Source organism: Carya illinoinensis, chromosome 15 (assembly GCF_018687715.1).
Source record: "Carya illinoinensis cultivar Pawnee chromosome 15, C.illinoinensisPawnee_v1, whole genome shotgun sequence".
Lineage (NCBI taxonomy): Eukaryota > Viridiplantae > Streptophyta > Magnoliopsida > Fagales > Juglandaceae > Carya > Carya illinoinensis.
In genome coordinates this window covers 4,684,779-4,747,100 of record NC_056766.1, presented here as the reverse complement: position 1 = coordinate 4,747,100, position 62,322 = coordinate 4,684,779, and the positions used below count along the sequence as shown (strand labels likewise).

At 36.5% G+C, this 62,322-nt stretch overlaps 3 protein-coding genes and 2 long non-coding RNA genes across 9 annotated transcripts; 2 read left to right on the top strand and 3 right to left on the bottom strand.

Annotated features, from left to right (window-relative positions):
* Nucleotides 1-3,467: 3,467 nt before the first annotated feature.
* On the bottom strand, nucleotides 3,468-4,794 carry LOC122297727. The gene is made up of 2 exons (XR_006238868.1): nucleotides 4,200-4,794; nucleotides 3,468-3,639 (listed from the first exon to the last, which is right to left on the bottom strand). It is a non-coding gene; the product is annotated as an uncharacterized LOC122297727 (long non-coding RNA).
* Nucleotides 4,795-26,951: 22,157 nt separating this feature from the next.
* LOC122296159 (ATP-dependent DNA helicase PIF1-like) lies at nucleotides 26,952-28,022 on the bottom strand. Its single transcript, XM_043105607.1, has one exon. The coding sequence runs from the start codon at nucleotides 28,020-28,022 to the stop codon at nucleotides 26,952-26,954; it is 1,071 nt and encodes a 356-aa protein (XP_042961541.1).
* Nucleotides 28,023-28,204: 182 nt separating this feature from the next.
* LOC122296158 lies at nucleotides 28,205-32,050 on the bottom strand. Its single transcript, XM_043105606.1, has 5 exons — nucleotides 32,041-32,050; nucleotides 31,541-31,950; nucleotides 31,392-31,452; nucleotides 30,339-31,247; nucleotides 28,205-30,252 (listed from the first exon to the last, which is right to left on the bottom strand). Exons 1-5 carry the CDS (start codon nucleotides 32,048-32,050, stop codon nucleotides 28,205-28,207), a joined length of 3,438 nt encoding a protein of 1,145 aa, XP_042961540.1.
* A 1,870-nt stretch (nucleotides 32,051-33,920) lies between these two features.
* LOC122297723 lies at nucleotides 33,921-38,336 on the top strand. Of its 3 annotated transcripts, none has more exons than XR_006238863.1 (6): nucleotides 33,922-34,232; nucleotides 34,741-35,095; nucleotides 35,479-35,984; nucleotides 36,729-36,797; nucleotides 37,031-37,114; nucleotides 38,115-38,336. It is a non-coding gene; the product is annotated as an uncharacterized LOC122297723 (long non-coding RNA). The 3 variants fall into 3 exon arrangements; XR_006238862.1 differs by having other exon boundaries at nucleotides 34,741-35,556; nucleotides 35,907-35,984; XR_006238861.1 differs by having other exon boundaries at nucleotides 33,921-34,232; nucleotides 34,741-35,984.
* A 9,541-nt stretch (nucleotides 38,337-47,877) lies between these two features.
* Nucleotides 47,878-52,036, top strand: LOC122297707 (wall-associated receptor kinase 2-like). 3 transcript variants are annotated; one of them, XM_043107851.1, is made up of 4 exons: nucleotides 47,878-48,022; nucleotides 48,607-49,623; nucleotides 50,032-50,217; nucleotides 50,656-52,036. In XM_043107851.1, exons 2-4 carry the CDS (start codon nucleotides 48,681-48,683, stop codon nucleotides 51,927-51,929), a joined length of 2,403 nt encoding a protein of 800 aa, XP_042963785.1. In that variant the 5' UTR covers nucleotides 47,878-48,022; nucleotides 48,607-48,680; the 3' UTR covers nucleotides 51,930-52,036. The 3 variants fall into 3 exon arrangements, with proteins under 3 accessions (XP_042963785.1, XP_042963782.1, XP_042963784.1); XM_043107848.1 differs by having other exon boundaries at nucleotides 48,596-49,623; XM_043107850.1 differs by lacking the exon at nucleotides 47,878-48,022 and having other exon boundaries at nucleotides 48,033-49,623.
* The last annotated feature ends 10,286 nt before the right edge of the window (nucleotides 52,037-62,322 follow it).

Genomic DNA, 62,322 nt, shown 5'->3' with positions numbered 1-62,322 from the left:
ATTTTATAGAATAATATTCATCCATTATTATTTTTGTAAATATAAAATATGTAAAAGAAATTTTATTCGTAGAAACTAGCAAGTGACCTTTCAGAATGTTATCTTTCATTCTAATATTTAAGCTAGTTTATCAAATTTCATTTAAAATCTATCTATTTTGGTGTTACATTAAGCATAAAATAATACAATTGAGACCTTAAATAAACTTTTAATTGCTTAATGAAGCTTATAAGATAAATCATCTCTACTATTTTTCATATAAATCATCAATCTTAAATGGTTTTTATGGTATTTTCACTTTAGATTCTATATTAAGAAACTTAAAATTGTATAATAAAAAACTTCGGGATCAATATTAATAGTTTATTATTTTTTCTAATCTTAGTTTTAATTTAATTTTAGTGTGGTCATATCCTTAAAAATAGATAATATATAGAAATTATATAAAATCTAGGGATTATTGGAAAAAAAAATTAAATAGAGACATTTTTATGTATATTGAAATTTTACGAAAGCATATAGAAATAATGAAATTATAAATTTTTGTGGGGGTAGATTCATGCAATCATGAATAAAACTTAGGGAAAATTTTGAATTTTAAAAAACTTTGTTTTTGCTTTGGGGGGTTGGGGGGATGCCATGGCCGCTCTCAAGCTATACATAGATCCCCACTGATTCCATGATTGAGTTTTTAAATTATTGTTGTACAGAAGAATCTTTTGCTTTTCCGGTCATAAACACAATGCTATTAATTATTTTCCACTTTCATCTTTGGATAAGGTATCTTTTGTCTGACCAATTGCTTGAATTCTCTGGTAGACCTGTGCGTGGGATCGACCAAACTTATTTGCGCTTTATTCCACCCGTGTTTTCTTTTCCCTGTTTTCATTTCTTTCTTTCTTTTTTTACACCAGAAATATTTGTTTCACATATTTTAAATAGTACTAGAAGTTTTATACTTTTCACTCTAAATTGTTAATAGTGATACATTGTATTTGAAACTATATATATATATAAACTTATAATGTAAATATCTAATTGCTATGATTTGACCGTACGTCATATTGTACAACTCACATTTTTTGTATTGATCTCAACGGCTGAAATTTTATATGAGTATCTATGTGTCCGTTTTTTATAATTAAAGGCTATATTTTTTAAGTTTTGATAATTAATGGATACATTAAGGACAAAACATTCCATAATTGTAAATGTAACGGCTAGCTTCACTTTAAAAAAAAAAAAATTTGTTATACATAAACTGGTCTGTTAGCACATGACCATTTATAATGGGATCCATTAATATATATAACTTAAAAAAGAAACATCAATAATTTATTATTATTGCTGGGCGTGTAAAAAATAAAGATTATAAATAGATTTTTTTTTAAAATATTATAATAGCTTTGAAACGAGACAGTGACTGAGAGAGAGAGAAAAAGGATAACTTTATAATTAAGTATCTCATAATAATGGGATTGGGGAATCTTTTGCTTATCCAAAGTTTACAACATTGCTTTCGTTCTTCCTACTTTAATCATATTTTGTTGGATCATTAGCTTTTATAGACCAGTGGGCTTAAAATAATTTGCCTTTTGCGTTTTTTCCTTTTTCCTTTAATTTCCACTTGCATGCATATGTTTCCCTTCAAATTTCTACTTCTCTCTATCTTTCTGGTTGATCGAAATTGAATGGAGTTCTGATTTTGCAACAACGACTTGGCCAACAAGAAGGATCCAAAGACTCTTTACTTTTACGTCCTTTTGAATATATATATATATATATATTTAGACACATGAAATATATTTTTAATAGACACCATTCCTTAATTAATACTGTTAGTCCAACAATCTTAAAAAGCATAGCAAAGAAAGACTTCTTAGAAAACATAGAAGTCTCCCACTTAGAAAAGAAAAGAAAAGAAAAGAAAGACTTTTTTTTATGAGTTATTCCATGATTGAGCTCTTAAATTATTATTGTGGGGATCTTTTGCTTTTCGGCCAATCTGCATAAACATGATGCATTCATCTTTTTCTCTCTTGTTCCACACGAGAAATATTTTTATTTATTTTTGTATATTTTAAATATCACTAGAAGTTTTACACTTTGTACTCTAAATTATGAAATATGAATACTAATACATTATGTATTTGAAACTATGAAAAACGTATAATGTAAATTAATATCTCGCTTAGATCTGACCGCCAGTACTACTATATATTGTATAACTCACAGTTTTAATCATCTTAACTAAATGTAATTGAAATTCGATGTGAGCATTGTTTGCCCCTTTTTTTATAATTAAACACATGGTTTTTATTTTTGTTAATTTGATACATAAAGAATAAAGCATTAATCTATAATTGGAGTATGAATATATCGGCTAGCTTCATCTTTAAAAAAAGTTTTGCTATATATAATTTGATGTAAAAAATGAGGCTTATAAATATGTTTTCTCCAAAATATGTAATGGCTTTGAAATAATTTGTCTGTTAATTAATAATGGCAACTTTATTACAGCTTACTCTAAATTAAAGGAGAACGGATTGTTAATTTGAAGGCCGGCGATCGAGGCAGCTGAGGATCTAATAAGTGGCTAATATTCTAATTAAATAGATGCTCAAGAGAGAGATCATGTAAGGATCATATAGAGTACTCGATGCTCTCGTTAAGTTAATTCCCAATTTAGTGCAAATTAATTGCTTAAATTGGTAATTCCACCTTTATGGTATTTGTTGCATGGACACCTAGTATTTTAATTATATCCCACAATGATGGGATTGGGGGTATCTTCTGCTTATCCAAAGTTAAAAACATTGCTTTTCTTTCATTCTATCCATATGACGAGATGCACTTTTCTCAAAAGATATGTTTAAAAGTGAGGAAAATTTTTCTTGCAAACGAGTTTGCGCACCAAATCGGCCAGCAATACTGATATGTAAGGCATCCATTTAATAAAACGGTATAAATTGAATATGAAAATGATTTTTATTATATAGATGACATTTTTTTTCTTAATTTTATTTTTTTCAATAAAAAAAGCTGGTGGTACATGATTTGGTGTGCCAAATTGCATGCTTGTACCTAGTAAGACTCAGTAAGTAAAAGGTATCGTCAACGGACATGCACACATCAGTACAATCCTTTTTTCTGCAATTTAAAAGGACAAAAGGGACACAACACTATGGATTAGGCCTGTTCATCCGGGTTCCAACCCGGAAATTCGGGTAGACCCAAACCGGAACCCGGATTTGAAATCCGGGCCGAAACCCGGACCGGGTTAGACCGGGTCATAAATGGGCCGGAACCCGGATGAATCCGGGTTTTGAAAAATCCGGATTCCGGGTTCCGGATTGAACCCGGGTCTCTTTTTTTTTTTTTAATAAAAATAAAAAAACCCATATAAAAATAAACCCAGGTATAAAATCTCCATTCGACCAACATTCAGACAGAATAAAACTTAGATCGCATAGTTATTTTGCACTTCTGCACTTCTTCCACAACCGATACAAATCATAGGACTTTAAAAACGAATTGAGTATAGATTCAACCCAAAGCTCATTCATCTCTTGAAGCAGGATCCATCCCAGTTGAAGGGCTATCAGCAAAATACACTTGATGCTTCACATTCAGGCCATGCTGCTCATCAATAACCAATGAATCAGTTCTAACATTTATACTTATGACAAAATCAGTACACAGGCTAAATTAAAAGCAATGAGTTCTAGAACATTTAAATAAGAGACCAGACATCCAGACCAGTTCAAACATCAAAGCACCAAAAAGACACGATAAAAACAGAATAATAAAAAAACAGAACCTAATTTCTTAGTCTTCTCTGCTTTACCATTCTCTTTTCCCAAATGTATCGAGATTTTTAGGATCAAAACAAAAAATGTAGGAACCCTAGATCTGGGCATAAAACACAAAGAAATGAACACAAAACAGACCCAAATCAACAAATTAATAACAGAAAAAAAAAACCCTAAAAAATTGCTGCAGATATGAACTTGAACAGATTCTAGCATAGATCTGACCGTAAAAAACCCATCAAAAAAAAAAAAATGGATACATGTAGATCTCGAGTAAGAGAAACGGCAAGACCCACAAAAAAATCTCGAGATGTCCAGAGTATACGTGCAGCCAAGGCTAAAACCCACAAAAAAAAAAAAAAAATTATACATTAAGATCTGAACTACCTTTCACGAAATGGCGATCTCGAGCGTCACATGGGTTGTTTCCAAACTGGTTTCGCGTGAGAGAGAGAGAGGTCTGAGTAGAGAGAGGTCCGAGAAGAGAGAGGCCTGCGGTTTGGGCTTGGGGGGAGAGAGAGAGAGAGAGAGAGAGAGAGAGAGGGTTTGAGATTCGGGCGAGAGAGGGATCGAGAGCTGAGAGCTCGACGATTGAAAAGGGAAACGAGGGTTTTCATATATATAGTCCGGGTATCGGGTTTTTAACCCGAAACCCGGATTGTATAACCGGATCCGGACCGGAATGATCCGGATTTTATAATGTGGGTTTCGGCCCGGATTACATCCGGGCCGAAATCCGGAACCGGAATCCGGTTATCCGGGTTCCGGACCGGGCCGGAAAAAAATCCGGCCCAGTTGAACAGCCCTACTATGGATCAGTAATTTAATTTATCTATGCTCTTTGAGATATATAGGATGTCCGTAACTATACTATACTAGTGGTAAATTATAGGAGTGATAAATAACGAAGTTGAGCAGAAGATGTTTTGGCGCGTGTGGCGCATGGCACAAGTGGATGGTGGGTAGACATTTCAGGTGGCACGTGGGGTGCATATCTTGTCAAAATGATATAATTTTGAAAAAATCTAGTTGCAAGCACAACTACGCATTAATATATGCATCAATTTAATGTGATTGGTCAAAAATAGATTTTATTTAAAACAGTGCTAATTTAAATTTTGAATATGAAGGAATCAGTATTGGTACGCAGATTAGTATATGACTTTGCTTGTACGTAGCAAAATTATATAATTTTTTCCCCAAAAATGAAGCTATATATGGTAGTGGTTAGTGTTTATAAAACTACAATAAAAGTAGTTAGCCGATGTAGAAGATTGATGATGAAAAGGAGAGCAGCAACTATATCGACCATGTGTGGTAAACGGAAAAGAACGGGTAATAATATATTGAATATGAGATTTATCACAAATAGAAAAAGAAACACTGTAAGAGAACTTAAGAAATTGGTGCTCTATCGTCATGATAAATAATAGGTTGAAATGAAATTGACCGAGAATAACTTGTATTTCTATATGTGAAACTGTACAATGGAAGGCCATATTTATAGGTAAATGAGGCCTGAGAAATAATAGATATACAAGAAATCAAAAATAGTAATTGATTTACATAATAAACTAAATATAGTAAAAAATAAGTCATAGTATCATCATATATGCTAGAATATTATGAGTATATTCTATCAATATAAGGATCGTAATTATATTCATATATAGAGTAAGTCAATGATTGCCTATATATGAATAGAATGTTCATAAATTTTACTTGTTTGGACGGGCAGTCTACACTCTACAGTACCATGCATGCATATAGTTTTTCAATTGAGATTTTATCCAATTTATCCAGTTATGTACATTAATTTTCATGAATTCTAATTCTTAATAATTTCAGTCACCAAAACCATACCACAAAACTTTTTGTCAAATTTAAAACAGTCACAATATTTTTCGAAGCCATCTTAATTATACTTCAAACACATTTCTAACTAATATCATATCCAGTACTTACGTACACGACCAAAATTCACATATATTTTCTTTCACAACTTACTTTGATCTGATGATTGGCAGTAAAAGGAGGGGGGGGGGGGGGGGGGGGGGGGGGGGGGGGGGGAAAGAATGTCACTAATATCCTAAAGAGGTGTTCAAGAGCGAAATGCGAGGTCGATCATTGACCTACTGTGATGGAAGCTCACGTCGTGTTCCTCTCAGTGCAGTTTCTCTATATATGTCAGTCCATTATATGAATACACGTTTGGCTTTGTATATATAAGACACGTTTTGCTGGATAATTTGCTTTGCCGTACTTCATTGTTTATCTAGCTAGCTTTATGCAGACATGATCTCGATCATGATGTGCATGTGGGATCAAAGTAATTACTTGTATAAGTAATTGGTTTTGTATAATTTGCGTTTTCGTTGTGATTATCTGTTCCTCATTTGCTGTTTTAAAAGTTGAGAATTTCCTTCGCCAATTCATGCTTACTTATCCCTAAATACTATTTTTTATTAAATAATATACAAACAATATTACAAAGGCGGAATTAATTTATAAATATGAACAACACTCAACAGTACGTCCAAATTGAATAATTTCCAAATATGAAAAACACTCAACAATTTTATTAGTTTTTTTATTAGAAAGTATTGTGAAATCAACACTTATTCTATCTTTTAAACTGGTAGAAAATTTTAAATTTAATTATTTGTATTATATTTTTAGTGTTTTACCTCACATGTGGGTCAAACTCTTCTTTAATGAGCTAGTAAGTTTAATATGTGAAATATTTAGTTAAATATATTGATCGAGCATAGAATACTCAGAATTCATACTTAGGACATTTGCTTCTATATCATGTGAAATCACCACTTTTTTCAAAAGTTTAAACTGATGGCATGAGAAATTGTATTAATTAGGACTTGTTTGGGCACTTGAAGTATCTTAGAACTAAGTGAATAGTAATAAAATTATCTACAAATAGTGATGAAATAGTCTTGAGTTAAGGTATTTTATTAGATTTTGAAAAAGTAGGGAGGAAAAGTTGAACAAAAATATTATGAAATTATAAATTTGTTAGAATAGAATTTTTTAATTAATTAATTAACATCATGCGTTGCACGACATTTCCAAATTAAACCCATTGCCTTTAACTCAATTTTGATACTCATATTCTTTTTCGTTTGAATAATTTATTTTTAATATAAACCTTCCTTAATTAAATTGTTAATCCAATTAACGACATGATCTGTATTTCTTTGTAATTGATAGAGATTTTATCGTTTTTTCCCGTTGGATCAGTAATTACATGTCTTTGGGCCTACTTGAACTCTTTAAAAACCATACAAGTACTACTAGTGGGAGACTTCTTAGAAAAGAAAATAAAGACTTCTTTTACGACACATTCCACCCACGATTGAGCTCGTAAAATTATTATTGTACGTGGGAAGCTTTAATTTGCTTTATAAGTCATATGTTATAACATGTTGGGAATCTTTTGCTTTATAAGCTTTAATTTGCTAGTGAGAATCTTTTGCTTATCCGAAGTACTTAAAAACATTGCTTTTCTCTTGAAGAAGAGATCATATATTTTGTGGGACTAAAGTTAATAATAATTTGCGTACGTTTGCCCTTTTTTTTTTCCCCTTTTGCCACATGCATGTTTCCTTCAAATTTCTACTTCTTTAAGTCTATCTTTCAAATTCCTTCCAACTTTTATAAACGGTTGAAATTGAATGCATGAGATCAATTATTTTTCAGACAAAAGTTTAATTTCGAACTTTAATGTTTGAAGAAGATCTAGATTACCTGATCATCTAATAATTTGTTTTTATCATTATATAGATACGCTCTTGTTAAGGCTATCATAATGGCTCGAATGAGTTTCCTTGGAGGGCATTGCGACTAGCACTGTCACTAGTGCCTAGTGGGACGTCATTCGATGCTTGACCCACAAAAATGGGCCGATTGATGCTGGAATGGAGGACAATGAATATTGAAAAATGATAATATGACTTTTAAATATGTCTATTAAATATATTTAATTATATATTTTTAATTTTTTAATTTTTTAATAATTAAGGAAGTGATTATTAGTGAATTTATAGATATTTTTTTAATAGTTAAAAATATTTTATGGGAAGGAAATTGTGAGAAATTTTTAGAATTTCTCATTTTATCTCAATTACCACACACGTCATTAATTATTTATATTATATTCCTAACTAGAATATATAACACTCAATTTGGATAGTTTACAAGTTTTGCAATACTTAAAAATTTGGATAGTTCATCCTACTCAGCGTCAGCCGGGGTGGGAAGAGAGATTCTTAGTAATTGATAGAGATTTTATCATTTTTTTTCCCAGTTGAATCTGTGATTCCACGTATCTAATTTAGGCCTACTTGAACTTTTAAAAACTAAAAAAGTGCTAGTGGGAGACTTCTAAAATAAAAGAAAGACTTCTAAAGAGTCATTCCATAATCGAGATAACTCTTAAATTATTGTTATACGTTAGAATCTTTAATTTGCTTTGTCAGTTATAAATTAACATGATGGCGTAATTCTTTTTTTTTTTTTTTACTATTTTTATCTTTGGATAAGATATCTTTTGTCTGATCAATTGCTTGAATTTTTTTTTTTTTTTTTTTTTGTTTCCCAACATAGTACAAATTAATTTAAACTCGTTTTTGGTATTTGCTGCATGGATAGCTACTTTAATTGTAATAGTCCACAATGATGGGATTGTGGAATCTTTTACTTATCCAAAATTAAAAGCATTGCTTTAATTCCTTCATTCCTACTTTTCTTTTGAAAAAGATATCATATTTTGTGGACATTAGCTTTCTCTTTTTTAGCTTATTTTGTTAGCTTTCGCAGACCTGTGGGTCAAAATAACTTACGTTTTATGTGTTTCCATTTTCTGGTTTTTCTTTTTTCCTCTTTCCAAATGGTTTCCCTCAAATGTCTTCTTCTTTCTATCTTTCTGATCTTTCCAAATCCTTCCAACTTTTCCAAACCTCTTTTTTGTTCTAGTGATTTTACATTTGTTTGGATATATTCTTATTATATTGATGTTGAGATCATGACATACATACATAATATATATATATATATATATATGGGAGAACGTCTTTAATATAAAATTATTATATTATGCTTGTTTTAGATATGAAAATTAATATAATTAATTATTTATGACGAAAATTAAAATGAATTGGTCAAAACACTAAAAACTGGGCCACTTACAAATTAAACTTTGTTTTTTATTTATTTATAATTATCGATAGTTCCATTATTTTTATATAATGCTGATCATAACTCTATTTTCCCCCCTTTAATTAATTTCTTACAGAAAATAATAATAATGACGAATGACTCTGATGTCAGACATGCATGGATGATCAGACATCATGCAGGACCAATCACGTGGGCACGAAAAGTTAATTGGAAAGCAAGATGATCATTAATTAACTTTTCCTACCTAATGGGCGCATAAGAAATTGTGAAAGATATTGACATTTCTAACTTTTTTCGCTTGCAACGTATAGACATTATCCTCAATCACGTGATCCTACTAATCGCTTTTAATTCTGGAATTAGAAGGATTTCAAAAACCAAAGAAAAATAAAAAGTTAATTGGGAAATTAATTAGGGTTTATAAATTGGGTTATTAATTAGGGTTATGGTACTTTATAAATTAGTCACATTCAACATGCATGGTTTAGCAGCTGCGTGCTGGTTCTAGTGATTTTACACTTTGTACTCTAAATTATTAAAAGTGATACATTGTATTGAAACTATAAAAAACTTACAATGTAAATATTTTGTCAAGATCTGATTGTCAATCTTAACGGTTGAAATTGAATGAGCACAATTAAAGTGTAAATTGTTTTAGTTTTTAAACTTTGATATATATGTAAATATATATAAATCATTTGAGATGTAAATTTTACCTTGTTTTCTTTATAAATAACATGTGAATTAATTAATCTTCAGATGTATAGAGTTAATTTCCTCCACCATAAGTAGATCAGAAGTAAACAAAATTTTCTTTTAAAGAAAAAAAGAAGTAATTTTTTTTATTTCATTACCCTAACTAATTGTTTAAATTGGTTCCACCTTTGGCGTTTGCAGCATGCAGACTTATATATTTTCTAGTCAATGACGATGGGATTGGGGAATCATGATCTTTTGGGTACGCAAAGTTATAAACATGCATGTCTAGCTTTATATATAGTCGACCAGCTTTCAACTTTTCTTTTGATTTAGAGATCTTTTGTTGGACCGTCAGCTTTCTCGGTTTTAATTTTGCAACTTTTGCAGAGTTGTGGGGTCAAAGTTATTTGCGTTTCCACGGATTCAAATTTTATTGGTAAAACATTATAAAGTCCCTAATTCCAATTTCCATCAAAATTATGTCATGTCATGTCATTTATTTTTTTAATTTTTTATAATTAGAAGATATAACGTGTGATTTTGATATGTAGTTTATGATCATATAAAATGGGAAACATTTGATAATTGAAGGTGCAAAAAGTGTAGCTTTGCCCCTTAAAAAAAAAAAAAATCCATAGTTGGAAAGCTAAGGTCGGTCCCATAACTATTACAGGAAGAATATTACTGTAAGAGAAATGATATTTACAGTCGTGGTTATGCAAGCGCCGTGTAGTTTCTTTGAAAAAAGTAAATTAATACGGAACCTATATGAAAAAAAAAAAACTTTTTAATCGTGAACTCTACTCTTTTTTAAAGTGATTGCGTAGTATTTACACACTCCACGACTATATGTAATATTACTCTTACTGCAAAGGGTGGCATGGAATTAATTTCAGTGCAGATCGTAGTATTGTATAAGAAGGAAATTGTAAGAAATTTTTAGAATTTCTCATTTTATATATCTTAGTTTCCAAACGCATCCTTAATTATTTATATTATATTCTTAATCAGTATAAATAACACTTAATAATTTGGATAGTTTACAAGTTTTGCAACACTTGAAAATTTGGATAGTTCATCCTACTCAGCATGGGGCTGAAAGAGAGATTCTTAGTAATTGATAGAGATTTTATCATCTTTTCCCGTTAGATCAGTGATCGATTACATGTATCTTTGGGCCTACTTGAACTCTTTAACAACCATAAAAGTAGTGCTAGTGGGAGACTTCTTAGAAAAGAAAAGAAAGACTTCTTTTACACCATGATTGAGATAAGTCTTAAATTATTGTTGTGCGTAGGAATCTTTAATTTTCTTTGCCAGTTATAAATTAACACAATGGCCTAATTCTTTTTTTTTTTTTTTGACTACTTTTTCTTTGGATAAGATATCTTTTGTCTGATCAATTGCTTGAATTCTTGTTTTTGGTTTAGCTATGTTTGCAGACCTGTGGGAATGAAGGGGGAATGAAGGGCGAGGCAGCTGAGGATCTAAGTGGCTGGCTAATAGTCTAATATTTTAAATAGGTGCTCAAGAGAGAGATCGTGTGATCAGGATCATCTAATATATAAAGTGGACGCTCGATCTCATGCATGAAGTTTCCCAACTTAGTACAAATTAATTGTTTAAATTAATATTGGTAATTCCGTCGTTTTTGGTATTTGCTAGATGGATAGCTACTTTAATTGTAGTAGTCATTGGGGAATCTTTTGCTTATCTAAAGTTAAAAACATTGCTTTGGTCCTTCCTACTTTTCTTTTGAATAAGAGATCATATTTTGTTGGACCATTAGTTTTCTCTTTTTTAGCTTACTTTGTTGGCTTTCACGGACTTGTGGGGCAAAATAATTTACGTTTTTTGTGTTTCCATTTTCTGCTTTTTCTTTTTTCCTTTTTCTAAATGGTTTCCCTGAAATTTCTTCTTCTTTCTATCTTTCTGATCTTTCCAAAACCTTCCAACTTTTCTAAACCTCTTTTTTGTTCTCTGATCCTAACGCCTAGCTGCAACATGCATGGTTTAGCAGCTGGTGCTTCTAGTAGTGATGTTACACTCTAATTTGTACTCTAAATTATTAAAAGTGATACATTGTATCGAAACTATAAAAAACTTATAATTTAAATATTTTGTGAAGATCTGATTGTCAATATTGTACATGATCATGTACAACGACTCACCTTTTTTTATTTTTTATTTTATTTTATTTTTATCAATCTTAATGGTTGAAATTGGATGAGCACAATTTGTCAGATTTTTATAATTAAAGTGTAAATTGTTTTAGTTTTTATACTTTGATATGTAAATATAAAACATTTGAGATGTAACTTTTACCTTGTTTTCTTTATAAAGGATCATTAGCTATGAGATGCGAGAATATAGGCAGATGGCAAATAGGAGAATCGTCAAATCGCTAGAGGACAATAGTTAGTGACTGTGGCAGCGCGTGTGAGATATGCGCCACGCTAGGAATATGGAGATCGGTTGGATCTGAAGAATCCAAGGTCGCTGGCCCCATAAATGTCGCGTGTGGCGACAACAAGAGTTTTTTAATGCTGTGGCGCGTGGATCTCACGCGTGCTTTAATAACGCGTGTCTGAAAGATTGGCGGCTGGGAAATCTTGTGGTAAAGCACGTGGCGGTCGCTAGGCTCTGGAAAGTAGCATATCGGCATTTCTCCTTACTATAGATGAAAAATTAAAAAAATTAAAAAAAAAATAGAAAAAGGGGCTGCATAGTTTCAGACTAGCCAGATAGGAGGAGGAAGAGAGGAGCCGAAGCTTCACCCCCCTTTAGAGGGAGAATATAATATTTTTTGGGTGGGTTTTGGCTTGGGAGTGAAATGCTCGAGAGAAAATGAGATTGTAAAAAATAAAAATAAAAGTCTTTGATGTAATTTTGAATATTCAGTTACTTCCTTAATTAATATTGTTAGTCCAACAAGGATAGTTATATCTCTTCCTACTCAACATGGGACATGCACGAAGAGAGATTTTTAACCATTGGCGATAAAGATTTTATCGTTCTTTTTCCAGTTGAATTATTGGTATATGTCCTACTTGAACTCTTAAAATTTCTATTGAAATTTTATAAATCTTAAAAACCATAGTCATGCTAGTCGGAGCTGACTTAGAATTTTTTTTTTAAAAAAAATAGAGACAAGAAAAGAAAAAAAGACTTCTGTTATGAGTCATTCCATAATTGAGCTCTGATCTTAAACTTTTTTTATTTGTGAGAATCATTCACATATGTAATTTCGAGTTTTATGAATGAAGTATAGTGTAAAAAAAAAAAAAAAGAAATCTAAAACAATTTATCCTTTAATTAGAAAAATCTGACAAATTGCGCCTTTAATTTCAGCTGCTGTGATTGATTTTTTTTACAAAAATAAGTGTGTCGTACAAAATTATTGACAATCAAATCAAACTGCTGTTTCGAATACGCTGTATCACTTTGTTGTGCCTCTAGCCTGTCCGAAAATCACACAAAACAATTTTAAAGTGGTTCAGCAAATTGCTTACGTCCACTGGAGCCTCTTTTATAGAATTTGTACAAGATTTATGAAAATCTACAAATTCTCAATTCTCTCACGTCCCTCTTTCTCTTTCTTTATTCTTCTCCCCACTGCTTTTGATCTCTCACCGCAGTGAGGATAATTTTTCTGCAACTGAGCTCTCTCCTATTTATAGAAGAGAGCAGCCTACAACTTACAATTTCGGTTGAGGGATTTACGGAAGAAATGGAGGTGCAGATACTGTGGGTGTCTGTGGGAGGTGCCTAATGTGCCAAGGGAGAGAACGGTGCTTCTCTATGTTTTCACACTGCAGGTGGTTTTTCAACAATCACCCCCTCCACCCAAGCGTGCCATATTAGGCTGCTTGCAAACTGATTCATTCTTCAAATGAATGCACCTCTTTCTTCGACATGAGAGATTTCCGCTATCGAATACGCTTCAATGCATCTGCAGGTACGTCTTCAAATGGATGTCCAGATGCCTCTCCAAATGCATCTTCAAATGCATTAGCATCATCTACATCTACGGAGCTTGCAAGGGATTTTCTTCAGAGGAGATTTACAAGTGCTTCACTGCACAATCTCAACCCTCTAGGATTCTTCTTTCACTCGAGTCCATGAGTCCGCACTCATGTACACCTTGAGCAAACCGAGCTTCACTCGAGCCACAACCAAGCGAACAATCTACCTGGTGCCTTTACAGCTTTCAAACCAGGCTCCATAATCCTACAATCACACTAATCTCCAACTTGGAGACTGGTTTTCAACATGCTAGCCTCTATCTCCAGCATGATCCCTCATCATCTATACAATTTTACAGCTCATGTCTTCAAGTCAGAAGACTAACTAAAGTGATGCATAACTTTAGTTCATCACGTACAGTGCCCTTAATCAACACATCTATATAGGGCAACACATCTCCTACTGCACTAGGAATCAATGGTCTCGCACGGACCTTGACACATATCAAAGAACCTGTTGCTGAGGTCTCCATCTCTGACTTGACTGACTCATCATCCTGTTGCTATCTTCAGTCGCATGTGCCCATCTTGTGTGCAGTCTCCGACTTGCATAATCTCGCTTCTTGCAAGATTTTTCTTCATATCATAGTTCACTACCTTCATTCAGCAGGATATAATTTAAGGTAGTAACCACCATGGAAGTCTAATCGTCTTGACAGTCATGCAATCATCAACTTTAGGTGTAGATATCCTTGGAACATCTGACGTTTTGTTCTCATCTCTTACACCTTTACTTCATGTCGTGGTCTAGGGAGATTTCTTCGGGTTTAGATGAGCAAAAGTAAAACTGAGTTCCTTTTACATTCACACGACTATTACCACAAGCCAAGACAAATGAATTATTCGTGACCTTCCATGTCTTTCAGAGAAAATACTACTGAATGACTATTGTCTTCAAGCTGTCTTTAACAGCATTGTGCACTGCAAGAAATGCTACGCCATGTATTTCTTCAGTCACCATATTCACAGCATCATTCACAATTTTCTCCTGATTTTAGCAGTCTCTTGTGGCCTGTCTTGCCACAATTTCTAGCGAGTCATCTGTTGTCCAGATCTTGACTTGTCTCTGTCCTTACTATCAACATTCAGGACGAACAACTCGAGATCTTGCTAGAATCTCTTCTGCGCACCTCCTCATCTAGGATAAGATCTCTTACATTGAGAAACTTCAACTTCGACTTCTTTGCAGAATTACTCATAGCCATTCTCATGACCTCCCAACCTTTTGACCACAACGTCAAATGCTATTGGGCAACAATAGTACCTTCTGCCTTTTCTGAAGTTGAACAATTTCTTCATCAGCACTTTGTTATTTGCAACTGGCTTTTCAAAGAAAGACACAATAAGATCCGATACGGTTCTCCTCTTAATAACAATATGCTCCATGAATTGTATGACTGCCAAAACCTGCTGATATAACAAGTTAATCAGCATCGTCCAATGATCAGAAGTTTGCTCCTCAAACTTAACGATCCCAACTGGCTTAAATCAAGCCCAAACGAACTGAGTCCGTCACGACTCCAACTGGCTGCGATCAAGCCCTAAACACATGAGTCCATCATGACTCCAACCGGCTGTGATCAAGCCCAAAACAAATAAGTCCATCATGACTCCGACTGGCTACGATCAAGCCCACAACTGATCTGCAACTATGAACGGTTCAGATCGAAAATATCGATGGTGAATCTCAACATTCCTACCGTACAGATGAGTCCGGAATGATCCAAATAGTTTGTCAGCACTATTTGATCATCGCAATGGAACTCCAACTGGCGTAGAACTAGCCCAAAATGATCTGCAACACGTGGACGGTTCAGATCGAAAGTACCGATGGCAAATCTCAACATTCCCAACGTACCGATGAGTCCGGAATGATCTAAATAGTTTGTCAACACTATTTAATCATCACAATGGAACTCCAACTGGTGTAGATCTAGCCCAAAATGATCTGCAACACGTGGACGGTTCAGATCGAAAGTACCGATGGCGAATCTTAACATTCCCACCGTACCGATGAGTCTGGAATGATCTAAATAGTTTGTCAACACTATTTGATCATCACAATGGAACTCCAACTGGCGTAGATCTAACCCAAAATGATCTGCAACACGTGGATGGTTCAGATCGAAAGTACCGATGGCGAATCTTAACATTCCCACCGTATCGATGAGTCCGGAATGATGCAAATAGTTTGTCAACACTATTTAATCATCACAATGGAACTCCAACTGGTGTAGATCTAGCCCAAAATGATCTGCAGCACGTGGACGGTTCAGATCGAATGTATCGATGGCGAATCTCAACATTCCCACCGTACGGATGAGTCCGGAATGATCAAAATAGTTGAAAAGCACTATTTGATCGTTGAAATCGGACTCCGAATGGCTTAGATCTAGCCCAAAAAAGATCTGAAAAACGGACGGTTCAAATCTGTCTGGCGCGTGGGATGCACGCGCCGGGGTAGGGTGTCTGGGGGGGCGTTGGCGCATGTAAAACATGCGCTACAGTAGTTGTGTGCGCGTGGGGAGCGCGTGAGGCGCGTGTCTTTCACCTGCTGAACCTCTGTGGGGGCGCGTGTCTTTCACGCATCTTCAACCTCTGGAGCGCGTGGGGGCGCGTGGGCGCGTGTGTCTCAGTCGTCTTCTTCCTGCGATGCGCGTGGGGGCGCGTGGATTACAGCAGTTGCACGCGCTGACCTTCTAGGGTCGCGTGTGAGCTCTTCCGACCTCCGTTTTCGATTCCGTTTGCGGCAACGGATTAGTCTCTACGTGAGGAACACCCTGGAGTTGTCAAAAATTGATTTTGAGCAACTTGAATTTTCAGACAGGTCGAACCAGAACTTTGATACCAATTGTTGTGCCTCTAGCTTGTCCGAAAATCACACAAAACAATTTTAAAGTGGTTCAGCAAATTGCTTACGTCCACTGGAGCCTCTTTTATAGAATTTGTACAAGATTTATGAAAATCTACAAATTCTCAATTCTCTCACGTCCCTCTTTCTCTTTCTTTATTCTTCTCCCCACTGCTTTTGATCTCTCACCGCAGTGAGGATAATTTTTCTGCAACTGAGCTCTCTCCTATTTAAAGGAGAGAGCAGCCTACAACTTACAATTTCGGTGGAGGGATTTACAGAAGAAATGGAGGTGCAGACACTGTGGGTGTCTGTGGGAGGCGCCTAATGTGCCAAGGGAGAGAACGGTGCTTCTCTCTGTTTTCACACTGCAGGTGGTTTTTCAACACACTTTTAATAAATTAGAATAAATTAAGTGCAAATTTACTAGAAGCACCACCTGCTAATTGTTGGAGGCGACGGGAGCACAAACAGAAAAGGAAAACACTAACGTTAGCAAAATATAAAAAGAAGTAGAAATGTGAAGCTAGAAACAAGGAAAGAGGAAAAAACAAAAAACAAAAAAGGAAAACGTGAAAGCTAATGGTCCAACAAGATCATATGATATCTTATTCAAAAGAAAAGTAGGAATCACCAAAATAATGTTTTTAACTTTGGATAAGTAAAAATTCTCCAATCCCGTCATTCTAAATTACAATTAGTTAGCTGTATATATCCATTTAGCAAATACCAAATAGGTGGAACAAATTACAGTACATCTCACAATATTTTTCGCATATATTTTCTTTCACACATCGATTAATGGTACGTCGATTCCAGATAAACATCAGTTTTTTACTGTCACTAAAAAGGGAGGAACAAGAAGCAGACAAATGGATAAGTCCAAGAAGAGGAAAATGGAATATATATAATTATTTAAAGTTCTCGAGAAACCTATGGCAAATGAAGGAAAAGTTGTGGGGCAGCTTATAAATCATGTGGCTGATATTATTTTTTTAAAATAATGTGGCTAATATTTTAAAATTAGCAAATAAACTAAAAAGGCGAAAGCTAATGGTCCAACAAAATATGATATCTTATTTAAAAAAAAAAGTAAGTAGGAATGACGAAAACAATGATTTTAATTTTGATAAGCAAAAGATTCCCCAATCCATGCAATCATTCTGGATTACAATTACTTAGCTATATATCCATTTAGCAAATACCAAAAAGATTAAACAAATTTAAGCAATTAATTTGTATTAAATTAGGAAACTGTTGAAAATCAACCCAAGTGTGAATTGCCCAAGTGTGAAATGGTTGTGGATTTACAGCCACCTACCCAACCATCACCCACCCACTCCACCGAATTCTGCAGCAAAGATTGACCAACATTCATCTGCACCGAAAGGAGACTCACTTGGTCAAGAAGGGTGGCAATTTGTCCCCCATGGGTTCTCCTATAAAAGGAGATGAGTTGTGAAGAGAAAATTATCCTCACAGAGGTGAGAGATCAGGCAGAGGGCGAAAAAGGGTTCTGGGGAAACCCAGAACGGAGGCCATTTGAGAGAGATAGAGAGATGTTGTGAGTGTTTATAAAATTATACAAACATATTGAAAAATTGAATTTCCGCTTCAGTGGACGTAGGCAAGTTGCCGACCCACTTAAATATTGTCTCTATCTATTGTGGGTGTGATTTCTGGGCGGCCGGAGGTGCAACAAATGGTATCAAAGCTTCGGTTCGTGCTACTCAGAAAATTACAGTTGATCAAAATCAACTTTTGATCACACCACAATGTTCCTCTCATCAAGACGGATCCGTAGCTGCAAACGGCGTCGAAAACGGATGTCGAAGGAGCCCGTACGCACCCCTGGAAGTCGGAGAGTGCGATGCACGCGCCTCAGTCGCACTGGAGGAAGAAGACGAAGTGGGATACACGCGCCACGCACCCCCACGCGCGGCTGGAGGAAGAAGACGCGTGGACCACACGGCCTCACGCGTCCCCACGCACGGCAGAGGTTGAAGACGCGTGTAAGGCACGCGTCCACGCGCCCCCACGCGCGTCGAGGGGAGAAGACGCATGCAGGGCACGCGCTCACGCGCCCCCACACGCACACAGAAGACTCTGGCGCGTGTTGTCCACGCGCCAGACGCGCCTCAGACGCCCTGCTGCGGCGCGTGTAGTACACGCGCCAGATGATCTGGACCGTCAGTTTTTTAGATCTTTGTTGGGCTAGATCTAAGCCATTCGGAGTCCGATTTCAACGATCAAATAGTGCTTTCCAACTATTTGGATCATTCCGGACTCATCCGTACGGTGGGAATGTCGGGATTCGCCATCAGTACTATCGATCTGAACTATCAAGGTGTTGCAGATCATTTTGGGCTAGATCTACGCCGGTTGGAGTTCAATTGTGATGATCAAATAGTGGTGGCAAACTATTTGGATCATTCCGGACTCATCGGTACGGTGGAAATGTTGAGATTCGCCATCGGTACATTCAATCTGAACCGTCCACGTGTTGTAGATCAGTTGTGGGCTTGATCATAGCCAGTTGGAGTTCCATCGCGATGATCAAATAGTGGTGGCAAACTATTTGGATCATTCCGGACTCATCGGTACGGTGGAAATGTTGAGATTCGCTATCGGTACATTTGATCTGAACCGTCCACATGTTGCAGATCAGTTGTGGGCTTGATCGTAGCCAGTTGGAGTCATGATGGACTCATTGGTTTTGGGCTTAATTTAAGCCAGTTGGGATCGTGAAATTTGATGGAGCAAATTTCAGATCATTGGACGATGCTGATTAACTTGTTATATCAGCAGGTTTTGGCAGTCATACAACTCATGGAGCATATTGTTATTAAGAGGAGAACCGCATCGGATCTCATTGTGGATTTCTTTGAAAAGCCAGTTGGAAATAACCAAGTGCAGATGAAGCTTTGGTGTGGTAGTGTGGATACGTACAGTCTAAGGAGGTTCTGTCTAGGAGATTGGAAATTTTAAGTGTGTCCATTGTGACCCTCCAATCTTTCCTGGGAACTGACTTAGTGAGGTACTATTCATTTCTACGGTAAACTCATTAAAGCAATGTCATGAAGAAATAGTTCAATTTCAAAAAAGGCAGAAGGTACTATTGTTGCCCAATAGCATTTGGCGTTGTGGTCAAAAGGTTGGGAGGTCATGAGAATGGCTATGAGTAATTCTGCAAAGAAGTCGAAGTTGAAGTTTCTCAATGTAAGAGATCTTATCCTGGATGAGGAGGTGCGCAGAAGAGATTCTGGCAAGATCTCGAGTTGTTGGTCCTGAATGTTGATAGTAAGGGCAGAGGCAAGTCAAGATCTGGACAACAGATGACTCGCTAGGAATTGTGGCAAGACAGGCCACAATAGACTGCTAAAATCAGGAGAAAATTGAGAATGATGCTGTGAATATGGTGACTGAAGAAATACATGGCATTGTATTTCTTGCAGTGCACAATGCTGTTAAAGACAGCTTGAAGACAGCAGTCATTCAGTAGTGTTTTCTCAAAGGCGTTGAAGGGCAAATCAATCCCTGAAGTCAACAGTGATACTAGCGACTGGTGAAATGGCTAGTACAAGGAGCAGTTTCGGCAAGTGGCTCCAAGTCAGTAAATGGAGATACTGATATTGATGCTAATGTTGTGTCTCTCTCCATGAAAAAAGAGACATGTATATCCTCATGGCATGCCGCTAATTCCCAGAGTTGCCATGATAGAGGATGTGTTAATGTTAGCAGGTCCACAAGTTTACACACAAGCATTGGTTTGGCATTAATGTAGGGTGTGTAGTGGAAATTCATGTCGATAGCTGATGAACTTCCAGGAGAGCCAAACGTGGAAGTTACACCATAGTTTTCAGCAAGGTTATTTTCGACATGGGCCGAAGTGAAATACTTGGAATTGGTTTATTCTGAGTGGATATGCTTTTATGGTGAAGCATGATAGCGGGAGCTATGAAGATCTTCATTGAGGTGGAGATTGTTGCTATTGTTGCCCAATAGCATTTGGCGTTGGAAGGTCACGAAGGATTAATTGGTTTTGGCTCGGGTTAATTGTCATGTGAATTAGATGAGAAAGTAAAAGGAACCCAGTTTTACTTTTCTAAAGAAATCTCCCTAGCCACGACATGAAGTACAGGTGTGAGAGATGAGAACAAAACGTCAGATGTTCCAGGGATATCTACACCTAAAGAACTGCCAAGACGATCAGACCTCCATGGTGGTTACTACCTTAAAATGTATCCTGCTGAATGAAGGTAGTGAACTACGGCATGAAGAAAAATCTTGCAAGATGGGAGATTATGCAAGTTGGAGACTGCACACAAGATGGGCATATGCGACTGAAGATAGCAGCAGGATGAAGGGTAAGTCACCCAGATCAGAGATGGAAACCTTAGCAACAGGTTCTCTGATATGTGTCAAGGTCCGTGCGAGACCATTGATTCCAAGTGCAGTGGGAGATGTGTTGCCCTATATATAGATGTGTTGATTAAGGGCACTGTACGTGATAAACTAAAGTTATGCATCACTTTAGTTAGTCTTCTGACTTGAAGAGATGAGCTGTGAAATTGTGTAGATAATAAGGGATCATGCTGGAGATAGAGCTCGGCATGTTGAGAACCAGTCTCCAAGTTGGAGATTGGTGTGATTGTAGGATTATGGAGCCTGGTTTGAAAGCTGTAAAGGCATCAAGCAGATTGTTCGCTCGGATGTGGCTAGAGCGAAGCTTAGTTTGCTCAAGGTGTACATGAGTGCGGACTCATGGACTCAAGCAAAAGAAAGAATCCTAGAGAGTTGAGATTGTGCAGTTAGGCACTTGTAAATCTCCTCTGAAGAAAATCCCTTACAAGCTCCGTGGGTGTAGGCGATGCTGATGCATTTGAAGATGCATTTGGAGAAGCATCTGGACATCCATTTGAAGACGTACCTGCAGATGCATATGATAGCGGATCTCTCATGGCTGACAAGCATTCCAATGAAGGAGTGAAATCATTTGAAGAATGAATCAGTTTGCAAGCAGCCTGGTATGACACACTTGGGTGGAGGGGGTGATTGTTGAAAATCAACCCAAGTGTGAATTGCCTAAGTGTGAAATGGTTGTGGATTTACAGCCACCTACCCAACCATCACCCACCCACTCCACCGAATTCTGCAGCAAAGATTGACCAACATTCATCTGCACCGAAAGGAGACTCACTTGGTCAAGAAGGGTGGCAATTTGTCCCCCATGGGTTCTCCTATAAAAGGAGATGAGTTGTGAAGAGAAAATTATCCTCACAGAGGTGAGAGATCAGGCAGAGGGCGAAAAAGGGTTCTGGGGAAACCCAGAACGAAGGCCATTTGAGAGAGATAGAGAGATGTTGTGAGTGTTTGTAAAATTGTACAAACATATTGAAAAATCGAATTTCCGCTTCAGTGGACGTAGGCAAGTTGCCGACCCACTTAAATATTGTCTCTATCTATTGTGGGTGTGATTTCTGGGCGGCCGGAGGCGCAACAGAAACTTCATGAGATCTTCATCAGCTGTATATGATCCTTAGTACATCTCAAGTTTCTGGCACTTATTCAATTAGAAGAGTAATGTTAGAGGGTGTGTAAATCTCGCAGAATCAATTTGTAAGTCTAGCTATCTAAGGAAAATGATAACCGCTCCCAACAGTAGTTGGGAGCTACCACTCATATTTTAAATTTTTTTTATTTCGTGATTAAAAAGTGTTTTAAATAATATTATACATTTTTAAAAAAATATATTTAAAAGTGTTCAAAAAATATATGTAAAAAACATAACAAAAAAAAAAAAAATCCTACTTATGCCATTGATAGCTCCCAGCTCCCAGCTTGGTGCTTGCTGCATGCATGCATGCATTGATAGCTACTTTGTAGTAGTCCACAACGATGAAATTGGGAAGAGAGGCACTTGGAGCCGGTCGGGTGTCAAGTGGATTTTTACACCAGCGAATAACAACATGCCACACATGAATTTCAATAATAAGATTAATTTAAAAGTATTTATATTTAAGTTATATTAAAAAAAAAAAATAAAATAAGATGAGATAAAATCAAATAAGATAAAAATAATTTTCAAAAAATTCTTAAATAATTTGACGCGCCGAAAAAGATCTATAGCTTAATTAAGAAGGGCCGAAAAAGAGAAAGCGGGGCAGATGAAGGAAGTGGCTAATAATTCTATTGTGCTCAAGTGGGGCAGGTGATGCATATTCATAGACCTACTATCGAGAAACCTGTTGGATTATAGGAAAAAAAAAAAGAAAAAAAAAAGAAATACTTCTTTTACGAGTCATATTTGAGCTCTCTCTAAAATTATTGTTGTACGTAAAATCTTTAATTTGCTTTGTCACTCATAAATTAATATGATGGCCTAATTTGCTTTGGATGAGATTTCTTTTGTCAGTCATAAATTATATTTGGATGAAATTATTGTTGTACGTGAAAATCTTTCACTCATGATGTGTTTCATTTTCAATGTTTTTGTTTTTTGTTTTTATTTTTTTATTTTTTCTCTCTTTTTTCACTTTATTAATACTGATATACATTTTATTTAAGGCTATATTTTTTAATTTTGATAATTTGATACATAAAGGATAAAACCATAAGAGAAATGATTTGTGCAGTCGGGAAATGCAGTCGGCGTGCAGTCGGCTGTAAAAAAAAAATTAATATAGGACCTACATGAAAAAAAAAAATTATTTTTATAGCTTTTTATAATTCATGCAGGTCCCCCTGAATATAAAATAATTTTTTTATAATTTTTTTTTATTCATTCTGTACAGCCGACTGCACGCCGACTGCGTTTCCCGACTGCGTGTAGCAAAGCCCAAACCATAAAAGTAGTGCTATGTGTTTCTTTGGGCCTATACCAAAAAAGGTAGTGTTAGTGGGAGACTTCTTGGAAAAGAAAACAAAGACTGTTTTACAAGTCATTTTATGATTGAGCTCTTTAATTTACTTTCCAAGTCATAAATTAACAAGATGATACTCATTTTTGGGCTGGATAAGATATCTCTTGTCTGAATGATCTAAGCGTGCCGCAAGAGGTGGGGTATTTATTACATCATTTGTTGCACGATATGATCTCCAAATGAAATGTCTGGTACTCGTTTTTCGTTTGAATAATTTATTTTGAATACTAACATTTCCATAAACTATTGTTGATATTATAAAAGAAAAAGAAAGATTTTTTTTTTACAAGTCATTCCAAATGATTGAGCTGAACTTAAATTAATGTTGCAGGAATCTTTTGCTTTATCTTTGGATAAGATAACTCTCGTCAGATCAACTACTTGAATTTTTTGTTTGTTATTTTGCTACTTTTGAAGACCTATTTTATAATTTGAGTTTTATTCCACCTGCATGCATGTCTTTCCTTTTACCTATTTTGGTTTTTTTTAGCCTTCTTTTTCCACACTGGAAATACTTGTTTGTATATTTTAAATAGTACTACTACAAGTTTTACACTTATATTTGACCGTCAATATTGTACACCTTGCATTTTTTTATTCATCTTAACGGTTGATGTTCAATATGAGTATTATATGTCCGTTTTTTATAATTAAAGGCTATATTTTTTTAGTTTAATAATTTGATACATAAGGATAAAACATTCCATAATGGAGTATAAATGTATTGGCTTCACCTTAATTGCTTAAATTGGTTCCACCTTCTTGGTCCTTGAGGAATGCATAGGATACTTTATATATATACTAGGCGAAAGTAACGTGCAATGCAAGTTTGCTTAGTTTATATGTAATTTTTTTGGTTAAGAATTAATTTTTTATTACTAAAGATGTAATATTTTTGGTTAATTAAATAACTAATGATGTAATGTTTATATAATTGATAGATAATGAAACATTGTGATATATTAAAAAAGAAGAGCATTAATAGAATCTATAACATGAAACTATAAATAAACATCACTCATAGTTCTATGAAAGCTGTTTGAGATCATTTTGATTCTAACATGACGATCCAGCATTTTCTTCATCTTCCACCGCTTCAATAGAGAGGACATTAAATTGCCTATATTTTTTCTCCTTCAGTTTCTCTGGATCTGCATAGACTTGAATCTTCCAAATTTTTTTTGATAATTTCTCCGCAATGCGTTTAACATACAGTGGATTTTCCTACAAAATGAATTTTGAATAGCTTTACATAATTAATAAAAAAAACCCATTTTTTTGTAATTAATTCATTATAACAAAACTCAACTTTTGAAGAAAAATTAAAGAGATACCTCTCCAGCACGTTCCATCAATTCAACTGCTGAACAACCAAGTGCCTGTTCTGCTACTTCACCAAACATAGTAGCAGCTAACTTTCCAGTGTTATCGTCTAGTTCAACATATGCCCTAGCACTTTAAATGCGTTGAATATACTAATTTCAATTTGAATAGTGTTAAATTATGAATTAAATCAGACATAAATTTTAAATTAAAATTGTAAGATTCGTACCGTGGTTTGCAGACCCCTTGGTTTTTGCAATACATATAAACGAAGCTTTCATTGTATTTATATCCAGTTCCTTTATTACAGCCAATGCATGACATGTAATAAAAAACTTGGGTGATGTCAATAACATTTACCGCCTTTATCCAGAATTTTGCTTTCTGCATTAAATTATAATCAATTTTTAGAATGAATGTTTGTGTAAATATTTTAATTTATTACTAATAAAATAATATTTACTGCCATGGGTTGTAAACCCTTAATCAACCCTGCAATATCACAATTCTTCACAATTTCCCGAATACCAACAGATGACAGTGGTGCAGATGGGTAGGTCAAGGATCTTGCAATAATACTTCTAATTATCAAATCGTTACTCTCCGCCCTTAAAATTCAGAAAAGAATAATAATGTAAGGAAATGAAATATACATGTAAATTACATAAATCACATAAATAACTCTAATAAAAATGCATTAATATGTAATTGTTAATTTTCAAGAATTACCATTGCTTCATTGCAGCTGCCTCAGGAAGAAGAGGATTGATTATAAAGGTACTTGATGGACGTGATGATAGAGACAATCCTTTGATGAAATTGACATCAATATTAGTGCTAGTATATACGATATGGAAAAATATCTAAGCTGTTTTATTATTATAAATACCGTTATATGATCCAACAGATATTTTTGTTCCAAGTATTATCGGCTTATCTTCAATAATATCTGATATTTTCTGACATTCGTCTTGGACAAATCGACCCCACATAGTCAAACATATGGGGTTCAAGCTACAAAATTGAAATAATTAAAAGAGTTAATAAAATATTCCTAAATTAATATTGGAATTCAATTTTAAAAGAGATGAGAAGTTATAAGAATTTTTTACCTTTCATCAATAACATATATCTCCTGGATCGTTGTTGGTCCAGATGCTGTCGTTATCTCTTTAGTTGGCTTAATTTTGATTGCGACAGCTAAAATATCTAAATATTTGAATATGAAATGTTAATTTATTGATAATTAATTTATAATAAAATTTAAATTAAATTACCTATTTCTCCAATCAACCCTCTATAAGCCTCCAAGTCCTTGAATGGGATGATCTCATATTTCGGTGCATCTATTTGCTCTTCGTTCTGTGGAACATCTTCTATTATTGTTTTTGAGTTCAGGGTCCATTGATATTGATATTCTCCAATTTTGTATTTTGGATCTACTGGTTTGAAATATGCATCGATGATATAATAGGACTGTAAAATTTTTAAAGTGTTCTCCCGGGGGTTAATATCAGTTCCAAACATTGTCGCCTGCACTCGATTTCCCTGAACCAATAATAAAAATAATTGTGATTAGTAGTGTATTATATAAAATTATGAGGATTATTTTACTATACTAATTATTTTAAATAATTTTTGTATTTTTTTAAACAAAAAATGTCGTAAAAAGATAAATAAATAAATTTAATGTAATTGATATTTTTTAATAATAATATAGAATACAAGAACCTCTAATTTGAAAGGATATTGAAAATTGGAAACATAATATATGCTAACAAATATCATACCTCTTTATCAATTAATATCAAATTTTGGTACTTCACTGCTATGCGTTGGCTTATTCGTTTAGGTGACTTTTCCGCAACGATCATCTTAATCTTCCAGTTTTTTGTTTTCGGAGTGATATCCTTTATTGATGTATACACCGTCCACATTTTTTCCCTTTTCATATACAAAAATATCAGATGTATAAGTATAACAGATCTTAATTTAAATTCATAAATTACTAAAATAAATGACGAAGACATTTAAATAAATGACTGAATATTAGACATATAGAGAAGAATATTATAATACACAATAAATCGAAACTATACAATTAAATCTAGTTACCTGTATAACATTAATTCAAACATGATAATGTAAGTAATTCTGTAAACACAATATTTTTTGTGCAGTTCTTTTCACGTTGTTCAGTGGACACTGGTCGTATTAGAATCCTCACTGCAGATGATGTCTTTGCCCTCGATAAAGCTACATATAATTGACCATGTGAAAAAACTGGCTGAGGTAAATAAATCCCAACACAATCTAATGTCTGTCCTTGTGACTTATTTATAGTCATTACGAAACTCAATCTTATAGGAAATTGAGTTCGTTTGAATGGAAAACCACTATTTTCATCAACATTTGGTAAAAATGGTATCCTTGGAATGAACACTCTTTTTCCGATATGGTGTCCAACTGCAATTTCTGCATCTATGACATTTTGATCAAAAGCCCGACAAATCAAACGGGTTCCGTTGCATAGCCCTTCTGAAGGATTAATGTTTCTAAGTAGCATGATGGGACAGTTTTTCTTGAGTAATAATTCATGAGGCGGAAGTCCGTTTGGGGTTAGAGTATTCAAGAAATCTTCCATAACTGATTGTTCAGATGCATCTATTGTCTCATCAAAACTGTAATATCGCTGAATTTCACCCGGGAGCCTATGAATCAACAATGCGCTTATTTCGTCAACATAACTGTTCTTCGGTGTTAATATTGCCCGATTCATCATAGTTGAAATATTCATTGAATATTCATGAATATTGTGGAAAACATCTTCTATCAAATGATCTAAAGAAGTGCTGTCATCATAATAGGGAATAAGCATCCTATTTGGAATCTTTATGGTTTCATCAACTGTGTTTGGCGGCATTCCGTTTCCAACTTCTAACACATAATCTGAAAAAACTGGATCAAGTCTTGCTCGCATATTTTCAGTTAATCGGAACTTGGTCAATGTAGGCCACAAATAGGAATAAACCAAACTGGAATTAACCTGTTGTTGTCTTGTTCCTTTACGAACCACAGGTAAAACCTGTCGAAAATCTCCACCGAAAACAACAACCTTTGCACCGAATGTTACATCTGAATCATTGATGTCTCGTACCATCTTATCCAATGCTTCTATGTGTTGTTTTCTTGTCATTGGAGCCTCGTCCCAAATTATTAATTTTGCTGCACGTAGTAGGTTTGCCAGTGCACTTTGTTTGCTGACACAGCACGTGTTTCTTTCGTCAGTATCAAGTGGAAGCTTAAAACGTGAGTGTGCTGTTCGACCTCCCGGAAGAATAGATGCAGCAACGCCTGATGAAGCAGTTGCAAGTGCTACTAATTTTCTTGATCGTACTGTTGCGAGAAGTGCTCTGTCCCACCTGGGCCATCTACAAAGAATGCAACATTTTGGTTTGCAAATACTTTTTCCAGCACTGTGTTATAGACATGTTGTTGTTCACTATTAAGAAATTGTGATGCAGCAATATCTTCTTCTGGAATTTCAACAGCCAATTCATCATCGATTTCTCTAGATTGAAATTCTTCTTCATCGAAGCAAATGTTGTCATCAAGAAGATGGTAGGAATTAATGTCTTTCCCCATTGATTCAATTGTAAAAGAGATTGACCTCAATACTTGGGTTCTTACATTTGATATAGAATCTTCTGTTGATTTGAAATCAGCTGACATATCTTGCTCAAAACGTTCCCAAAGCTCCCTCGGATTGGTTGGATTACAATAAACCAATATTGTTGCAAATAACCGTCTCAAACTGGATGGCACTTGATATAAAGATGCTTCCTGTAAACAATCTTCTAAGCTACTGTCTCTCTGTAGCAACCCATGCATTGTTGCTGCCTCGCGAAATGTTGGAGCCACAACACCATCAACTGTCTTGAGATCGTCAAACGACAAAGGTCCTCTTACATGGTTTAGCAATATCCGCAGATAATACCTTTCGCCTTCAAATGGATTTGCTGTAACAATACGGCCTATAATAGTTTTCTTTTTCCGAGGAGTCCAATCTTTGTTTTGTTGGTTCCAAACATAATATTCTGGAAATTCTTTATACAGTAATCTCTTTGCATTCTCGTCTACTCGATTTAATGCAAAAAATTCTGTTAACATCGATTTTCTAGAACGATCTAAGTTGACAACATTGATTAGATCATCATTTGCTCGGAAAGTCATTGGGTGTTGATCCTCCAGATGTAAATGTAAACTATACACTGCTGGGTACATCTCATTAATAATAAAGCCATATATTCTCCACATAGCTTCGGGGGGAGCAATCCATCGGGCCGATTGGAATTGTTGGATTTCATCAACTTGTTGATTGTTTTGTTCAGAAATCAAGTTGAAAGCAACACGATCATGTCCTTTATAAATGTATTTATAAAGATATTTGACTGCTTTTATCGTAGAACAAATCTCGACATTAATGTGACAGTCGAATGTTGCAAGCAGATATGGATTATATGGAACAACCCAACGATTATCTAAATTTTGACTTCTGACTTTGACAGTTACTCCATTGTTTGAACGCCTATATATTGGGAAGCAATCATTTCCAACGGTTGTAGCAGATGCGTAATTTTTTGGATAATTACTTTTGCAACAACCATTTTTCTTCATGCAAACATTTGTTGGGTTTAACACTCCACATGGCCCATGCATCATATGCTTTACAACAGCGTTATGCAAGTGCAAGTTTGTATTTTTATCAGGTATCTCTGCTGATACGATCTCGTCAAAAGATTCAGGCGCATAGACCTTCCAATCCTTCTGTAAGATAATTAAAAAATGCGCATGTGGAAGACCTCTCTTTTGATGCTCAATAACGTAGACATATGCTAAGACTTGACCAAATATTTTCCTCTTGAATAATTGATCCTTTAATTCTTCTAGTTTTGCACGAAAGACTCGAGCAACCAAATCAGGTCGATTCTGACTCTCCTCATGCAGATGTAGTTCATTTGTAATTTCTTTCCAATTTGGATTGTATGTCATTGTTAAGAAAATGTCTGGTTTGCCATAACGCTGAACTAAAGCCATTGCTTCCATATATCTTTTTCTCATGTCTCTTGGACCTCCAATAAATGATGAAGGTAGTATAATTCGTTTTCCAACATTAGAAGCGTTTGTTTCCCCAAGCGTAATTGTATCAACAATACCTTGATATAACTCTGATCGAATATGTTGTTGCTTCTTCCTAAAATAATCTAATCTTGACGTCTCGATCTTAACATACATATCTACTACAAATTGTTGCAATAGTCGACCAGAAAGTAGCAAAATTGATCTGACATTTTCTCTGATTTGTAATTTGTAGCAATAATATTCACGGCATGAAACAACTGGATCCTTCCTTTTTCTGTTTGACGCTACAAAAGTTGAATGTGAATGAAACGTTACTAAGTTAGAAGTACATACTAAATGAAATTTTTGAATATTAATACTGCAATCTAACCTCGTTGTTCTTTTGCAAGTAATTCTTCTGCAGTCACTGATTGTTGAGGATTTATTGATCCGTTTGTTTCGTTATATGTAGATCTCCTTCCTCTACTAATCCTTTCAATCCCTTGATGCCAACCAACATCGCCAAATGGAAATAACAATGGATATTGCAATGGATCATAACACCCAAAATAGTACTGAACTATATGACTTCCACCAGAATGGTTAAAGACAAAAATGTCACGTCCTCTTAGTTGATCTTCATCATCATTTTCTACCCATATCGCTGCAACTTGTGAAGATGTGGGGGCATTGAATACACGTTGATCTAGGCCAGCATCTGATCTTATATGAATTATTTGATTTTCCAAATCTGGCAAATCACCAAGAGAGCGGAAAAAAATAGAATACGGATTGATGCGAAGAATATCAATGAGTTGAGTGACAATTGATGGATCCATTCTATTTGAATCAGAAATGCGATTTTCTAATTCATGTTCTGTATCATAGAAATACAACTGGAGATAAGAAGGATGACGATTTGAAGGAACCAAATCGTTGATATAGTGATAGATCTGTCCTTGAGTTCTAAAAGTATAGATTCCTCTATTTCTCCTGCAAAGATCTTTATCAAACTTCACTCCAAAGGATGTAAAAGCGAACTTGTTATTATAAGTTCGAATGTATGTCCTAAAATGTGTAGATTCATCTGTGTTGGAGGTAAACAATGCATAAAGCTGATCAGGAACATCATTTGTGGCTAAAGAAATTGTTCCATCAGCACAGCAAAAGCCAGTTGTTTCATGGTGGAATCGCTTTGCTTTACAATGTATGCAGCTGGGGACTAATGGCAGAGAATATGCTTCAAATGGCAGTACCTTCAACAATTGTCTAAATCCGACGGAACCGTGATGCGATTGACCTATTTGGTTAAAAAATGAAAATAAGGCAACAGACACAAGCTCGTAATATTATTTAAATTATTTGAGTAAGGACATTACTGGTATAGTAGCAAGATTCGATGACTAAATTAAAAGAACCAACTGATTTTATATTTGTTTCTTACCCCTACAAGGTGTCAGCATATTTGTATCGTAGCTCGACTCCTCTTGAACAACATGTGGATCCTATTTGTATAATATATTTCAAAATCTTAGAGGAAAAGAATAGAATGATGGTTGAATAAGAAATATCGAAAAATGATTAGAGGAGAACCTGCGGGATAAAGAGTTGATTAGAAGATTCGAAGACATTGTTTATGGATGAATTTGTCTCTGAATTAATGACACAGACTTCAACATCAGGAATAACGCATACTTGACGAGACGAATCCTCTTCAACGATATCAATATGAACATCAGAATTTCGCTTTCTCTTTGATACTCTTTGAACAAGACTAAAGTCTTGAATGTTGTCTGTATATTGGATATCATTGTTTGAATATCGAGCAATCGACGTAGTCGTTTGATCACCAATAGATGTATCGAAATCATTTATACGAATCGAGTTCCTTTTGGATGCTTTTTGTTTAGCATATCTTTCTCTTTGTTTTCTACGGATCTCTTCCTTTTTCTCTTCTGGTAAATCTCTATACAAGATTCTTTTTGCAGGTTCTTTTCCATGATCTTCAAAAAATAGTTTACAAACTTAAATTTTACATAAATTTATATTTTTTTTTGTAAATTTTTTTTAAAAAATTATTTACAGAATCTTACCACTTCTCATTATATTAATGAAGGAAGTGATTGTTTCAACCGTTGGATATTGTTCTACACAAACAAGATGAAAGAAATGAATAACAATTATTTCCTACACTCAATTAAATAAATAATCAAATGATAAAATATTATGAAATTTGAATCTAACAAAAGCATATTTCAATATCACATACAAAAAATATTTTAGAAGCTATTTGTCAAACTCAATTCCCTATTCTAAGTAATTATCAACTATTTCTCTACTAATTATTTTAAAATATTTCTCTACTGATTTTTTATTTTGATGTTATGAATTTTTAGTTTTTTATCGTTAATTTTTAGAGAAAAAGGGATGATTTGAGTCTTGAGAAAATAAATCAATTAATGGGGCATATGATTTGAATCAATTGGTTTTTTATTATACCTAAATCATTTAAATTTACACAATTTTTAAATTTTTAATTACTATCTTTTCAAATTTTGTATCTTTCAATTTATATAAATTAAGTGTTTGGATTTATATATTAGTGTGTCATCAATGGATATATATGAACTTAGCTAAATAATAATAATAATAATAATAATAATAATAATAAAGCTAGATGTGCATCAATAGATATTAATGAAGGAAATGATTGTTTCAACTGTTATATACAGTTCTACATAAGCAGCATGAACGAAATAAATAACAATTATTTCCTACACTCAATTAAATAAATAATCAAATGATAAAATACAATGAAATTGGAATCTAACAAAAGCATATTTTAATATCACATACAAAAAATGTTTAAGAACAATCACACAATATTTTCACAATATTTAACTATATCTAACATTAGTTTAATATTATTATTAGTTCAAATTAATTTATTTATTGTTTAAAGTTTATTTTTATTTATTCTTGTATTTCCCAATTGGGATCATGCATCTTTGGGGTAGTTTGGGTCAATTCGGTAAAGATTTTGTCAAAAAATTCCTAGTAAGAACCAATTAAAAATTATATAATAAAAGCTTATACCTATCATTTTTATACTATTCACCATACATCATTTTTATTATTTTTTTCTCTTGTCAAATATATAGTATATGGGTAAAAAGTAGAATATATTAATTAATTTAGAAAGAATAAAATTAAAAAAATAATATGACTTTTTCTTCCGATGAGAGACCCCCCTTATATTAAAAGTTAATCCTAACAAAGGCACATGAAAAAAATACCCACCTAGTATACTCACTCATATATTTTATTTTTATTTTTATGTTTTATTTTTGTTGTCAATCGTTAAATTGTGGTACTTGTAGTGTGAAAAGAAAACATAAGCACGTGGTGTAGTACTGTAATAGGGACAGTGGAAGAGGAGCTGGATGGGCTATTGTTTGTGGAACAATGAAGAAGAAAATGCCGTTTCAATCTTTCAATTTTTGGATGCACCTACCGATTTGGTTGATAGGGGAAATAAAAAACCGAATTTACTCACATCTTCATCAAAAATACTATAAATTAAAAGTATTTATAGTATTTATTTTAAAAAAATTATACATAAAAACTTTACACCACACGTATACTTGACTATACATATTATTATATATAGACGATCGATGAGAACATCATCATTTCCAGAAAAAGACAATCCGGACTGTCCAAACTTTAAAGAACCAGAGTTCCAAATGATTTAACATTTTTTTCATGGTGATAATATCGATCATATCATGATCGATGATATGTCTAGATGGAGATCCACTTTCTAATAAATTAATAATTGCATGCCGCCACCTATCCGGATCCAAAGTCCATATACATAAAGTTAAACAAGAATCATGATGAATAAATAAAAAGTAGCAACTGACAACCACATGAAATTTATTAACAAACACCATATATATGCGTGTGTGTGTCTTTTTTCGTTATTAATTTTTTAAAAGAAAAAGATAAGGAGAGAGGAAAAAGAGAAGAAATTAACTTGGGGAAGAAGTCAGTTTTATATAACACTGAAGCCAAAACCACTATTTTCTCCCGTCTCCCAGCTCTTTGATTCCTCTGCATCGGTGCGAGCTCATCTTTTCATCGCTTAGGGATTTCGCTAATATCTGAGATATGGATCTTAACAAACTCTATCTAAATGCCCCTCATTCCATGGGCACGACCATCATCTGCGTCACTTACAACGGAGGAGTTGTTCTCGGAGCCGACTCTCGGACCAGCACTGGTATTTTTACTCTATCTGCCTAATTGTTTTTAATATTTTATGTTTTCTTCATTATCTATTTGGTTGCTATGATACACAAATAAGTTTTTGTTGTTTTTCTCCGAGAAGCTAACCCTAGGTTTGCTGCTTGTGTTTGTCGATTAATTCATTATTAGTATATGTTAGTATTCAATCAGTTTGGGTAAATTTTTACCGTCAAATAGAAGTTTGGAATTTTGTCTCTCCGGATCAGTATTATTCTTTCTCCTAGTGGCTTCCGATTTTTTTTTGGGGAGGGTGGGGGGTGGACTTTGGGGTTTATAAATTTAATGGATTAAGGATTGTGGCGCATCTAGCGAAAGGCAAGGAAAGTGCTACTGCTTTATGTGCTTCTTTGTTTGCTCTATCCATCAGCTGGACATAGTCAAACAATATCTCGGTGGACACTATTTTGGTCACAAATGTTAAGCGTTTAAAGCATTATTATGGGTCTTCTCCCATGTAAGTTTTACATGTATGCCTTTTTCAGGCTGCAAAGGGGTGGTACTGCGGTTTAACGTTGGCTGGGTAGGGGTTATCAGCAAGGGGAAAAGAATCTCAAGCTCACCAAGAGAGGTGGTTCCTTTCTCTTTGCCAGGAGCTACATGACGAATGAAAGGGGTTTGAGTTCATAGAGAAAGCTCGGGAAGACGAGAGAGAGAGATTTGTGTGAAGTGAAATTAATATGGGGAAAATATCCCTACCACAACATCATGATCACAAATCCTTCAAAATACTAAAATACCCTCCTTCAAACCGATGCAAATATAAAGAATCCAAAGGCCACCTTGACGTAGGCTGGCACCCTTGAAAATGGACTCTCTGACCTTTGTTAGGGAACAATTGTAAGTCTAATATTTTAGACCTATTGGTAGATAAGCTTAAAATTGATGGTCTGATCTGTACATACGCACCATATTGCTGCTGCATAGCTAATTGAAATAATTTTTCCTCATGCATTAATTCATATTTATCAGATACACCTACCCTTTTAGAAAACAACTATACATACGTACACTTAAATCTTTTTTTTTTCTTCGCATCGTATGTACACTTAAATCTTTGTATATATATATGCATATATGATATTTTAAATAATAAAAGCTGGCAGGGTAGAGCAATTTGTTTGGTACATATAGTTAATCCCAATAATAAAATTTTTATTCTAATTAGATGATTAAATAATTTAATTCTTAAAAAATTATTTTAAAAAATTATGAAACACCAGCTTCATTGACATGTGTTGAGGATGAGCTCAGCGAGAGGGTGAAATGGTGGCAAGTGGCAAGTCAGTTTGGTGAGTTATGTATGTACTACTAATCCTATCCTTTCTAGTTTTCTTTTGAGTAAAACTAAATAGGTGTAAAGTTATAAACTTGTCATTTTCAAGGTGCTTTACAGCTTGCATGATGGTGATATCTTGGCAGGGATATTTTTTGTTCAAATCAGTTTTACGCCCACAAAAACTTCTCTCATTGTCTAATTCTGATTTCACTTCCTATATGCATATATGATATTTATAATAATAAAAGCTGGCAGGGCAGAGCAATTTGTTTGGTACATATAGTTAATCCCAATAATAAAATTTTTATTCTAATTAGATGATTAAATAATTTAATTCTTAAAAAATTATTTTAAAAAATTATGAAACACCAGCTTCTTTGACATGTGTTGAGGATGAGCTCAGCGAGAGGGTGAAATGGTGGCAAGTGGCAAGTCAGTTTGGCCAGTCCTGTATGTACTACTAATCCTATCTTTTTTAGTTATCTTTTGAGTAAAACTATTTTAGTTATCTTTTGAGTAAAACTAAATAGGTGTAAAGTTATAAATTTGTTGTTTTCAAGGTGCTTTACAGCTTGCATGATGGTGATATCTTGGCAGGAATACTTTTTTTCAAATCAGTTTTACGCCCACAAAAACTTCTCTCCTTGTCTAATCCTGATTTCCCTTCCTCTCTCTCCCCACCTCTCTTTCGATCTCTCTCTCTCTCTCTCTCTCTCTCTCTCTCTCTCTCTCTCTCTCAAACAACTTCATCTTCCGTCTAGATCTATTTCTTTCTCCCTATATTTCAATGATCTCGATGGTAGACTGTATTTCTTTCTCTAAACCCATTTTCAGCCCTCTTTTTTTCATCTTGAGAAGGAGTTAAGAAGCAAGTCAAAAACCTTAACTTATTTTACACCTCTTTCTTTCTCTCCCGCTTAGAAGCTCTCTGTTTTTTATTTTTTATTTTGCAAATAACATCTGATCTATATGTGTTCATTTAGATCTTTTAGTTTTCATTTTATTTTTTAGATCCTAGAGTTTAACACATGTTAAACATGGGTTTGCATGTTTTGAGTTTTGTCTTTGGGTTTTTTTTTTTCACATTTTTTGTTCGATCGACTGGATGTTTTTTTGGTTCTCATTTCATTTTTTTTAAAGTAGATGCTTTTTTTTGGTCGTTTGATGGGTTTTTTTTTTTTTTTTACCGTGAAGCCCTTTGTTAATGGTGGAACATCTTGTATGCTCACTACATGCGTCATCCAACCCATTGATATGATCAAGGTGCGTCATGTTCTGTATAGATCAGTTTCCATGTTTTTATTCTCTATTTTTACTAACATCCATCAGAAAGTTATGATCTTTTTGTTTGTAAATTGGATTCTCTTACGGGGTTTCAGATCTATGATTCAATGGTCTTTTTCCCTAGAATTTTTCCTCTCTCTTCAGTGGTGTTGTACGTTTAAATGTGTTATAGATTTGTGATTTTGTTTGTTTGTTTGTGTGGATTTGTGTAGGTGAGGATTCAATTGGGTTAGGGATCAGCAGCCCAAGTGGCGAGGACCATGCTTAAGGAGGAGGGCTTTGGTGCCTTTTACAAGGTTTGGATCTATAAACCCATAAAAATCTACACTTTCTACTTGCAGGAAAAAAAAAAAAGATTAAATTTGCCATTATTTGAATTGTTGATGTAGTTTTATAAAGACAAATTCTTTTTTTTCTACATCTGGTTCTGTACAATATTGGATTCAAATTGTGCCAGATGCATCTATTCCATTTAATCAAGCTTGTGTAGTAATGTACAGTTTTGTTTCCTTCCTGTTGGCAAGCAATTGATGTTTTAGTGGTCTGCCCATTGGAATTGATGTTTTAGTGGTCAGTTTCATTACATCATAAAACTTAGAGATTATTAAAAGGCAGTAATCTAGTAACATAAAACTTACAGATTGATGTAATCCATAGATAGATTATATATAATATAAACACAGAAAAGGCAGTAAAACTGACCTTTTTAACGTACCTTCAAACCTTTGCACCACTGCACTATTTCACTGCACCTGATTTGATAGTAATATGAAATATGAAAAAACATATGAAATATGAATTCCATGATTTCATGGTATCAGTTAGTTCATTTCTTAGAAAAATGAAAAAACATATGTAATGCATGGATAAACTTATATTATAAACACACAAAAGAAAGTTACTCACTTTTCAATCTTCCTTCAAACCAAGGAAACCGTAGCACCAATGCACTGAAAGTAGTAGAAGGGATCAGTCACTTTTTAAATGTTAGCACCATTGCACTGAAAGTAATAGAAGGGTTTTCTTAAACCCCTTTCAATGGCTGTTGGGTTCCTACGAAATGTCTTGGTATTCAAACTTTGAATATGACTGCTGCACTGCTTGGCCATTCGGCTGCCTCATCAAGTGATTGAAATTTACTATTTTCTCCCTGCCTACACACATAGACATAAAAGATAACTTATCACAAATTATAAGTTATACTGTATATTATAAAAACTTATTATAAATTTATATTACATTTGATTAAAATCTGCCTCCACAGATTTTAAACTTATATTTTCTCTCTGGTTGCAGCTTCCATTCCAATGCAATAGCTGGCACACGTATAGAAGGGAAAAAATAAGAAGAAATGGGACTGTAGTCTTTCAAAATTGTAACTTATTATAATGTTTTGTCATTATAATTTATAGGAAAAGACAATAGTATCCCTGCCTAATTAATTTGGCACTATTTTTCTTCAAAAATTTGAGTTATTATATTAATGGAATTCAAACAGACAACACATTTGGTCACTAACTGGATATAATTATAATTTGGCACTGTTTTCCTTCAAGATTCTAAATTAACGGTGTGACGCCCCCAAATCCCCACGCCCGAACACGGGGAAATCGAGACGTCCGGATAGTGACAACCCGGGTCACCATCCCATCGACGGGTGACAAGTGTGTGCAAAGGCAACAAATGTGCACGAAAGAACACGCAGCGGATAACGAAAGTCATTACTAAGTACCAAAATTTTCTTAACGTAATACAAGCTGTTTAAAACGTACATAGATAAAATATTACAAAAACAAAAATACAGCTTTAAACAAATATAACACATAGCATCAGCAACCCGGCGGAGCCTCCTCCTCGGGCTCAGCCTCCTCCTCTTCGTCCTCTAACTCTGCACCAAAAGCTACGGAACCAAAAATGGTACCACAGGTAAGTAAAACCCAAATACTACCAGATAATAACACATATAGAACTCAAACAATATGCATGAACCATGCCCAATGCACAAAACCCAAAGACACAGTTTTCCACACACGCCAAAAACCCATTTGGCCTAAAAACACATCTTTTCCGGAAAACACGCCAAAGTCACATTTTATCCGTATGCACCATGACCTCCCCTAGGGGTCATCCGCACACCCTGGCTCTAGTGCCACACCGCAGAGTACCACCACGCATGTGACACCTAAGGAGCGATGCCCAGTTCCGTGCCCCGCACGTTCGTAGCCAAGCATCCTCTAGCCCTCACCAGCGAAGGGCCACGGAGTCGGTGCGTAGAGCGATGCCCGGTTCCGCGCCCGACGTGTTCGTAGCCAAGCAACCCCTAGCCCCCGCTCCCGTCGTCTAGCGACAACTCAGAGGACAACACTCAGTTTATTCCGCTCCCGAGTGACCAGAGGAGCTCCACCGGGATAATACCCCATCCCGGCTTGGGGTCGTGAGACACACGCACCCGTAAGACCACTTACGCCAATACACAGGCTTTTCACACATAAACAAAAACACACGTGCATGCACCATGTAATGCCATAACAAAGCATAATAAATTAATCCAACAACATAAAACAATAAAACAAGCAACTCCGTCCTCCATCCATCCGACCCCCGAACTCCTCGGACTCAGTCCGGAATCAACCAACCAGCAAATTAATTAATTGAAAGAGCAATATATATTTAAATCTGAAAATAGGGTTTGGAAAATACTTACAGTGCTATATGGCAATTTTAGAAAACACGCGGCGTTGCAAACGGCGCCGGAAAAGCAACGTCACAGTGAAAATTCACTGTGGCCGTGGGTTGTGAAAAACTCACTTTTGAACGGGGACAAACTAGGACACGAAATTGATAGGGAATGGTCTAGGGATGATTGTGAAGCTATTGGAAGTGGTGGTTGGCCGTGGGTGGCGGCGGAATCGCCGGAAATAGGCCGGAAGACGCAAGTCGGAGATCAAGCTCGTAGGAGCTGTTCCGGTGGTCGTTGGAGGCCGAAAATGGGTGGGTTAGGACGGCAAGGGACCGGTGATGAAGTGGTGAAGAAATGGTGGCCGGAGGTGGAGCGACGGCGGCGGATCGGACGAAAAGCCGTGGGGCTTTGAGGAGGATTTCCGGCCAAACGGCCTGCCGGCAGGGGGAGATATTTGGTGGGAAGGTGCGCCGGAGGGAGGGGGTTCGAACGAGACCGGCGGTGAGCCAAACGGTGGCCGGGGGGGCGGTCTGGGCTGAAGAAGATTCCGGCCGTGGGTGAGGAGAGAGAAGAGAGAGAGAGAGATCGGGGGGGTCGACGCGGGGGAAAGCAGGAGGAAAAAGAAAAAGAAGAAAAAAAAGAAAAAGAAAGGAAAAAGAAAAGAAGGGAAAAAGAAAAAAGGAAAAAAGAGAAAAAGGAAAAAGATGTAAAAAGAAATGAGGTCCAATCCTCACTCCGGGAAAACAAAACAAACTGCCGAAAAGGGATTAAAACCCACAAAACATCTAAAAGAAATAAAACACAACATCAAATAAATTAAAAAACCAAATTTTAAGACGCAAATAAATTAAAATAATTAAACTAGTATATTAATTAAAATAAAAACAACCATTTCAGCGAAAATACACTCAAAAGCGGGTCATCACATCCTCCCCTCCTTAAAAACAATTTCGTCCTCGAAATTGCAGATCAACCACCAACTCAAAACAAGCCACAAGAAAGCACATAAACCATCTGTGATCAAGATTAAGACACATACCTTCCTTATTCGAACAAATACGGGTACTGCTCCCTCATGTCCTCTACTCGCTCCCAAGAGAAGTCTTGTGCTAACGGATCTCCCCAAGCCACCTTAACCAAAGGTATCGTCTTGGACCTTAACTGTTGCTCCTTCCAATCCATGATCTGTGACGGAACAACTTCATAAGTGAGATCCGGTTGCAACTGAATACCCGCTGGGTCGACGAAGCGTGGCTCTTGCTGTCCAAAGCTCTTCTTCAGGGATGATATGTGGAAGACGTCATGAACATCCCCAAAATAATCTGGCAAGGCAACTCTATAGGCGACAGACCCTACCTTCTCCAGAATCTGAAAAGGGCCGACGTACCTCGGATCTAACTTCCTCTTCTTACCAAAACGCTTAACACCTCTCATGGGAGAGACTTTAAGGTAAACCCAATCACCAACTTCAAACGACAACTCTCTCCTCCTGGTATCAGCGTAACTCTTCTGACGACTCTGAGCTACCGCCATTTTATCTATGATGATCCGGACTTGGCTTTGCATCTCTTGAATTATTTCGGGTCCAATTACCCTACTTTCCCCAACTTCATCCCAACACAAGGGCGACCTACACTTTCTCCCATAAAGAGCTTCATAGGGAGCCATCTGAATGGTCGCATGGAAGCTGTTATTGTATGCAAACTCGATGAGCGGCAAATGGTTTTCCCAACTTCCTTGGAATTCCATGACACATGCGCGCAACATGTCTTCCAGAGTCTGAATGGTGCGCTCTGACTGGCCGTCTGTCTGCGGGTGATAAGCAGTACTGAACTTCAACTTAGTACCCAAAGCTGCCTGCAAACTCTTCCAGAACTGCGACGTAAACCTCGGGTCTCGATCCTGTAGCCGCACTATCTCTTTGACATACAAACGGGTCAACTTACCCAAAGAGTCGGTGTTATTAACAGGCAGAAAATGAGCACTCTTCGTTAACTGGTCCACAATCACCCAAACAAAATTTTTCCCACTAGGCGTTCTCGGCAAACCCACTACGAAGTCCATCGTGATGTCATCCCATTTCCACTCAGGAATAGGGAGGGGTTGGAGCATACCTGCAGGTCTCTGATGCTCGGCCTTCACCTGACGGCACGTGTGGCATTTCTCCACATATAAGGCAACGTCCTTCTTCATTCCATCCCACCAGTAATTTTTCTTCAAGTCTCGATACATCTTTGTACTGCCGGGATGAACTGAATACGGGGCCGCATGAGCTTCCGCCATGATCCGTTCTTTGAAATCTGAGTCCTTTGGGACCACTCTGATATCTCGGAACCGAAGTATCCCATCACTATCCATGCTATAGTGCAACGACCCTCGAGATTTTCTGACTCTCTTCCTGATGTTCAGCAGCTTCGGATCCTTTCTTTGGAGAGTTTTCAATTCTTCAAAATCAGTTACCCGAATATCAAGAACTGAAGACAAAATCTCTACTTGCTGCGAACTCTCTATAAGGAGCCTTCTCATCCCACAAAGCAACGACTCCAATTCTGACGGCTCGGCTTCATCTTCCAAATGTGACTTCCGGCTCAAAGCATCAGCAACTATATTAGCCTTCCCCGGATGGTACTTGATCTCACACTGATAGTCACTGATTAGCTCCAGCCATCGCCTCTGCCTCATATTCAGATTTTTCTGGGAAAACAAATGCTTCAAGCTCTTGTGATCAGTAAATACCTCGCAAGCTTCCCCATACAAGAAGTGCCGCCAGATCTTAAGGGCAAAAACAATCGCAACCAATTCTAGATCGTGCGTCGGATAATTCTTTTCATGGTCCTTTAGCTGACGAGATGCATAGGCTACAACCCGTCCTTCCTGCATAAGGACACAACCCAAACCGAACTTAGACGCATCACTGAAGACTACGAATGGCTTATGCGGTTCTGGGAGCGCTAACACTGGTGCCGTTGTCAACCTGTTCTTTAATTCCTGGAAGCTTCTCTCACATTTCTCTGACCAAATAAATTCTGTATTCTTCCGAGTCAAAGCTGTGAGAGGTCCGGATAGGCGAGCAAAACCCTCTACAAATCTTCGGTAGTATCCGGCGAGCCCCAAGAAACTCCTGACCTCGCGCACTGTAGTCGGGCGCTGCCATGACAAAATGGCTTCTACCTTACTAGGATCAACAGCCACTCCGCCCCGGGAAATTACGTGCCCAAGGAATTTAACTTCTTCCAACCAGAATTCACACTTGCTTAGCTTGGCGTATAGGTGGTGTTCTCTCAACCTCTCAAGTACCAGACTAAGATGATACACATGCTCTTCAACATCTCGGGAATAAATCAGTATATCATCAATAAATACTACCACAAAGGAATCCAGATAAGGTCGAAACACTCGATTCATTAAATCCATGAACGCTGCAGGGGCATTAGCTAACCCAAACGGCATCACCTTAAATTCATAATGCCCATACCTCAACCTGAAAGCAGTTTTAGGCACATCCTGGTCTCTGATCCTCAGCTAGTAGTATCCCGACCTCAGATCAATCTTAGAGAACACGGCTGCTCCTTGAAGCTGATCAAACAAATCATCTATCCGCGGGAGAGGATATTTATTTTTGATGGTCACCTTGTTCAATTCTCGATAATCAATGCATATACGGAGGGTTCCATCTTTCTTCTTAACAAATAAAACTGGTGCACCCCACGACGACGTACTAGGCTGAATAAATCCCTTCTCTACCAGTTCTTGCAACTGAGTCTTCAACTCTTTCAATTCAGCCGGTGCCATGCGATAAGGAGCTTTATGCACAGGAGCCACTCCAGGTTCCAAGTCTATAACAAACTCCATCTCCCGACCAGGGGGTAGTCCGGGCAAGTCATCCACAAACACATCGGGGAACTCTTCCACAACTGGAATGTCTGCCAAAGATTTCTTCTCAGATGGCGTGGACACCATCTGCACCAAGAATGCATCCGCTCCCCATGCAATCTCTCGTCTTGCCTGAATCGCCGATATAATTATCGGTTTTTCTTTTAATCTACTCCCCACAAATTCCAGACAATCACCATCTGGAAGCTGAAAGCTAATTATCCGACTTCTGCAATTAATACTCGCAGAATATCGGTATAGCCAATCCATCCCGAGGATAATATCGAAGCCCAACAGCTTGAACACCACCAAATCCGCATCCAAAAACCTTCCCTCAAAGTTTAACGGGCATCCCAAAGCAACCTTGGAACACCACACCATCTCACCATCGGGTAGAGCCACTACCATAGACTTCGGCAACGGTTCTGTGACCAAATTACACACCCGAGCAAACGTGGAAGATACAAACGACTGTGAAACACCGGAATCAAACAAAGTACAAGCATAAAACTCATACAAACGGACTCTTCCTGAACCAAACACATCAACCCATAAAATCCAAAAAGCAAAGAATAAACCACAAACACCAAAAATTAAATCCAACTTAAGATTAAATTAAACCATACCTGTAATTACTCCAGCATCATGGGTCGCTAGTGCCTCATCATCCACCTCTCCGGGTGTGACAGCGTAAACCCGGGCTTGCACTGCTTGTCTCGGGTTGGTTCTTCCACCGTGTCTACCTCCACGGCTTTCTTGAACTCTGACGGAGCAATCCCGAGCGATATGTCCCACTTGGCCGCACCGGTAACACTGGGGTCCGCTACTCATTCGACACTCGCCCTCATGAGCTCTATTACAAGCTCCACAAGTAGGCACCCGTCCTCCCATACGAACACCTGAGGACGTTGGAGGTCGAGTTCCGGTCCGCTGAACAAACTTCTGGGGCGAACCCGAGCTGCTTCCTTCACCAGAAAAACTCCGCCTCTTATGCCCTGGAGGGGAACCCACACTCAGATTATTTTCCCGCTCCACAAGGGTAGCCACATCCACTAATTCCTGAAAAGTGGATATCCGATGGCTGACCACCATACGGCGTATGTCATGACGCAGCCCCTCCTGGAAACGATCTGCTCGCATCTCCTCAGTGGCGACAAGGTGAGGAGCAAACCGCTCAAGTTCTATGAACCTCCGGGCGTACTGTTCCACTGTCGCGCCCCCTTGGACCAGATTGGAGAACTCTCTTGCCTTTTGCTTCCTTACCGATGCGGGAAAGAAGCGGTCATTGAACTCCTTCTTGAAACGCTGCCAGGTCACCGCAGCGAAAGATCCCAGTTCAGATTCCAGCAGCACCCTCTTGGTATCCCACCAATCAGAAGCGGTACCTTGCAAGAGATAGCTGGCGTAGAGTACTTGCTGTGCCTCAGTGCATCCACACACCTCAAAAGTTTTCTCCAGATCTTTGATCCATTTTCCAGCCTGAAGTGGATCCTCATTTCCAGTGAAGTGTGGAGTCCTATGCGCCAGGAAGCGCTCATAGGTGCAACCGGCTTGCACCATGCTACTGGACCCTCCTGGATACATCCAAGGCCCTCCCTGATATGGCCAAGGACCTCCTGGTTGTGGCCAATACCCTCCTTGTTGCGGACAAGGCTCTCCTGACGGTGGATAAGGCCCTCCTGATGGTGGACAAGGCCCTCCTGATGGTGGCCAAGGACCCCCTTGTTGTGGCCAAGGCCCTGTCTGTTGAGACCTCGCACTCTGCTGCATAAATTCTGTCATCTGCCGTATTGCTTCGGCTAGGGAGTCATCCCTGGAGGTATTGTCCCGTGGCTCCTGAGTATTTTTCCTTGGTCTCCCCATAATCCTGCCACAACACCACTCTTGACCCTCCTTTAAGAAAACAAAAAAAACATCATAAAACCAACAAAACAAAAACAACACCACACAGCAAGAAACAAAAGAAACCAGCATGCCAAAAACATAACTAAATAAATAAAACAAACAAACAAGCTCAAACAAATAAAACAAATAAAACAAATAAAACAACTATACTTAACATAATTTTTAAAACACAACTTTTAAAGAAAAAACATTCTCGTACTGCCTACGGGACATGTGGTTTTACCCAGAGCCAAACCGCTCTGATACCACCTGTGACGCCCCCAAATCCCCACACCCGAACACGGGGAAATTGAGACGTCCGGATGGTGACAACCCGGGTCACCATCCCATCGACGGGTGACAAGTGTGTGCAAAGGCAACAAATGTGCACGAAAGAACACGCAGCGGATAACGAAAGTCATTACTAAGTACCAAAATTTTCTTAACGTAATACAAGCTGTTTAAAATGTACATAGATAAAATATTACAAAAACACAAATACAGCTTTAAACAAATATAACACATAGCATCAGCAACCCGGCGGAGCCGCATCCTCGGGCTCAGCCTCCTCCTCTTCGTCCTCTAACTCTGCACCAAAAGCTACAGAACCAAAAAGGGTACTGCAGGTAAGTAAAACCCAAACACTACCAGATAATAACACATATAGAACTCAAACAATATGCATGAACTATGCCCAATGCACAAAACCCAAAGACACAGTTTTCCACACACGCCAAAAACCCATTTGGCCCAAAAACACATCTTTTCCGGAAAACACGCCAAAGTCACATTTTATCCGTATGCACCATGACCTCCCCTAGGGGTCATCCGCACACCCTGGCTCCAGTGCCATACCGCAGAGTACCACCACGCATGTGACACCTAACGAGCGATGCCTAGTTCCGTGCCCCGCACGTTCGTAGCCAAGCATCCTCTAGCCCTCACCAGCGAAGGGCCACGGAGTCGGTGCGTAGAGCGATGCCCGGTTCCGCGCCAGACGCGTTCGTAGCCAAGCAACCCCTAGCCCCCGCTCCCGTCGTCTAGTGACAACTCAGGGGACATCACTCAGTTTATTCCGCTCTCGAGTGACCAGAGGAGCTCCACCGGGATAATACCCCATCCCGGCTTGGGGTCGTGAGACACACGCACCCGTAAGACCACTTACGCCAATACACAGGCTTTTCACACATAAACAAAAACACACGTGCATGCACCATGTAATGCCATAACAATGCATAATAAATTAATCCAACAACATAAAACAATAAAACAAGCAACTCCGTCCTCCATCCATCCAACCCCCGAACTCCTCGGACTCAGTCCGGAATCAACCAACCAGCAAATTAATTAATTGAAAGAGCAATATATATTTAAATCTGAAAATAGGGTTTGGAAAATACTTACAGCGCTATATGGCAATTTTAGAAAACACGCGGCGTTGCAAACGGCGCCGGAAAAGCAACGTCACAGTGAAAATTCACTGTGGCCGTGGGTTGTGAAAAACCCACTTTTGAACGGGGACAAACTAGGACACAAAATTGATAGGGAATGGTCTAGGGATGATTGTGAAGCTATTGGAAGTGGTGGTTGGCCGTGGGTGGCGGCGGAATCGCCGGAAATAGGCTGGAAGACGCAAATCGGAGATCAAGCTCGTAGGAGCTATTCCGGTGGTCGTTGGAGGCCGAAAATGGGTGGGTTAGGACGACAAGGGACCGGTGATGAAGTGGTGAAGAAATGGTGGCCGGAGGTGGAGCGACGGCGGCGGATCGGACGAAAAACCGTGGGGCTTTGAGGAGGATTTCCGGCCAAACGGCCGGCCGGCAGGGGGAGATATTTGGTGGGAAGGTGCGCCGGAGGGAGGGGGTTCGAACGAGACCGGCGGTGAGCCAAACGGTGGCCGGGCGGCGGCGGTCTGGGCTGAAGAAGATTCCGGCCGTGGGTGAGGAGAGAGAAGAGAGAGAGAGAGAGATCGGGGGGGGTCGACGCGGGGGAAAGCAAGAGGAAAAAGAAAAAGAAGAAAAAAAAGAAAAAGAAAGGAAAAAGAAAAGAAGGGAAAAAGAAAAAAGGAAAAAAGAGAAAAAGGAAAAAGATGTAAAAAGAAATGAGGTCCAATCCTCACTCCGGGAAAACAAAACAAACCGCCAAAAAGGGATTAAAACCCACAAAACATCTAAAAGAAATAAAACACAACATCAAATAAATTAAAAAACCAAATTTTAAAACGCAAATAAATTAAAATAATTAAACTAATATATTAATTAAAATAAAAACAACCATTTCAGCGAAAATACACTCAAAAGCGGGTCATCACAAACGGGAATGGTGGCTTAACTGCTATTTAATGGGAACAAAAATTGGTGGCTTAACTGCTATTTAACGGGAACAACAAAACTAACGGGAAAACAAGAATTTCCGTCTAAAATAACAAATTCCGTTTTATACACATTTTTTATATATAGAAGATATATATATATATATACCACAATCATGATGGAATTGGGGAATCTTTTGCTTATCCAAAGTTAAAAACATTGCTTTCTTCCTTCCTACTTTTCTTTTGAATAAGAGATCCTATTTTGTTGAACCAAGAGGGGAAAAAGGCTTAAGTTGGTTCGATAGAGGATCAGAGAAGTCTATATATGTATCTCTTTCTTCTTTAAAGAAGAATAGATTGTTTCAAAGTTCTTAAGAAAGGTAGAGCAAATGAAGGGAAAGTGGGGCAGCTGAAGGAAGTGGCTAATAATCCTATTGTGCTCAAGTGGGAGAGGTGAGGTTCATAGATCTGCTATCAAGAAACCTATCTTATTCTCACGCAATTTTCCCCTTTGCTGCTCGAGAAAGAAAATGACTTTTACTTCCCTGAAAATGGAGATAAAAATAACAAACCTATAGGCTAATTAAAACTCCATTCGGAACAGTGTTCCTTTGAGTTTTTGGCAGGAATTCCCTTCTGTGATTTGTTTATGTTGGTACATTCTACACGCGGTTATAGCTGCCTGTTTATATTTGTCTCTCTTCTACAACTCGAGCTGCATGCATTTTGTCAACGTCATACGGTTGTTCTTTCCCAATTTCCATCCAATTAATCATGTTGCTGCATGTTTGTGGCGCTGCATACTATACTCGAGTTATGATGTTGTTCTGTTAATGTGATATATATTCTCATTTGGTGCCGGTGAATGGGCTGTTCCGGTTTTATGGATTAATGTACATGACCTGTTTACTTTGCTATATATCTATGTTTGTTAACGAACCATATAAAGAAAACGCAAGCTGTTTGTATTGAGACATATTTCTTGCTGTTTTGCGTTGAATGAAAATTCTAACTCATCCTAATTAGTCTCGCTAAAGGTACGTACCTAATTGAGGAGGGCATTTAAAGCTGTCTGCAGCACAAAGAAAGCAGAGTGCAGGAAAGGAAAGCCATGGATATGGCTGGAAAACTTCTGCAACAACTGCTACTCGGGGTCATAATTTTAGCAGCCACAGCAGTATCTATTGCAAACTCAACCTGCGACCGCGAGTGTGGAAATATTAAAATCCCCTACCCATTTGGAACAAGCGAGGGCTGTTACCTTGACAAACCTTTTCTCATCACTTGTAACCACACGTTCGATCCTCCAAAACCATTTCTGGACCATGATATTCCTGTTGAGAACATATCAGTACCGAATGGTGAACTGCGAGTCTCAAACCCCGTAGCCCACCTTTGCAGAGAATTTAATAAAGCATATCAATCACCTTGCGGCAAACGCCAAGATCCAGTATATTCCAATTGCATCGCGCGCGTGGACTACACGCGCATCTCTGCCTTGCTTAATTTGTCAAGTTTTCGCATCTCAGAGACGAGGAACAAGATCACTTCTGTTGGTTGTAATGCTTATACATATATTCAAGGTTCAGAGGGACAGAAGGGCTTCACCACTGGATGCTTATCACTTTGTGACGAAAATCTCAACGTGGTTAACGGGTCTTGTTCTGGCATTGGCTGCTGCCAGACTTCTATCCCAGAAGGAGCAATGGGGTATATTTTGAATGTTCGGAGCTTGAACAACGACACCTTACCTGGTGGCAAAGAATTCGGAGGTCAATCATGTGGTTACGGCTTTATAGTGGATGAACAAGCATACAACTTTTCCTCCTTAGATTTCGTAAACTTAAAGAATAGGAGTTCTGTACCCCTGGTGCTTGATTGGGCAATTGGAAATAAGACATGCAAAGATGCTAAGAAAAATAAGGAAAGCTATGCATGTAAGGCAAATCATAGTTATTGTTACAATTCCACCAGCAGCCCTGGTTATCGTTGCAATTGCTCGGAGGGTTATCAAGGGAACCCATACTTCTCCGATGGGCCTGAGAGTTGCCAAGGTAAATGATCTTATACCTTCGTTTTTATCTAATGCTTAATTGAATAATGTAATATACAGTCATAGAGTGTGCAGTATCGTAGAGTCATTTTGAAAAATAATAGAGCCCACTATTAAATATTTTTTTTTTCAGGTGAATCTTCTCTTTATTCATTTTTTTAAAGTGATTGTGTTGCGTTTTTACACTAACGAGTGCAACTATCATTTTTCTATTTAATTTAATTAGGCTGATCAGTTTAGCTTGCCGAATGGTTATTTGCTCTAGAGTGATATTATCCTTTATCTATTGATACAACACATTTGCAAGTGGTTTTACATCCCCATAATTTTTTATTTTTTATTTTTAAGTTTGTATGGAAACATTGAAATTTCTTGTGACGGCCGGCTATATATATTTACTGTGCTTCAGATATTGATGAGTGCATGGGCCTTCGGAAGCCTTGCAATGCTAAGGCAACATGCACCAACACTGATGGAAATTACACATGTACTTGTCCCAAGGGATACGAAGGTGATGGAAGGAAAGACGGAACAGATTGCAGGCCTATAGTACTAATTGGCCGATCTAATAATAAGATCATCAGCATTGCATTGGGTACGTACGTACGTGCATTTATAAAAATATTATTTCCCAACCTCACTGATTTCTACTTTGAAAACTAGTACTGCAGTATATCATTTGCTTGACAAACGTTGTATTTCAAATCTTGGTTGACTCATCTTAATATAATACATATTAGGTTCGTAACCTTCTCGATAGAGATACGAAACTAGACGTGTCTAATTGGCCGAAATGCATGTTATAACTTTGACTATATATGCAAATACAGGTGTCCGCATAAGCCTTTCAGTGCTCCTTGCGGGAACCTTTTGGTATAATATTGTTAGGCTTAATTTGCAGCATTTAGAGAACACGTCTCTCCATGCATTAACAATTTTAATATAAAACCTATTAATAATATATATAAATTAACATCCCAATTGCAAGCTGGCTTAATCTTTTAATTTCCTGCTAATTTTTTGAGTTATGCAGGTGCCGGTACAAGCCTTGGGGTATTATTTCTAATTATTGGTGGATGGGGGTCATACAAAGTGGTAAAGAAAAGGAAAAGGAATGAACGTAGGCAGGAGTTCTTCAAACGCAATGGCGGGCTATTGTTACAACAGCAAATATCCCAAAGTGAATTGAATGTTGCAAACATGAAATTATTTAATTCAAAGGACTTAGTGAAAGCCACTGACCATTTTAATGATAACAGAATACTCGGTCAAGGTGGACAAGGCACCTTTTACAAAGGTATGTTAGACGATGGAAGAATCGTTGCTGTGAAAAAGTCAAAGATAACTAATGAAGGAAAGCTACAAGAGTTTATTAATGAAGTTGTCGTTCTTTCACGAATTAATCATAGGAACATTGTTAAACTACTTAATTGTTGCTTAGAGATAGAAGTGCCTTTACTGGTGTATGAATTTGTTCCTGATGGAACACTCTCGAAATATCTAAGTGACCAAAACGAGGAGTTTCCACCAACATGGAATATGCGCTTACGAATTGCCACAGAATCTGCAGGAGCTCTATATTATTTGCACTCAGCAGCTTCATTACCCATTTACCATCGAGACATTAAGTCAACAAACATTCTCTTAGATGATAAGTACAGAGCAAAAGTAGCAGATTTTGAGACTTCAAGATCCGTTGCTATTGATCAAACTCACTTGACTACACTAGTACATGGAACTTTTGGATACTTGGACCCGGAGTATTTTCAGTCAAGTCAATTTACAGAAAAAAGTGATGTTTATAGTTTTGGTGTTGTCCTTGTTGAGCTTTTAACCGGAGAAAAAGCTATCTCTTTGACAAGGACACCAGAAGCTAAAAGTTTAGCAACGTATTTTATTTGCTCGATGGAAGAAAACAATTTGTTTGATATTCTTGATAAACGAGTTCTGAAGGAAGCTGTAAGAGAAGATCTTATTACGGTCGCAAACCTTGCAAAAAGATGCCTAAACTTGGATGGGAAGAAACGACCTACGATGAAAGAAGTCTCAATGGAGTTGGAGGCAGTACAAATATCACAAAAAGCTTCAAGCGTCGAAATGTGCGGAGATGATAGGCCTACTGTGAAGGAGGCGGCGGTGATGTTGGGTGGACTAAGAGGTAAGGACAAGCAAACATGGAAAGAAGCTAATCTCAACATGACAGAAGAGACAGAGTTTTTGCTTAGTGCATCCACACAGTACTTTTCCACAAGTACCATTGATAGTATGGGAAATCAAGCACTAAAACCAACAAATGATGGCAAATAATCATTTTTGCCACATGTATCTTCCTCAATCAGCAAGTATCTTCCTCCAAATCAATGGATGATGGTAGATTTCGGGCTCTTTGCATGCAGTGTTTTCAGTTTTCTCTCCACATTGATTTTTTTGTATGTTAAAGTTTGCACTTTAGGTGATCTGCTTTGCATTATTGAGAGCTTTTGTACGTACATGTGAGCAAGTCCAGTACTATTCAATTAGGTGTCCGCTTTGAAATCGTCCTAATTTCAACATGTGTGTTATAAGTTTTTATTTGTGAATTATATATGGTTAGATTTATTATAACGGGGTTGAAAGAATTTATACTTTCTAGAAAAGTCAATGCTTTGCTGTAGACTTTGGGTAAATTCTCGAAGTGGGAACATTCTTCTAAGTTCCTTGAAAGCAAATCACGTCGTCCTCCGTCAACTAGCAAAAGCCTGGGCCGGGAACCTGAGCTGGTGATCTAATATTTCATCCATATATGTGTCTTTCAAGAGCAAGATCAATCACTTCATATAATTACTCTTAAAAAAATGTAGTAGTTTTGCCGAAATGAATATATAATAGAAAATCAGTGCAAATGACAGGTTTTGAAATATATGCAAATAAAATCTTCTTACTACACGCGGTCGTATATATGATTATCCAGCTAATCTTATGATGGATAGACTTTCGAACCCAAGACATTTTCAAACCCAAGACGTCTGGCCGGTTTATATGGCTCGCTCCAAAACTATTACACCACCCCTTGGCACTACAAGGATTTTGGCTTTTTGCAGCGCTTAAAATCTTTGCAAAAACTCTATGAAAATGCTGCTATTGCTCAATTCCAGCGTTATAAACTTCCTTGCACGTTCGACAGTATTAACCCTTTATTGTTGATCTATTGCAACGTAACGATAAAAACGCTGAAATAGATATCTATTGCAGCGTATTAATATCGCTGTATTTTATTCGCTTTCACGCTGTAAAAATCATCTACAAATTTGGTATTTAGCACTGCAAAATATCAATTACAGCAATCATGATACGATGCAATCAGTATAAAATTCGCTGCAATAGATTACCCGCTCAAGCAGCGTGTATATGTTTTCGTTGTTTTTATGCTTAATTGCAACACTTTAATTCGCTGCAATAGAGCTCAAATCGCTGAAATAGAGGTTTGGTTAATAGCAACAATAACCAAACCTCGCTGCTGTTGATCCTAGTTGCAGCGAGAAATTAACGCTGTAATTGAAACATTAGCGCTGCAAAAGCATAATGTCCAAAGCAACAATTATAAATTGCGTTGCCTTAGACCTTTTTCGCAACAGCATAAAACCGCTGCAATTGAAATATAAGCGCTGCTATAGATTCCAATCAAAAGCATCAAATTTTTGTTTTGTTGCTTTTAAAGATATTTGCAACGTTTTTAATTAAGGTGAAACTAAGGCAACAAATTTTATAAACGTCTATTTGCAGCGTGCTATGCCGTTGCTTTAGGAGGTTTGCAACGTCAAAAAAACGCTACAATGAGGGATTTGCAGCAATTTTATTGTTGTTTGCAACGCTTTAGGTTTTACATTCGCTGGTCAATTGCAGTGAGCAAAAATCGCTGCAATTGAGATAGGCCATTTTTTTTTTCCCCGCTTCGGCTATCTAAATTGTCCATTTTTCACACTCAACCAAATTATTAGTATTTAAATCACTAAATTATTTATACATCTAATTTATAAACTAAATTGAAATACTTATATATGCCCAAAGACCCTGATGAAATAATATATTAATTTTGTCCCTATACCTTAAACCCAGTTTTTAAATATTTCCAATACTTGTTCACCTACATGAAACGACCACAATTTGCCCAACTATCCAATATTAAGTACTCCCATAAATTACTAGAATAACATAATACTAAAACCTTGAACTTTCCTTAGTTGCACTAATGAATATGATGGAATTACATTATAAAAGAACCATTTCCTTGTGATATAATAAATCAAACACATTCATTCATCTAATCCCAGTTTAACATGAGACCTTAATGTAGTTATGGGCGATACATTGGGGTGGACCACATGGAACCTAAAGCTTCAAGTTACGAACTACTAAATATATAGTGCACAATGTCCGGCTCTTTTATATTTAACAATGTTATCTAGACCAAGTGCACCTGGGCATTGGTGGTGCAGGCTAGAACAACTTCATCGTGAACTGCGTCATGTGGGGGAAACTACTTTTGCAATCTTGATAACGTCTCTCTCTCCAACAAAACCTGGCAGGTGGGATAAAATGACTAGTCAACCAATTGAAGAGTACTAATTTGCATGCATGCTCGCTGGAAAACAGAGTATGAAACAAAAAAAATTCCCCCAATATCAGCAAGATACCCAAAAAACTAAATAAAACACACATCTCACATCTTAATGATAGAAACCATAAATTACAGGGATTGTCTAACTACACAATGACTAGTAGATTATCAAGCATATTAATGATGATCTAGACCCTCATGCATCATGTTACCAACCTGCATTGTCATTGGAAACTCGTGAAATATTAATACCGTTATGCCCACTTTTCAGAAATTTTGCTTGCATAAGTATGCAATCTCTCATATCTTTTAGATTAAATTACTAACTGCAGCACTTTTACTAAGTAATTTTTTTGTAACAAACTACAGCAGTTAAAGAGGAACAAATCTGTCTGTCTTGCCCACGAGTGAAGTTCTAAAAAAAAGGTTATGGTTCAACTTCCATTCAAGTAAGATTGAGTGTGGATCCCATCAAAACCCATATGACAAACTAAACAAGTTCTGTGGATGAGATATAACATACTGAGTTGTAAAGATAATAAATTCCCTTGATTAAGGTTTGAAGCATGGCCCAACATTGGGACTGTATGTATTAAAACTGGAAATTTCAGTTTTAATTATGAGATATTGTTAATGATATTTACATGGTTCTGCTCTTAAGATGTTAAAGAATCCTATTTGTTATTAGGAGGAAAAACCCATGCATTACTGGACCATAAGGTTGGAGCAAATGCACATATTGAGTGTTAGATTGGTTCATGTACATTCAGAATTGTAGTATCTCTCAAATCTATTTTTTCCCGTCATTTAATGCAACAACCTAATTCACTCTTATGGAATTCTGAATGTCTTCAATGTGTAAAAGCCCTAATGCCAGAATCCATTAATGCAGTGAAGACTCCATACATCAAATTCAACCCAACAGAAGGGTGTATTATATTTAGACATTTATAAAAGGGTGTATTATATTTAGACATTTATAATACACATAATTTCTGATACATCAGCCACCAAACATGTTCAATAATTTAGCAAATTGCAAATGGTGCAATTTGTAAATATAAAAATAAGAGTAACAAAAATGAGTGAGAAGGGTAATATTGACCCCGCTGGAAATCTATTGAAGCACAACCTTGCATGTACATATACTCATAATGAGGCTGGACTTAAAATATTAGTGTCACAAAACCAATTGCAGGAAAACTAGCTGGAAGGTAGCATTGCTAAACTTCACATCTTATGGAATTATGCCGACAAGCATGAGGGAAAACCAACAGAACTGAAACTACCATATTGCTACCTATTGAAACATATGGTAGCATGGTTTGTTCCTCAAGTATAAAATATATCAATCAAGGCATATAATAGTGGTTACTTAAAGACATATACAGTAATTACCTCGAAAAGGGCCCCTGTTCGCAAGATAATAAGAAGAATCACCCAAATGGAAGACCAAAAGTTGCACTTCACCATTTACAGCCTAATTTTCCTAGGGTACAAAACAATGATGGCATTTGTTTAGGAAACAACTATGCGACATAAATAACAGGCAAGACTTGAATACGTATACCCATATATGTATTAAATTTCCAGAGAACCTAATATCAATACCAGAAACATTTATATAGAGAAAAAAATTACAGATAGGAAAGATGGCCAATTCCAAGTTAGAAATGCTTGTCCTTCAAAAAGATATCCATAAGAGGAGTCTCATTACTAGTATAGGGGTTCACATTAGATAATCACGCCCAAACACTTATTATCACCAATCCATGTTAGAGGTATCATGAAAGCATTAAAACATTATACAACTATGCAAACCCGTGTGAATAAATAATATAAGACCAACAGATTGCATAAGTACTTCAGTAGTACTTATGCAATCTGTTAATTACCAACAAAAGCTTCCTCTAGCCCATTGTGCATCTCACGGCACAATGGGCCAGAGGAAGCTCAACCAGGTTAAATCATAGCAATTCAAGGTGACTGCCAGTACTGGAAGCTACACTCCAGAAAAATGATCGATCATGATCTCCTGCTTCTAGATGTACCTGTTTATCATGTGTTCTTCTCTATATATATCGTATTTCGGGCTGGTTTGTTATTGAAGGTAACTTTTAATGACATACAAGTATATACAGGTTCAAAGAATGGAAATTTGCATTTCTATTGAAACACCAGGAAGATTGTCACTATGAACAGAATATTTCCATTCCCAGTCATATATGCCCAAGAAGATGATAGAAAAGATGAAGAAATTACCAATGAGACACCATACAATGCAAAAATGCCACTAGTATCAATATCAAAGAAGGCCTCAACAGTTTCAGGAAATGCCATACACTGTAAGACAGCATTATGCCCCAAACATAATGGATAAAAGTAGCTGATTGCTATGAATCTTCCTTCATTTTCTTTTGTTATTAAAATGCTTATCCAATTAAATTTGGATAAGCAAAGACTTTCCTACTGGACCATATGGGCCTTCGTACATTAAGTTCCAAATACCATTAATTCAGGCTGGACAGTCTTTCACGTACAAGTTCACATTGCTGCAGAAAAAGGGAATGAAGGAGTTTCTTGTTTGCAACACTACAGTTTAAACAGATAGTTTGTGCTATATCCTAAAACTACAGTTCCTTTCCCATTTACGCACCATGGATTATGAGGAGCATAAATCCATCCTAGGTAAGTAGATATTATAACACAATATTCTCACAGCCATATTTTTCAAGTTTTGAATGAAACTTGCTTATAGTCAAAATATTATTATTTAGCATGTATGGATAAATTCCACATTTTGGAATTCACATGAACATTAGGGGAATATTGGAGGTAGGACATGGTACAACTTGAGCGCACCAACTGTTTTATTATTGTTATAAGAATATGTTTTTTTATTACAATAATGATTTCCATTTTTCACCCCAAGTTTTCACCCATTTTTGGAAAATCTATTCTAGACCACAAAAACCAACAATTGGGTACCCTAAACTAGGATGATGATTGGCAAATAATGGAATTTATTTTTTCTAAAGTAGGTGAAAAATAAAAAAATTAATTTTCCAAAAATTTGATGCCACATAACAGGACGATGGTTAATAGGAAGTTGAAAAGCATTACTCATATATATATATATATATATATATTTAATTTCATCTGTTTATAGGTTTTTGGTTTTCATCTTGATGTTCTTATCTGATGAGTTTCCTCTTTCAATCTGAGACAGCCTAAAGTCAGAGTTCTCGAAATTAGTACAAGGGTCTGTATAAGCATATGCACAGAATGCCTGCAGCCTGTTAGTAGTTTGTGTTACAGGATGAAATAAGTATGCTACCATCTTTCATTTATTTTGCTATAATTGGCTGGACATTCATGCATAATGGGTTTTTCACGTGTAACACTTTTACAAAATCAAGTCATATGGCAGCGCACAAAATCAGGCAAACTAGCCTCTTGAACTGTCTCAAGTGCATAATTATCGTTGGTATAAAGAAATGTCTTGAGAAGATCGAGCAACTTCTAGACCAAGGAACTAGTATTAAGCTTTACAAGATTTATCATCATTGATTTTTCATCAATCAAATGTTTCAGCTAATCAACACACCTGGAAATCATTGAAAGTTTCTAGAATATAACTCAACATATACAAATAAAGCATTAAATGAATTGCCATTAGTCTAGTGAAAAGGGAATAAGCAGTTCTGGGCATTACAAAACAGCGTGCAAAAAAAGTGTTTATTGAACTCAAAACAACCTAATTTACGTGAGGAATGCTTCAAACCTTAAAGACTTCTTTAATTTGCAAACTTTGGACTCCCCTTAGTTTGAAAACATGAGGTAAAATCATGTAAACTTCTTCCAACAAATCACCATGTTAAAAAAGTATTAAACCCATAAAGCTGTACTAAATGCCCTTTCTGGGCGGCTGCTATAGCAAGTAAGGTTCAATTAGTGACCATCTTAGAATAGAGGTGAGAAGGTTTCAAAATAATCCAACAAAACACATTGGGTATAACCCTTAGCAACCAACCCAGTTGGAAATTCATACAGTATAAGCATCAGCTCTATATTTGACTTCATATACCATTTACAACCAAATGGGTTGTTTATCTCAAGTCATAAAGTGTAATAGTCCAAGTATTTTTTGTTTCCAAGGCTACAATCTCTAAAACCATGGCATCTCTCCAATGAGAGTATTGGATTGCCTGATGATATAATTTAAACAGCGTATAACAGAAAATAAATTCAAGGGCAAAGTATTTATATCTATGAAAAACGCTGATATCATCATAGGATAGTTACTATAATATCATATTGACTACCTACAGGAACAGAAAAAGAACCTACAGGATGAGAAAAAGAACCTATGGTAGAACAAGAAAAAATATGATGTAGAGTGTGTAGTAAAAGAGATATAATAAGAATTCTACAAATAACCAAGAGGTCCTTGAATTTGAGATGAAATTCAAAATGGTAAAGATACAGTCATTGATCAACTTTATTTGAATATGGAGATAAAGAAGGTCTTATAAAAGAGTTGTCTCCATGTAGGGATTAAGTTGATCAACTTCAGAGTTGTTGAAGGCAGAACAACAAGAAGTACTATTTATGATTGATTTGGTGATGGTATGAGAAGGAAAAGGCAAAGAGGCCAAGATTTTATAGAGGAAGACATGCTCAAGAAAAACAATATGTCTAGAAATAAAATATTCATTTCTAACAGGACCTAAGAGTTTATAACCTTTTATAACAAAATGATAACCAAGGAGAACATATTTTTGTGCTCTAGGTTGTAATTTGGATCGGGATCTAGTTAAGAATGAGGCAAAACAGAGGCATCCAACAGTTTTGAGGTGATCATAACTAGAAGGAGAATGGAAAAGTAATTCACAAAGAGATTTGTTATTCAAAATAGGTGTTGGTGGTAGATTAATGATATGAGTGGTTGAAAAAGTTAATATCACCATATAAAAGAAAAGGCAAGTGAGATTGAAACATAATTTTTCAAAGCTATGTTTAGAATATGTTGGTGGTTGCAGCGCTTGCACTCTACAGCAGAAATTGTTGTGGAGCTTCAATACAACTAAACTGATGTAAGACATCTTTAGACTTTAGAAAAGGACAAACAGAAAAATTGTGTACCATGATTAGTACAGAATTTCTTAATTCTGAAGCCTTGAGTTGTGTTTTAATCAGTTTGGATTGCATATTTGCAATGATGATTGAGACTTCAAATGGGCATTAATAAAGATATACCTATGTAGCACATGTACAATCATGTTGTTAATGTTAAGAAATATTCGTGACCTTCAACGGTTTGTGGATGTATAATGATCTCCATAAATCACAATGAACAAGATCAAACTGTTCAGTTGTTCAAAAATGAGTATTTGAACAACTATCTGTTTATTTTGTATCCATGAAATGCACTTTGGTTAAACTTTGGCATCATAGGTTTGGTTATCCCTGTGTTTTAAGGATGAAATCCCTGAATGAAGTTGTTCCTGATTTAGTTGTACCCCATTTTTATTAATAAACTTTGGTATCATAACTAATAAAATGCTACTTTCTTTTGTTTCGCCAGTGGACAGACAGAAAATTCTCACCACAGAAAGAAATGTTCTCCCATTGACAAAAGCATCTTTGGGCATAACAGAATCAGCATCTCCATAAACAAACTCACATGCATGGACTTTGGAGGCTATATATTACAGCCTATTACAAGGCTAATGGGTGAACATCTTTCACATTTGAAGGGAAATGCATTAGGTATTATCTTGGGTACTTCCCATAAGATCAATTGAAGTCATGAAAACCTCTCTTACTGAACCGAAATGATCAAAATTATAACCTATATATATAACTATTTACTAAGACATTATAGATTTAATTTTATTTTAATAAATCGGATTGTAGTTATATATCATAAAAGTATATAATTAGAACCTAATTTTATACAGACAATTACAAAACTATAATATTGTCAAAACGCATCATAATGGATTGTATATAATCTCATACAAGGTCATAATCACCAACAAGTAGATTGAGTTCATACCATACCCTAGATATATACATGTTAGGGAGGTGGGCATGTGCATCACTGTCTTCCAAAGATAGTGATGAGTTAGCTTACGTAAATGGAAGAAATCTCAAGCCATTTTACAGGGTCTTTATAAACTTATAACAGAATTACTAAAAATGCATTAATTTGGCAATCCCATACACACAGATTGAGCAATCCAAACACAAGAGGCAGATACACAACCATTATACCTCAAACAGACACACATTCACATCACTTTCATATCACGTTGCAAAAAATACACAAAAAATAGGAGATACTCGTAAAGGGGTTTCATAAATTCACAAGAAATAGAATATACCTGGAGCCTTGTTTGATCATTCTGGAAAATAGAGGACTAGGCACTTCGGACGGGAAATGGAGGCATGGAATTGTCTATTCCAGCGAAGGTGGAAACGGACCCATTCAGCTTCCCAAACGGTGACGATAGCCAAATGTAGTTATGGAAGGACGTGTAAACACTAGGGTTTACGATTGGGAGATCAAAATCTTTTTTGAAAAATCTGAACCAAAAAAGGGCTGATATAGAACGAAACCCGAATGGGAGAAACAGGAAAGTGGCTAGAGGTGGAGGAGCTGAAGCCACTCGAGAACATAGGGGAAATTTCTTTTCGTTTGGGTGGATTGAGCTACGATGAAGCTTGGTGGGAACGGGTCGAAGTGCAGCAGAAAGGTAAATCTCGGTCGGAGTGAGCAAACGTGAGGGAAAAAAAAGTTGGGGGGAATTTTAAGTGAAATAGGATGTTTGGCGCGGTCATGAGCTGTAGTGGCGAACGATACAGCGCTGCAAAAACATTTCCCTAACTCGGACGACAAAAATCGTTGCAATAACACTAAAACCTGTTGCAATTCTCGGCAATAAACTGGTATTTTTTTTACAGCAATCATTTTCGTTGCAATAAAGATAAAATCGCTGTAAATAGTCTTTAAAGAAATTTACTGTTTTAAAACTCTGCAGCGTATCAAAATCGCTGCTGTTAACAGACTATTACAGCGATTTTATTTTCAACAAATTTAAAATCAAAAGGCCCTAAATCTTGTAGTGTGGACTCGATAATTATGTTATTTGTAAACACACAGAAAAGAGTAAGTTCCATATGCAGCAATTAGCTCTAACAGTTCTTACAAATTGACATGTTAACTTGGTATTTCATAATTGAAAGAGTCTAGATTTAAACAAAGATCTACTTACACAATGATATGATTTAATGCGATATGTGGATCTCTATGTAGACGAAACTTACATAATTGAGTAAATTTCTTATAACATGGCCAAACATTTCTCTTCCTAGAAATTTAAAGATAAATAGTTGGAAGGCCAAAAATATAATAAAGATATACATGAAGGGCTGATAGGATGAACAAGGTATATACCTTCTAGCTCGTTGATATAATGAAAAAGATGCAACCCGGTAAAATCTTAATGGTTAAATGTGAATGAAAGAAATAGTGCAAAATGAATTTATTTATCTATTTTTTATCTGTGGTTTGAAATGAATTTATTGTGATTATATAATACTTCGTTTGGAAATACAAATTAAATTATCTCAATTTTTTCATAATTTCCTTATTTGGCATCACTAAAATCACAAACAGTACTTTTCAATTTTAAATATTTAACTTTTTCATTTGATCAATATTACAAATTTTCTAAACTTCCAAATGAAACATAGAAAACAATTTAACTTTACAAGTTTCAAAACAAGAATAATATTAAAAAATTATATTATAACAATATTTTAATTTTATAATATTTTTATTTAACATTTTCCGTCTCATTTTTCAAAACTCAATAAAACAACTTAATTCAAACTATTTTATTATTATTCACAGATCATTTTTACTACTATTTACAAAATTTTTATCCCACCTTATCTCCAAACGAGGCCTAAATAATTAATGCTAGTGTTTCTTCAGCCTTCCCAAAGCTTGATTGAGTACTACTAGATGTAGATGTCATAGACTAATTTGTGCCGCCAGTACTGGAATATAGGTTGCGTTCATACCTGGTGCAT

What these genes read in the sequence shown, in the direction of transcription:
- LOC122296159 (XM_043105607.1), bottom strand. Translation starts at nt 28,022, where the DNA reads ATGACAAGAAAACAACACATAGAAGCATTGGATAAGATGGTACGAGAC.
- LOC122296158 (XM_043105606.1), bottom strand. An exon ending in ATCAACTCTTTATCCCGCAG is followed by an intron (nt 31,453 to 31,540) that starts GTTCTCCTCTAA and finishes TTATACAAATAG; the next exon opens with GATCCACATGTTGTTCAAGA. An exon ending in TATGCTGACACCTTGTAGGG is followed by an intron (nt 31,248 to 31,391) that starts GTAAGAAACAAA and finishes TTAACCAAATAG; the next exon opens with GTCAATCGCATCACGGTTCC.
- LOC122297707 (XM_043107851.1), top strand. Translation starts at nt 48,681, where the DNA reads ATGGATATGGCTGGAAAACTTCTGCAACAACTGCTACTCGGGGTCATA. An exon ending in TGGGCCTGAGAGTTGCCAAG is followed by an intron (nt 49,624 to 50,031) that starts GTAAATGATCTT and finishes ACTGTGCTTCAG; the next exon opens with ATATTGATGAGTGCATGGGC. An exon ending in GATCATCAGCATTGCATTGG is followed by an intron (nt 50,218 to 50,655) that starts GTACGTACGTAC and finishes TGAGTTATGCAG; the next exon opens with GTGCCGGTACAAGCCTTGGG.